The sequence below is a fragment of the Drosophila albomicans genome, chromosome 4, assembly GCF_009650485.2.
Source record: "Drosophila albomicans strain 15112-1751.03 chromosome 4, ASM965048v2, whole genome shotgun sequence".
Classification (NCBI taxonomy): Eukaryota; Metazoa; Arthropoda; class Insecta; order Diptera; family Drosophilidae; genus Drosophila; species Drosophila albomicans.
In genome coordinates this window covers 1,779,284-1,839,965 of record NC_047630.2, presented here as the reverse complement: position 1 = coordinate 1,839,965, position 60,682 = coordinate 1,779,284, and the positions used below count along the sequence as shown (strand labels likewise).

Here is a 60,682-nt window from a genome sequence, read left to right as displayed (position 1 = left end):
CACTGGTGGAGGGTATTGAACACTTCGATACGGCGATGAGATTCCGCGCAGGCTCTCGTGGAGAAATGATTGAGCTGATGCAGGATATCATCCGGCCGCAGACGGAAGATAGTAGTGGCAGTTGACCCGCCGCTGCGCAGCAGAAATCGATGGTAAACACAGGAGTAATCCAGAAGGACTACCAGAATGAGCCGGAGCCGAATAGGGCCACAGCTGGACCTCGGCGTACCCACCCTGCCTGAGATGGCCACATCGGCGCCATCTCCCTTGCGTTGGTCACTATATCAGTGGCTGCTCCTTATCCGGCGTAGCGCTGTCGAATTCCCCTCCCCTCCATGCTGAGAAGACTCACACAACCATGGTCAACGTAAGTACTATTATATTCTTCATGAATTTTTCTTAATTACTAACATTTAATTTATTTACCTATATATCATTAACAGATATGTGGATTCCAATATGGCAAAGAAATAAGATCAAACAAAATCACGCAGTAGGACGAGCGAAACAACAACGGCGTAAAGGACAACTTCTCTTTAATGCGTTACACTTTCTGGAGATTGGTATGTTTTCATTTATCAATTTACATACGCATGTTCGTATATAAGTATATATCTGAGTCGCTTAATCATCTACCTTTACCTGCCTAAGAGCTCTTGGGATTGGTAAAGGGGCGATACGGTGAGGTGAGATCATGCATATATGTAAATTCATAAAGGTAAATATATGTCGGAGCAAGTTCAGTAATTTGAATTGCGCGCCTAAGTCTAGAATTGCACGCCTGCGTCCTGGGGCGAATTGTGTAGTGTTGCAAAAGGCGAGAGCCTTTGTATACTGTACAACACTAGAAAAAGTGAGACGACAGCATATGCGGTTGTCAGTGTGTCTCAGTGTAAGGTTGATAGAATGAGACCACAATAGAACCCATATGGGTGTGAGTGTGGTAGTGCAGAGAACTGAAAGCGTCCAGTTGGATTGTGAAATAGGAAGAGATCAACACACGCTGAGCCTCGCTTCACTATTTTTAGCGATAATAATAAAAAGATGGCTGAAATAAACCCACAGACGCAACCAACAAACGATGAAGCAATTCATGCTTCTACATCAGAAGTGGGATGTAACTCCGGATCTACAGTATTTTCGGATCAGTTTCGTGCCTTGATGGAACAGCAAAATCGAAGTTTTATGCTACTAGCAAACACGTTGCATACGGCGTTTCGAGAGCCTCTTCAAAGTAACGGCATTGTTTTGCCGAAATTTAATTCGGACGTCTCTGGAGCAGATGCAATTCAGTGGTGCGCGACTGTGGACATCATTTTGAGCGAAAAACCGTTGGAAGGCAGTGCATTAATAATGGCATTAACGCAGTCTCTTGAAGGAAGCGCTTCACAGTGGCTATCGCAGATCTGCTACCCTGGAATCACATGGCAGCAGTTTAGGCAGTTGTTCGAGCAGCGGTATGAAAATACTGAGACACCGGCGGCCGCAATTCTCAACCTGTTGGGTAGCCAACCAAATGCTGGCGAGAGCCTTGCCGTTTATGCGAGCCGAAAAATGACGTCACTTGTCACAAAATGGCGTGATATGGAAAAAGAAGAAATTGCCGCATCTGTGGTACTTGGGCATCTAGCACATCATGACCATAGATTGCAGCGCGTAGCATACACAGCAAGTATTCACACCAGACGCGAGCTGCAGTCTGAGCTGCAAGTGTTTTCATTAGACAAAAAGCGATCCAACTTCTCGCACGAGGAGCCGAGTGCTAAGCGTTTTAAATCATCTGCAGTTAATTGCCACTCCTGTGGTCAGTTTGGTCACAAAAAGGCAGAATGCAGAGTGAGGAAGCAGTCATCTACTGGGGAGAATTATGGAGATAATCGAGGGATGTCACATCGTGCCAAGACCACCATAATATGCTACCGTTGCAACGAACCGGGACATATTTCTACTCAATGTCCAAAGAGAACTGCTGGAAAAGAATCTGGATCGCGCACACATAAGCGAGTTGAGATGTGTGTGGTGGAAGAACCAAAAGCATTCATGATGCAACGAGGTGAGAAGTTTCCGATTACTTTTGATTCCGGAGCAGAATGCTCTTTGGCTAAAGAGAGCACATCGCATAAGTTGACCGGAAAAAGAATTAATAATGTCGTATCGTTAAGTGGTATAGGTAATGCTAATTTAGTGAGTACTATACAAATTTTAAGTAATGTAATGATTAATGGAAATTGTATTGAAGTAATGTTTCATGTAGTTAACGACGATTGTATGAAAAACGATATTGTAATCGGGCGTGAAACCTTAGCCCAGGGATATTCAGCAGTAGTATCAAGTCAAGGAGTAGAGTTTGTTAAAGACAAAACAATTAACGTTTGTGCAGTAACTGACAAAGAATTTGACTTTGATAAAGTAGAAACCGATTTGTATGATGCAAAGAAAGACCAATTATATACAGTTATTGAAAAAGTACTCAAAGTCGTTTATTCGGGGAACCCCTCTTACTCGAATAAGTACTGGAGAAATGACTATTCGTCTTAGTGACCCGACCAAGACGGTCCAAAGACGCCCGTACCGATTCAGCCCCAATGAAAGAGAATTATTAAGAGCAAAAGTTCAAGAGTTGATTGAGAATAATGTAATTAGAGTTAGTTGTTCACCTTATGCCAGTCCCGCATTGTTAGTCAAAAAGAAGAATGGATCTGTTAGGCTCTGTGTAGATTATCGTGAATTAAATAGAAACACAATCGCTGATAAGTTTCCATTACCTCTAATATCTGATCAGATAAGTAGATTGAAAGGAGCAAAGTATTTCACTTGTTTGGACATGGCGTGCGGATATTATCAGGTTCCATTACACACTGACTCCATCGAATACACGGCTTTTGTGACTCCAGACGGCCAGTTTGAGTTTCTGTCAATGCCGTTTGGTTTAAAAAATGCGCCTTCGGTTTTTCAAAGAGCCGTAATGAAAGATTTAGGTGAATTAGCGTATTCTTACGTTGTCGTTTATATGGACGATATAATGATTATAGCATCCACTAAAGAAGAGGCACTAGAGAGATTAGAAACTGTTTTAAAGGTTTTGACAGAATCAGGCTTTTCATTTAATGGGGAAAAATGTTCATTTATGAGGAAAACCGTACAGTATTTAGGATACGAAGTACAGGCTGGGGAAATCCGCCCCAATTTACGTAAGATTGAGGCCCTAAGTGCATTGCCACCACCCAAGTCCATTACTACGTTAAGGCAATTTATAGGATTGGCCTCGTATTTTCGCCAGTTCGTATCAGGATTTTCTCAGTTAATGAAACCTCTGTATTCTCTCACTTCTGAGAAAAATAAATTTGTCTGGAAAAATGAACATGAGGTAATACGTAAACAAATTATTAGAATTCTCACAAGTAAGCCAGTTTTATCGATATTCGATCCACAATACCCTATAGAACTCCATACGGATGCAAGTGCCATCGGTTATGGAGCCATACTCTTGCATCGAATAGAAAACAAACCATATGTTGTAGAATACTTCAGTAAGACTACTAGTCTTTGTGAGTCAAAGTACACATCGTATGAGTTAGAAACTCTCGCGGTTATCAATGCCGTTAAACACTTTAAACATTATCTGCATGGAAGAAGGTTTGTTCTTTTTACAGACTGTAATTCGTTGAAGGCGTCCAGAACAAAAAATTGAATTATCTGCTAGAGTATACCGTTGGTGGGCATTTCTTCAAGCTTTTGACTTTGACATACAGTATCGAGAAGGGAAGCGTATGGCTCATGTAGATTTTCTGTCAAGAAATCCTTTGCCTAACATGAATAAACAACGACAAAACAAGGTTGTTGAAAAGCGTGTAGAACTGATGACCATTACAGAAAGCTGGATTCAAGCAGAACAGCAGCGTGATCAGGAAACTTTGTCTATAGTAAAAAAATTGAAGGAAGGTGGACTAACCGACGATTTAGCTGCAACCTACGAGATGAGGGCAAACGTGTTATACAGAAAAATTCAAAGACATTCTAGAACTCGTTGCCTGCCAGTTGTTCCTCGAGCGTTTAGGTGGTCAATTATCAATCAAGTTCATGAGTCTATTTTGCACTTAGGCTGGGAAAAAACCCTTGATAAGGTTTATGAGCATTATTGGTTTGTTGGAATGTCAAAGTACGTAAGAAAATTTGTTGATAATTGTATAACCTGTAGGGTGACAAAATCAGCGTCAGGAAAAATTCAAGCTGAATTACATTCAATACCAAAAGTCAGTATACCGTGGCACACGTTGCATATGGATGTAACCGGAAAACTAAGCGGCAAAAATGACCGTAAAGAATACATCATAGTTCAGATTGATGGCTTTACAAAATATGTTCATTTGTATCACACATTCAAACTAGATGTAAACAATTGTATAGACGCGTTGAAATCATCAATTGCTTTGTTTGGTGTGCCTACTCGTGTAGTGGCTGACCAAGGCAGAAGCTTTACTGGAGTGAAGTTTGTAGAGTTCTGTAGCTCTCAGAAAATACAGCTTCATTTAATAGCAACTGGTGCTAGTCGCGCCAATGGTCAGGTGGAAAGGGTGATGAGTACTTTGAAAAATTTGTTGACAGTTGTGGAATCTAGTGAACGGTCATGGCAGGACTCTTTGGGAGAAGTGCAATTATCATTGAATTGTACAGTAAATCGAGTTACGAAATCAAGTCCTTTAGAACTATTAATTGGCAAGTGCTCACGACCACTGGGTCTGGTTCCTATTTGTGACGAGGAGAGCGAGGTAGATTTAGACAAACAAAGAACAGAAGCTGTAAAGAATATGCAAAGTGCAGCACAATATGACAAAATAAGATTCGATAAGGGCAAAGCAAAAGTAGTCAAGTTTAGTGAAGGGGATTATGTCTTACTCAAAAATAATGAGCGACAACAAACGAAGTTAGATCCAAAGTTTCGTGGACCCTTTATTGTGACAGAAGTTTTAGACGGCGATCGGTACAACTTACGGTCTATTACAAGTAAGAGACAGTACAAGTATCCCCACGAGAGTTTACGCAAAATGCCGGAAGGGCAGGTACCAAGCGAGCTAGATATAGATGGGGATGAAGTTAGTTCATCTGATGAAGCGGTTGAAGACCAATGTGGCATTGGTGAGAGTGAAACGGGCGAAACAGACCGTAGAAACTAGTGTGGCACTAGTGAAATGTAAGACCAGTGTGGCACTGGTAAGAAAATCAGTTGAAACAGACTGTATTGGCTAGTGTGGCACTAGTGGAATGGAAGACCAGTGTGGCACTGGTGTATTATAATGTGTTGTCAATGCTACGTGGTGGTACCTGGCCCGGAGGTTAAGAAATGAAAAAGGAGAAAATGTTACGTAAAGAAAAAGTTGAAGGAAAAGAGAGAAAGAATTTCAAGTTAAGAACGAAGATGTGTAAGATTTTGCCTTAAGAGAAATGAAAATTTATAATTGATAAAGAATTTAAGTTTGTTAAATAAAGTTTGAATCGAATGATGGCTTGCTTCTCTTTGATATTACACGAGGACGTGTAAGTGGTCAGGATGGCCGTGTCGGAGCAAGTTCAGTAATTTGAATTGCGCGCGCCTAAGTCTAGAATTGCACGCCTGCGTCCTGGGCGAATTGTGTAGTGTTGCAAAAGGCGAGAGCCTTTGTATACTGTACAACACTAGAAAAAGTGAGACGACAGCATATGCGGTTGTCAGTGTGTCTCAGTGTAAGGTTGATAGAATGAGACCACAATAGAACCCATATGGGTGTGAGTGTGGTAGTGCAGAGAACTGAAAGCGTCCAGTTGGATTGTGAAATAGGAAGAGATCAACACACGCTGAGCCTCGCTTCACTATTTTTAGCGATAATAATAAAAAGATGGCTGAAATAAACCCACAGACGCAACCAACAAACGATGAAGCAATTCATGCTTCTACATATATATATATATCCCGTCGCGAATAATTTGTTGTATTGTAATGTGTTTTGTCGTCCCTACTCTGTGATTATTACAAGAAAATAAATTTGAATTTACTTTAATCTACTGTACTTTAATTTAATTTGGAATTTTAATTTATTTTACAAGATTTTTAAATTAATGATTGCTAAATGAGCACATCAGCAGAAAATATAGACAGCAAATCTCAGAAAACAAATTAATTGCTGTTTCCGTTTACGTATCTTAAGATTGACGACAGTTGCGAGTATTTGGACGTACCGCACTGGCGGTCGGAAATAGGGCGGCTTGGAATTGACTCACCAGTCAGTTTCCTCCTCCTGCCTCAGCGTTGGCGGCGTTGTCTCGCCCACTATCCCACGTCGTGGATGCTGCTCCACGTCGTTGAAGCGCCGTGTGTCTTCTCGCGGCGACGGTTGCCCGCAGTTATCCAGCGGTGATTGTGGCCGCTGGTGTTGCTCGCCGTTGCTCTGGTTGTTGCTGCTGTTGCTTTGGTTGTAGCTGCCGTTGCTCTCTGCTGGAGTTGACGTTCTTGTTGTTGCCGTCGCCGCTGTTAAATCCTCGTGCTTGGCAATCTTCTTCTTGCTTGCAACGTTATTGTTGTTATTCTTAATGTTGTTGGCAATGAGCGCAGCTGCAATCGAGCTACGCGATGCTGCAAGTCGTTGCTGCAGCTGCTGCTGTTGCTTCTGTAGTTGTTGTTGCTGCTGCTTCTGTAGTTGTTGTTTTGCTGCTTCTGTTGTTGTTGCTTTGCTGGTTCTGTTGTTGTTGTTTTCGCAGTGGTTGTTGCTGTCGTTGCAGTTGCTTGTTTTTGCTCACACTGTTGTTGTTTTACGATTCTACGATGCAGCAAACACACGGAGTAGAGTCTTTTTCTTTACTTTTCTGGTGGACCGTGTCCAACCTTGATCGCAAACCAACTTCACGAGACAAAAAAAAGTCAAGATCGTCCGGCACAATCTTCCGGCCGACCGTCTCCAACCTTCATCCAAAATCAACTCGTGACACCACTCCCAAAAAAAGAAAAGACAGTCAAGATCGTTCAGCACGATCTTCCGGCCGACCGTCTCCAACCTCGATCGCAAAGCAACTCCACGACTCCGCGAAAATCCACATGCTCCTCTAGTGAAAAAAGTTGACGTTCCTTTTTCATCTCCTATTTAACAGGTGGAGCAGTTTAAAACTCCCTCGCCCCCTGGAGTTAAAATTTGATACCACCGATAGATCGCCTCGCGATATATCGATAACCCCCAACCTTGCTGGCACAAACGATATCTAAAACGTAACATATTTTTCCATCTTTTCCACATACACTCATTCCATTATCGAAATATCGATACGCCAAATTTTTTTTGTACTGGGAACTAAATAATACGTTGTTTAGATTGAACTGTATCGTTGAAATTTCCGTTAAGTAGAACCCTCCGCCGCATCATTATATGCGTAGCTATGTGTAAGATAGGGACGGGTAATGGAGCCGCACCAATAATCATGCGGCAATGATTCTGAAAATGTGACCGTATTTCGGTTAATATTTTCATATTTTATCGAAAAAAAGTGCGATATTGATCAATTGGTTATACCACTTGCAAAATTTGGAGCCTATAAATTATTTCAATTTGCTTTGCAAGTCTTAAAACAAAAAATTAAAGGGTAAAAAATTAAAGGAAATAGACAGAGACATAAGAAAATGGTTAAAGATGTTACGGACTTGTTGTCCTCCCTGGGGCCGTGCCGGCTTGCTCATCGGTACTCAGGATGAGTTCCATCCCTGGCCCGCAAACCGAACAATCGATAACTCCATCGATACTAAACACTAACAATACAAAACAGCTGCCGCGCAATTGAAATACATTTAAAACAAACTATTGACGACGGTAAGTACAAAGAAAACGACAATAATCTACAACTTACTGATCCTTCTTATGTTTGAGTAGGGCCACTGGACACCGGCGTACTCACCCTAGCTGAGATGGCAACATCGGCGCCATCTCCCTTAAGTTGGTGCTCATCATTGGCTGCTCCTCATCCGGTGTAGTGCTGTGGATTTCCCCTCCCCACCGATGATGTGAAAATTCACACAACCATGTCGCTCATCGTAATTACAATTATATTATTTAAAAATGTTCTTAATTACTAACATTTAATTTATTTACTTATATTAACAGATATTTCAACATGGCAAAGGAACATGAGACAAAAATAAAGCAGTAGGACGAGGCGAAACATCAATAAAGCCACAACGGCGTAAAGGACAACCTTTTTATACCCGCTACCCAAAAGGTAGAAGGGTATTATACATTTTTTAGCCGGCAGAAAATTTATGTAACAGATAGAAGGAGGCATCTCCGACCCTATAAAGTACATATACAACAGCCGAGACGATCTAGCCATGTCCGTCTGTCCGTCCGTCCGTATGAAACACTGGATCTCAGAGACTATAAGAGATAGAGCTATAATTTTTATTCGACAGCATTTGCTATGTTTGCACGCAGATCAAGTTTGTTTCAAATATTTGCCACGCCCCCTTCCGCCCCCGCAAATCAAAAAAATCGAAATTATTGCTCTTATCTCTTATAGTCTCTCAGATCCGTCTACCCTATGGGTAGCGGGTATAAAAATATGAATGTTATGCATTTAGTAAAGGCATATGCATAATAAATTTTGCTTAATCTTGAAGAAATGTATGAAACTCTCATAAAAACAGACCAAATTTGAACAATAAAAAATTTTGATTGCTGCCAATTTTGAATTTTGCTAACGTAACCCCTTATTTTGTACTGAATCCATGTTTCGCTTAACACGATTTCGCTTAACACAAAGATTTCTAGGAACGTAACCCCCGTGTTAAGCGATGGCCAGGTGTATAAATATATAAATCTCGCCGCAAGTGAACTCGACACTTGTGATCTCGAGGTGTACAGTCGACTTACTTAGCAAGCTACGCTTAACTAAGTAAACCGCCGCGCTTACCTATACTCGAAAGCTCCGTTATCTGCACTCTCGCGTAATACAAACCAATAATCAAAAGAAACCAAGCGGGCCCACCCCCGATCGTCAAAAGTCGATGTGGACAAGCCTTCTATCACAAAAACAAACGACTCTGCTAAACTAAAAGCTCACATCAAGCACAGAAGCTATTGAAGATGACAAACTTCACAAGCAAAATATCAGTAACTGTGTCCGAACATCGCACTCTTAACTCGTGCAAAGGAGTAATCTATGCAAACAACCTACGTGGGATTTCTGAAGACACCATACAAACTGAACTCAAAACTCAGAACGTCTCCTTCGTTAAACAAATTAAACAAAATCGGTATACTCATTGAAACTGGACTACACATAATAACTTTTTCATCCACAACTTTGCCGGACCACATCATGATTGGATACGAGAAAACTCCCATTCGCCCTTACATCCCAGCCCCCCTTCGATGCAACAACTGTTACCGATTCGGACATCCATCAAAGCTTTGCAAAAGCGATAAAATCTGTGCCAAATGTGGTGACAAACACCACCTCATAGAAGAACTTAATGAAAGCTGCAAAAACGAAAACTGCTGCATAAACCACCATAAAAAATGTCCCATTTATATTAAACAACAAGAAATAATAGCCATTAAAATTAACTTACAAGTAAACAACAAGACTGCATATAAAATATACAAACAAAGACACCCCACAGATTTCCCAACTTTCTCTTACACAGTTAAAACTTCACAACCTACCTGTTGGCACCAGATCCGTGCCTTGGTTGGTGTGCCGTTGCTCGTACTTCGAGCAGTCCATTACTCGAAAACAACAACTCTGTAGTGGATCAAAATCTGCTGAAATCTTTATTATTTTCATTCCATTTTGTACGTTTCATTATAATTTTCATATTTTTACTTACATTCGTGAAATTCCAATGCATAAAAGAGAATCACCGATTACAAACGCCCAGTAGGAAATGCGCTGGCAAAGCCCCAGTAGAAAATTTAGTTCGGCCGCCAACATTCCCCTGTAATTCACTAGCATTCGCGTTGTGTAATACCAATTTTCAAATCTGGCGTGCGCACTACGGCACTCCGTACCTGACCGTCTCTCGATCGGTGAACATCCACCACAACTTCTTTGGGCCATCTGTTTCGTTTTCCGTTCTCACTCGCGATAAGAACAATGTCATTCACGGCAATCGAATCTGGCGGCGGATGGAACCATTTGGAACGACGCGTAAGCGTTGGTAGATATTCTCTAATCCATCTTTTCCAGAACTGATCGGCTAACCGGCTTGAAATTCTGAATCCTTTGGCAAGCCTGACACCGTTTTGAATTTCGCTGTCTCGTTCACGCATTCCACTAGAGTGTCCCAACAGGAAATGGTTCGGTGTAAGCGCTTCTGAGTCTGCCGATTCCAGTGGTACATATGTGAGTGGGCGCGAGTTGAGAATACCCTCCACATTAGCCAACGCAGCACGAAGCACTTCTTCTCGCAATCCACCAGGTGGCAAGATTTCCGTTAGAATGGAATTTGTCGAGCGTACCAATCTTTCCCATGCATCGCCCATGTGCGGTGAGCCTGGCGGAATGAACGCGAACTCCATTTCTGGGTATTTGCTCTCCACGTCCCTGGTCGACGCGGGCAACCACGTCTCGCTATAAATGCCTTTATAATGCAAAGAAAAGAGTCGGTTGACAACGACGTTGCGATATCGAGGTGTACGGCACGAATTGTGATGCATGTGAACAGAACACCCCAGCGCTTCTCGTGCCGTCGTCCGGCAATGATGTCGATGGGCCCAAAGTAATCCACTCTTGTATAGGTGAACGGCGCCATGTGGTGCGCCAAACGCTCACGTGGTAGGCTTCCCATTTCTGGAGGTTGAGGTCGCACGCGTCTCATCCGGCATGCTGGACAAGCTTGAGACATCTCTCTCACCAAGACTCTCAGACCAAATATCAGGAACTTTTGCCCTAGTTCATTGACCACGATCTCGTCTTACAGATAATGGTACCGGCGATGATACGACTCAACCAGTAGATATGTAAATCGATGTGTTCTCGGTAGGATGATGGGTCGCTTTAGGTTTACTTCGACTCTTTCTATTAGGTCGATTCTTCCCTTGACGCGCAGTATGCTCACCTCGTCCAAGTACGGAGATCATTTGAATAGCTTACTCTTTCGATTCATTATACTGCTTCCTGCTTTCAAGCATTTCATCTCGCTGAAATACTCGGTTTCCTGGCACACTCGTATTAAAATGATATCCATCTCGATTGGCCGCTCAAGTAATAATAACTTCTTTAATTCTGATCCCATGCTCGTCTTGACAATAGATCGCAAGAAATCCAATACTCTCAACTGTGCGGCTCTTAATCTCTACAGCTTGCTGAATCTTTCTGGGTCTGGTGAGATACAGCTCAAAGGTGACATGGCTTCCAATTGCTCTTCGACGTGTTGCAGAATAGTATGGCTATGTTGGCTCGTTGGCCCTCTGAACCACCTATTCGTTTCGTTAATGACAGGCTATTCTTGTCTATTTGGTACCATCGTCGGCCACATTTTGCGCTGACGGGACCCATCTCCAGTTGCTCACATCTGGTCCTTCTAAGATTTCGCCAATGCGGAGTGCAACAAATTGGTGAAATTTACGAACATCCAAACGTATCCAGTATAGAACGTCCCTAGAGTCTGTCCAGAACACTTTCTTGTCAACGTGTAATGACATTTCAGACTCGATACATCTGGCCAACCTCAGCCCCAAAACAGCTGCCATGAGTTCCATGCGCGATATCGAAATTGGTTTTCAATGGAGCAACTCTTGTTTTCGACGCTACAAGACTGCAATGAACTTGATCGTCTGCTTCAGCTCGGCATCGTACGCATTAACACTTGCGTCTACAAATGTATGCATTTCCAGACATCTAGCTGCACTAACTCCTTTCAAACATCGGGCTATACGCAGATTGTTTAACGTTGGCACCAAATCCAACCAACGACGCCACTCGTCTTCTTCTTTAAGCGGCTCATCCCATCCGACTCCACTCCTCCATATATTTTGCAGAATGATTTTGGCGCGTATGTTAAAGAATCCAACAATTCCAAGCGGGTCGAATATAGTCATAATCATGCTCAGGACGCGGCGTTTAGTTGGCCGACCATCCAGAGCCTTTGCGATCGTACCTGGCTTCACCATAAACGTTAGACAATCTTCTCCAGGTTGCCACCACATGTCCAGAACCTTTTCCGGACCAACGTCTGGGTAACAAATTGTTTTCTCCAACATGTCATATCTATTTTCGAGAGGACAGACCACTGTTTGAGAATTGGATGTCCAGAGTCGCATGTCAAATCCACCATCAGCATGAATTAGTTTTACAGCCTGGGCCAGATTTGTCATCTCAGCTACTGAATCCACAGACTGAAGCCAGTCATCGACGAAAGTGTTGCCGCAAATTGCTTTTACGGCCTCGGGATATTCAGCTTCATATCGTTGAGCATTGTGTTTCAAAACGTAACTCGCCAAGGAAAGTGAACACAATGCTCCAAATGTCATAACTTGGAAGACGTATACCTCCGGTGGCCGTTGCGAGTTTCCATCACGCCTGATCCTCTGGTCGCACTCTCACTTGGTGGAACATTTCGCGTATGTCACCCGAAATAGCAATTGGGCGTTCTCTGAAGCGTATTAGAATGCCCATTAATGATACAAGTGTGTCAGAACGTTTTAGCAGGCAGACACACGTTTAGAGCCTTTGGAGCTTCGCTGCAGCGTCCCACACTAAACGTGTCTTCTTCTTGTTAGGGTTGGTGACTGTAAAGATAGGAAGAAACAATGTTATATCTTTACGCGCCAACTCACTATCATCCAGGCGTCTGATGTAACGATTTTCCTTATAGTTTTTCATCGTCGTTTGCATGAAGTTGCGTAACTGCGGATCTTTCGACATTTTTGATTCGAGACATTTTAGTCGCTTAAGACACATTTCATAGGAGTCATCGTCTTTGGATCGTAATAGATTGTTCGTAGCGACAATTCCCAGTGATTCCAAAGAAGAATACTCTTTCAATGCAACATCCAAACTGCCAGTCTCTCTGCATTGGCAAATATGTAACAGGCATAGAATCGATGAGTATTCCTTTGCTGAGTGGCCGTAAAAAGCCCAGCCAAGCCTGCAACGTGCTGCAATGACGTCGTCGTCTTCACTTTCATGCAACTCCAGCGGAATAGTCCACTTAATGTTGTCGAGTCCAATGATGATTCGTGCTCGTACGTTGGAATAGGGATCTATAGGCAACGTACGGAGGAGACTCCGAGACTCCAATAATTGCTGGTCGAGGCTCTGGTAGGTCGAGATCGCTGCGATTCCATACTCGTAGCTGATACAGTGACGTCCAACGATTGCGAATGGTTTTCAACCTTAGAAACATCACCGGTCCATTTCAGGCACAATTGAGTTGCCGGTCCTTCTAGATCGAGCTCGTCTGACAAGGATTTTTCAATTAAAGAACTAGCAGCTACTTCATCGGCCAAAGCAAATGTTTTCACGGATTTGGATTTGCCGTGGATCGTTATCGGGATATAGCGAAAGAGAGGGCTACTTGCCGTCTTTCCATGAAACATGATTGAAGACTTTTATTTGTTGGCAGATCGAGGCACTGTTTGCCCAGTCAACTTGTTTCTCCCATCACTGCCTGCGGCAGTATGCAGCAGTACGTGGTGAATTGATTTACATCCATCGACGCCACAGGTTTCTTTAGCTTTGCAATTTCGTACGAGATGCCGCCAGAAACAACAGAAACATAGCCGTTTCGTTTTTACAAACTCCCAGCACTGTTTAACGTTCGATGCTCGAAAGTCGACACATTCCGACAGTCGATGCGTGCCTTCACATTTTGGGCATGCAGTCTTCTCCGATTCTCCATGATGCTGTCGCTGTTGAGTCTCCTCATTGTTGTCGGTAACACTGTGTACAAACAACCTTTCTTTTGAAGTTTTGGCTGAGGTCGTTCGTCCGACATCATACGGAGTTACCATACTAACACACATTGCCACATTAAAAAGCCAATTGTCGAATGTGGCCATGTTGACGATTTGATTTGCCAATCGGTGTCGACCCCAGTCCAACTTCATACTGCTCGGCATCTTTGCAACCAATTCGTTCAACAAGACAGGATCATGCAAAAAGTCATGAAGACCCAATGCAGACATGGTTGCGCAGTAATTTTGGACAGCAAGGGCTAGTCGAATGACGGAGTCCAAATTATCTGCCTTTATCGGTGGCTCGTCTCTCAATTTTCCTTGTAACGCGGCGTGGACTATTTCTGATCGGCCATACAGCATTCTTAATGTTCCAATTGCATACGGCACTGTATCTGGCACCATCAATTTTCCGTGTAGTGCTTCCAGTGCCTGGCCCTTAAGGCACTTCTGCAAGCGTATAAGATTTTCTTCGTTAATGAATCCGCATCTTTCCGTCGACTGAACAGCAGCCATTCGTCAGGATTTCCAGTAAAAGTAGGTAGATCTCGGCTGATGACATGTCGTGCACTGATTTAAGCGGCCCACTCCTAGCCAATGAACTGGAAGCGTGCATGTCGTTTGGTTGTTGAAGATTACTAGGCAATCCCATTGATCCCGGCTGTGGCAATCCATTGATAATACCACCCATCGCTGCTGCAGTGTTCGCTTGGTATGGCATTGTCAAACCTCCACGAGATGATAAATCCATGTGGAGCTTGTTGATCACCGTGCCATATCCTGAACTATCAAAATACATTTGTGTGTTTGCCGGTTTACGCTGGATAGGAGTTGATGAACTCGACGAAGTGCTGATTCCATATGACGAAGATGAGCGGCCTATATTCGCTGCTCCATTGCGCTCAAAACCCGCGACAGCTGCCTGCACATTAACGGCTTCATGCAAACCATTGGCAGGTCCAAGCAGCTCCATCTAATTGCTGACAATCACTCATCATTTCTTTTCCAGGCACGTATTCCTCCCGATTTACCATAGTCGTGGTTGAGGTTATGTCATGACTCCAATTCCAAACTTTCAAAGTGTTCCACATACAATATATATATGTCAAAAAATCCGAGAATATTCCAGATTGAGACGGATATTCCAAAATAAGACTGAATATTCCAGAATGAGACAGAATATTTCAGAATGTTGGCACCGGATCCGGATCTTTGACAAACGACTTTGACGCGAATGGGATTACGGCTCATTCAATTATAAAACTAATCATTATATCTGCATACTTACCTTCAAACAAAACCTTCACAGAATCCAATCTCATGAACAGACCTCACTCATCCTGGGTGACTTCAACAGTTGGGGCCCTATGTGGGGCTCTCTCAAATTCAACAAAAGGGGTAAAATACTTTCAAAATGTATTAACAACTTCAATTATATTTATTGTTAAACGACAAATCACCTACACACAATTCATTCACCCATATCGATGTCTCTTTCTGCTCATCTAATCTTTACCCTTTACTTCAGTGGCAAATCCTAAATGGCCTTCATGGCAGCGACCATTACCCTATTCTTATCACCTCGCCTACTCAAAATAGCAACAATACAACTAAATCCAAACCACTTTTTAAAATCAATAACGGCGAGTGGCCCTCCTTTAAAAACAGAACTTTAATGAGATTACTCCAATAAGCAATAATATCAACAAAGAAACAGCCTGCTTAAACAAAATAATTCTGCAAAGTGCACATTCTCCCCATACAAACACCACAAAAATGTTCCATGGTGGAAAGACAAGCTACAAAACCTTAATAAAGAAAAGTAAAAAGCAGCCATCAAACTAAAAAATTGTATCTCCAACACTAACATTACCACCTTTCGCAAAGCCACATCCAAATTTAGAAGGGAACTTAGAATTTCCAAAAGAGAATCTCTTACAGCATTTACATCTGATATACAACCACAGACACACACAACCAAAATTTGGTGCAATATTAGAAGGCTCTGTGGTCTCAAAACTAGAACTGGTATACATATCATCAACTCCTTACCTATCTCAGACCATAACATTATAGCCAACACGCAAACTTGCATTAACCACAAAAACTCTTCTACATATCCAAATATTGCATTCTAATATTCTAAAATATGATATTAACTTGATGAATAATAGAAAAATAATCTGTCGGGTTGCTGGCAGATTATCCAATGGGATCCCCCAAGGATCGCCTATATCAGTAATCCTCTTCTTAATTGTTTATAACAAGTTAGCTTACTGTATTAAAATCCAAAGAAACTTCTCCTTCGCAGACTACGCTGACGAATTTCACATCATCGTAAAGTTCAACCAAAACCAAAGACAACATACAGCCAACTTAGACAACGTCTTCATTAAAATATCTGAATGGAGCACCTTTTCCGGCGCCAGTCTCTCCCCTAACAAATGCAACCAGTTACATATTTGTAGAAAACTTAAATGTGTTAATTCCTCTAATAGTATATCTAACATCCTCAATTTCTTCAAAGCAGCAAATATAAAAATATAAATATAACTAAAATTATAGCTTGCACATATTATATACATATATAGTTATTTAATCATTATAGTTAAATACCTTTTGTAAATAATTTAATTATACTTGTTCCTAGCCAAAGGCCAATGCATCCAGCGCTAGTAAATTTACGCTAGGTTATAAATTAATTTATAGTCTATGCCTTTAATAAATAAATAATAAAATAAATCTCGCCGCAAGTAAATTTCTAGGTATGTATGAATGTGTTTTGTCGTCCCTACTCTGTCATTTTTACAAAAACAAATGTAGATCTACTTTAATTTATGTTAATTTAATTTAATCTGAAATTTTCATTTGTTTTATTTTCTTTTCAATTAATTTAATATCATTTTTTTTTATAGACTTTAATTTAAATTTTACTCTAATCACAGTTAAGTTTTTTTTTTATTTTTTAAATTTTGTTCTCATTTCTATTGTTTAACACTCCAATACAATTTATCTATTTTCAGTGTTGTGTAATGTAGTACTTCATATATATATAATATTTTTGTTTACATTCTTTTAATAATCTTTTCATTTAGATTTTGTTGAGTAAGAGTGCACAGAAAATTATTCGGGCACGGGTCTGGTGTCACTGCAACTCGACTCACTCAGACGAGCTCCACCACTTTATTAGGCGCTGGATGCGTCGTCTGGCATCCGCTGCTTCACGTCGTTGTGTCGCTCCGGCTGGTGGGTTGATGTCCGTCGTCTCTCTGCGACGGTTGTCCGCACTCGGGCTCCTCTCCAGCGGCATCGATGTCATTTCGGTTTTTTTTTTCATCAGATCTGGATTTTTTTGAAGTGTGATTGCGGGAAAAATATAAAAAACAGCTCTCAGCGGAAATTCTAGCTTTTTGAGAAAATTTAAGCAGCTTTTTTTTTAGTTTAAAATTCTTGATTCCACTCCACGATGAAGTAACTAAAAACTCACCGTCTCCAACCCCCCTCTAAATACAACTCCCTTGATCCAAGAAAATCCATATGCCAATGTCCAGTGAAAAAAATTGACGTTCTCTTTTAATCTCATTTTTAACAGGAGGAGCAGTTTAATACTCCCTCCCACCCCTGGAGATCAGTAGTGTCACATTTTTCTGAGCAAAAAAAGCAGCATCAACGAAAAAAAGGTAAAAAAAAGCTTAATACCAGAGAGAAAAAGTTAAGAAAAAAGCAAATTTTTATAAAGCAATGTGCTGTTTGTGCGTAGATTCTTATGTCACCATCAGCTTAGTGATTCCCATGATTTCTATGATTAATACAAAATTAAAAGAAGCTAATGTGGTCATCGCTTAGAGATTTGAAACAAAAAATACAAGACATGGTCGCATTGAGCTTTCAGAAAAGTTTTCTATATCTGCACAAAATGACCATAGAACTCCGAGACTCTTGAGTCCAGAGGTCCGAATGAAAGGAAACGCAGCTTTTTGTTAGTATGCAATTTTGTAGTTGGGAGACAAATCCGTTGGATTTCTGGATCTTCGCCATGCTGGCTAAGGTGGCATTAAGTTGCTTAAACAAGCCTGGTAGTTCGGTTTCTGTTTACTTTTTAAATAAAATAGTCTATTGTGGCTCAAGTTGCTCTTATTTGCAGTTAATAGTTGATAAAATCATATATTCTAACATTTTTTTGCTTATACATATTGGCCTATAAAAGACCCAAATTTACAGCAACAGAAAACCTTTATTATTAAACATTAAAAAATATCAAAAGTATCGATATATCGATAATTTTAATGGATATTTCTTAGTATCGTCGTACGATATTTTTTAGAAAGAAAATATTATCAATATGATATTTTTTCATAATCCAACACCCCTAGTGATTGAAGACGCTCCAATTTAGGTGCGAAATTTTGAGGGAAGTTATTCGATACAAGTAAATATCGATATTTTGTCGATAGAAATACATTTTTAACATTTCAGCCGTTAAATTCAATTTAAACATCTCTAAAATTTCAGTAAGTTAAAAAAAGACTAAGTTTGCACAAAAAGCCAGAATTCCTACTGTCCGCTGTTTTCATATTTTTCCCGCAATCACAGACAAACTTGTCACGAAGCGACGTAAATTAGTTTGAATTTCGATTAGTAGTTTTAAGTATTTTGTAATCTATTGTCGAAAGAATGATAAGTGGTATTTTAATGACTATCGTGACAGTCACATCTTATAGCATTTAAGCAGCTGATTGATAATAGCGCGATCTAATTCATTATTGGAGGACGTCACTGCGGTAAGAAATAAGTCGTAGATTTAACATGGCGGCGACAACCACTTTCATTTATTCCCATACCACATCCGCACAAATCGGATATTTGCGTCGAAATGCGTGTGGACAGTGTTGCCAGAATCTCTGGAGCAAAAATTGCTGGATTTCAGAAAAAAAATGCTAAAAATTGGTAAAAATTTTTACAAAAAATAGCCATCAAAATTGCTAAATATTTTAAATAACATTATTCATCAAGTTTGTACATTTTTAATTCATTTTAGAATAAAATCTTGAAATTAAAAATAAAAAGACAGGATTAACATATATTACAGTGAACTCAAGTAGCTCATATAATCGAACCACTTGGTTAAATACAAGCCCCGATTTAATTGCAAACTGTTAATCGCAATTTTTGCAGTGAATGACAAAAGGAATACATAATGAAAAGGATTTAAGTAAAATAGCTAAAATTGCCAAAAGAGAAATAAAAAGTTGATAAATTTGTAGCTAATAGCATTTTTAAGTTTAAAAGTTGCAAATTAACTAAAGCAACTAAATTGCTAAACTGGCAGCACTGCTTTACAGTTTCAAATTCACAATTTGTATTTAGCTAATGAGTGAACGAAGTTCGCACATGAACTATAAACAGAATCGAACTATAATGCAAATTTTATGAGTACATGATACAATTATAGAAGGAAGTCTCGTCGGCAAAAGCTTTCGTCAATGCGTTTTCGTTTTTCGACTCAAGAGGTTGTCTGCGGACGATTTTTTTTCGCAATTAACCCTTATACAAAACGACCTTTTGCAATGTATGCCGTAGACACGGATAGAATTAAAACATTTAGAGAATTAGAGAATTCTCATATATATTATTAATATTGTTCATAAACAACTCACATTTAAAAAATATGTCAATTAGACATTAATATTAGCTTCTAAATATGTAAATATTAATTGCATCGTCTAAGGGTTAATGCACATTTCATTGTCGTCTCGCTCACACTACTGTGCTGAGATTCTTTCTCTCGCACTCATTGTTATGATTATAGAGGGAGTGCTTTTGCCGACGAGACTACCTTGTATAATTGTATTATGATTGTATCATGTATGAGTTAACCTCAAAATACATCCTATCGGTAAAAGAGCTATCGGAACTTTTTAAAAAGTGCCAAAAGTAGCCGAAGCTTTGAAAAAAATGCTAGATTTCTAGCTAATAGCATTTCACAAAATCTTATAGCTTTTGCAGTTTCAAAATAGCTAGATCTAGCAATAAATTAGCTAAAATGGCAACACTGGCGGTTTGATGAGAAGTAACGGTTACCAAACAGTTCGGCAGTTGTTAGCTGTTTTTATAAATGCGAACAAGTCGTCTATAGCGACGGAATTGTCTTTGTAAGTAAGACTTATGGGGACTGTTGGCGCATTTGATAATATTTAAGAGTGAGTGAGTGAAATTGTTAGACTCTACAAATCTACTCTTAATGTTATAGATTGATAAACAGGTAATTAAAACTTGAAAACGTGTGTTATGTGTTATGTTATGTTATGTTATATTCAAGGGTGTAAAAAATGGTGATTTTGTAGTGAAGAGCTGAAGAAGTTAATAAACTGACTTTCGAATTAATATGAATATAATAATAATATAAAAAATATAAAAATAACCGATTCAAAAAAAATATTAAAAAAGTTGTATATGTATTCAATAGATTTTATCGATAGTTTGCGTGAATTGTATCGAAATATATTTGGTCAATGCGTGCTCGCTTGTTGACGTTAAAAGCTATGTGCGAACCATTTTTTTTTTGTGAATTAACCCTTAATTTCAAAATTATTAAAAAATAAATTGTAAAACAAATCTAACTTTTTTTAACTGCAACTTTAATCCCTCAGCATCTTCTAAGGGCTAATCCACACACTGCCGTTTCGCTTGCCTTACTACGCCGAGCCCATGATACAATTATACAAGGTAGTCTCGTCGGAAAAAAAGCTCTCGTCAGTGCGCATTCGTATTTCGACACAAGAGGTTGTCTGCGGACGAATTTTTAGCGCAATTAACCCTTATGCAAAATGTCATTTTGTAATGTATGCCGTAGACACGGATAGAATTAAAACATTTAGAGAATTCTCATATATATTATTAATATTGTTCATAAACAATTTACATTTTAAAAATATGTCAAGGAGACATTAATATAAGCTTCAAACTATGTATTATATATATTAATATCATCGTCTAAGGGTACCAGCTTTTTGCCGACGAGACTACCTTTTGTTATTGTATCATTATGAGGTTAATGTCTAATTTTAGTATAAAACCATTCTTTGATAACATTTCACTAGTCAGGATTAAAAATCATAGATAGAATAAAATCATGCATGTGTACGTAGATTTTCTAAAAGAATGTAGCGAGAATATAAAAGTCCAGCACATCGACTATGGCGTGAATTAATAGACTCCAACAGACAATTGGTTGCATAAGGCATCTAAAATTGGTGATTTGGTGATTCGTAAGCTGAAGGGATGCAAAAAGCTTTCTCAATAAAAGCTTTCTCATACTGTGTGCTGAGTCGGAGTTGCGCATTAGCAGCAATCATGCATTGTGAATACAAATAATGCAGAAACGAATACATCTTGAAGTCTTTCGACTATAGAAAAACATTACTGCTGAATTGCAAAAAATTTAAATCTGTTAGAAATGAAATGGTTTTTTTTTTTTGTCAATATTAATTGGAAATCTTAAAGCAAGTTCTGTATTACTAAAGGTCTCAAGAAGAGAAAGATAAGGTTTCATTTCATATTAAGGCTGAGTATGTGTTGTGTTGTTGATGGTTTTAAATGTACATATTCATGTACATACATATGTATGTACATGTATTTATAATATGTAATTGTGCATATGCTACTGACCTAACTTAAAATAACTAATAAACCCGAACAAAACTTTATAATAGTGTATGATATAGATGATTATTAAACATCAATAAATGCCACATTTTTTAGAAATCATGTTATTTGCAGTGTAGCGAGAAACGGCATGTGAAGTTATTAAACTAAGCAATGGCGGCTTTAAATGCAGAGAGAAAGTTTTTGAATGGTTTAAAAAATATGAAGTCCATCATATTGTTAATATTGCATTTTAGTTGTGGTCTTCAGCATATCATCGCTTCATCAGTTTTAAATATAAATGGTAATTATTTTAAACTAATCGGCAAATATAATTACTGATTTCAATATTTGTTTTTTATCACATCGCCTCATAAGACTTGGCGAGTATGGATCGCCCTTTCTTTGACGATATAAGTTCAAGAAATATTTCGGCTGTTGTTGACGAAACTGCAATTTTAAGATGTCGCGTTAAAAACAAAGGAAATCGAACTGTATGTATTAAGTTCTTTTGCTACTTATTGTATACATATATTTGAACAATTTACCTCTCTTTGGAAGGTTTCGTGGATGCGCAAACGGGATTTACATATTTTGACCACTAACATTTATACATATACTGGCGATCAACGGTTTTCTGTAATACACCCATCAAATAGTGACGATTGGGACTTGAAAATTGAATATGCACAGGCTAGAGACAGTGGTATTTACGAATGCCAAGTTAATACTGAACCAAAAATTAACTTGGCCATTATTCTGGAAATAACTGGTGATTTTTCTATGCTAAAATCTTTTGTATATACAATTGCGAATTAAATATCAACGCACATCCCAATCACAATATAGTTGGCAAAATTAATTAATAAGAATTCTTACTCGACTTTTAATCACGATTAAAAATTGATGGAAGATGCTTAGATTTGCCTTGCTTCTTAGTTGACGCAACACATTAGTTATGTATGTAAATTATGTTATGAGAAAGCTATAATTTTTTTTACATATAAATCAAAGAGATATTGGCTTTTAATTTTAATTCGCAGCAGTTATATATTAGTTATTTTTTCGGTATATTAATTTGGTCTATTTAAAGGGTAAGACTGCAATGTTTGCTTATTTCTAGAATGGGTACAGGGTCTCTTAAAGTCGCCCACTCGACTATAGCGTTATTACTGATTTCGATTTATTTTGTAGTTCTATTTCTTATAGTCTCTGACATCTGTATGTGTGTAAGTGTTCGCATGGTTCGGGAAGAGCTATAAATTCTCGGTTGGCGTACAATACTAATGTGGAATAATATTTATTTAAAAAATACAAATAAATAAATTATTTAAATAAATATAATTGTATTCACCGCCGTATTTGCGAGCTTTGGTGGATACGACTTACGTAATTTCTATTTCTTAATTAATATCGCATACTCGGTTGCTTATATTGTGTGTACTTCACTGTCTAAACATATTTATAACTTTTTATTATTTGGCTTAAGATCAACTTTTTAAATTAACAAAAATGTATCTATTATATTTTAGCTGAAAAAGAACTGCGAGAAAGAAGTTCGGGAAAAGTTTACTTTGATTCCAAAGGTAATACACTTTATATTACTCATATTTGTATAAATTAATGTACCATTTAACTTTAAATATTGATGCTTAAATATCTAACAGACTAAAACTCCAATAGAGTTAGTTATTGTATACTAAACATAAATCAATATACTTATGTATATACTTACAAGCATATAAAACAAATCAAAATTAATACGTATGTGAATATTTTTTTTTGTTTAACAATAAATTAACAACAATAAAAATTTGCAGCGCGTGCGAAGATTTTAGGCTCTACAGAAATACACGTAAAACGCGATAGTACTATTGCTTTGGCTTGCTCTGTGAACATTCATGCCTCTTCCGTTCTATGGTAAGTAATCAATTTTGACATGTATTCTACTGTTAATTCGCTTGCAACCGCAGGTATCATGGGTCTGCAATAGTAGACTTTGATTCTCTAAGAGGTGGAATTAGTTTGGAAACTGAAAAGACCGATATAGGTACTACCAGTCGTTTGATGCTAACCCGTGCGTCATTACGAGATTCTGGAAATTATACATGTGTTCCCAATGCGGCCATGCCGGCATCAGTACGAGTTCACGTCTTAACGGGTTAGTAGTAGTAGTGTAATATAAATATTATAACCTATTATCAATTCAATAGAAGAATATGTTGAAAATTTAAAATTATTATAATTGAAATTTTACTTGTCTTCTAAGCAGTAATAAATATATTATTTATTGGCGTACAATTTTTTATTTACAGGTGAACAGCCCGCAGCAATGCAAACCAGTATTGCGAGTGCTACAGATGTTTCTATAGTAATCATAATAGCGTGTTTGATCATATCAGATATATTGTTAATTCGAGTTTTGAACCTAACACAACGTTTAACTGTTCATCGAAGTTTAAGTTGACTAACTTTAAACAGAATTAGCTCTAGCAAAGAAAGACATGTTATTTAAAGGTAGTTGTGACATAATTTCCACAACTCTTTAATAAATAAACGATGAGTAATTTTTATATTGTATAAATCATGTACGGTATTCAATTTAGCAAATTATTTATAAATAACTTTAAAATTTAAGCAATTCGAAAACAATAGACTACTTGTTTGTTTGGTCCTACACATATACATAAGCATATACATACATATATTCAAAAAATAAGATTGTAACGAAAACATTTGGAAAAAATCAAATTACCTTTATATACTAACATGCATACATACATACATAGATTCTACATTAAGCATAATTCCTATAGTCTTATGTAATAAAAACGTACAGTAAGAATAAATACATATATACGTATACATATAGCATATATATATGCTAAATAAGTTTTGTATTCGTTTATCAGCTGGAAGGAACGAATATTCTCCATATAATATAGGCGATGTATGGTATGTCGGTTCTCTAACTAGCTTTTCGTTAAAATGTTAAATACCGTATAACATTTTATTTATTGAAAAACTTTTTATATGATGTAGTGCTATGCGATTTTGTACTTGTACATATTATTATTTATGTTTTAATATTTAAAAAAGAATGTGGACTGGAAACATAGCCATCTTGGGCTTATAATTAACAAAAATACAGTATAATTAACAGTCATAATTTATAGTTAGATGGCATGATATGCGATTTATCTTTAATTCTTATGCCTCGAGCTTGATATAAAATGCTGACGTTTATAAAGCTTGGTGCTTTTCGATGGAGAAACACGTGATACATCATTATCTGCGTTACATTTATTAGATGTTTTACCAAGTTCCGCAGTCTTGGCACTTAATGCGGCTCCTCCAAGATTCGATGTACTCTCTGGAAGTTTGGGTTCAGTTATAATGGTAGTAAACACAGTTTTGTCTGCAATATTTCGTAAATTAAAATAAAATTTTCAACATTTAATAATCTTACAGTACTTATTGTTATATATATATTTTTAAAAATAATTATATAATTTATCTATATTTAGTTACTTGTTTGACATTCCCTTAACTCACAACTTTAAAGTTGAATGAAAAATTTAAAGAGAAAATACTTGAAATCTGGATAAATATCGAGCTCCGATAATGCGTTTAGGTTTTAAATAAAAGGTCGAAAACCCTGTCATAAACATAAACATAAAAATAACAAATATAAAAGCAATTTTTTTTTAATCCAATTACTGCAGTGATAACCGTATTTTAAAAATATACCGAATTAATATACCGAAAAATACGTAAATATACCGCAGGTCATATTTGGTATTTCGATAAATACTACATTCAAAATAAATATACCGTAGAGTACCATTTTGAATTAAAGCAAAATACTGCGATATTATTCTCAAAAAATACCAAAAATACTATAAAATACTAAGAATGTATTGAATGATATATTTGGTATATGGATATAGTACATTAAAAATATACCATAGACGGCACAATATACCAGATTGTCAGCCAAAGCAACTAACACCCCTAGTAAGTAGGCCTTTTTGCCCGAGACCATCTAGCCATGTCGTATGAGCACCTAGACCTCAGAGACTATAAGAGATAGAGTAATAACAGCATTTGTTATGTTTGCACGCACATCAAGTTTGTTTAAAATTTTTGCCACGCCCATTTCCGCCCCCGCAAATCAAAAAAAAATCGAATAAAGCTAGAGTTGCAAATTTTGGTATATATAATAATAACTATAGTAGTTATGATTCCTGAAAATTTGGTTGCGATCAGATAAAAATTGTCGAAGTTATTAAAGAAATACTTTTGTATGGGCTGAAAAAAAATTATAGCTCTATCTCTTATAGTCTCTGAGATCTAGGTGTTCATACGGACAGACACACAGACGGACAGACGGACATGGCTAGATCGTCTCGGCTGTTAACGCTGATCAAGAATATATATACTTTATAGGGTCGGAGATGCCTCCTTCTACCTGTTACATACATTTCCTGTCGGCACAAATTTATAATAACCTTCTACCCTATGGGTAGCGGGTATAAATAGTTTTGTATGCGCAAAAACGCCTACTTGCAAGGCGTCTTAGTTGTTTTCGGTGACAATCTGGTATGTTTTGCACTCTTTAGTATATACTGAGTGTAGTACCATATCAACATACCAAATTTACAATTTAGTATATTTTTGGTACTTTGCGGTATATTATTTTTGTATAATTAAAAAAAAAAACCGCAATATTTTGCTTTTATTCAAAATGGGTAGCGGTTATCTCACAGTCGAGTACACTCGACTGTTACTTTCTTACTTCTTTTCAATTGGCGGGGAAGTAAACGTGGCATAAAATTAATATATAGACGAACTTTGTGCGTGAAAAAATAACAAGAAAAAATATGTATTTACATCTATGTAGGTATTACACCTATGTAGGTGTTCATACGGACATTGTTATATCGTCTATCTAGAATGATGCCTTGATTTATGTGTTACATACATATTAACATATATATTACAAAAAGTGAAATCCCCAGGAAATATAGTGAAGTTTGAAAAATAATATATATGTATATATATATAATATCTACCTTTAATTGATTCATCTGGCCTTGATATCTGAAGACTAGCTGAGAATACGTTCAATTCATCAAGCAAAATCGGTGTGGATTGACGTCTTTCATCACATTTTAAATGAGTAGATGATTCGTAATGAGTCTGCTTAAGATATTCTGGATTTACAATATTGCATTTAGGTTCTGTATTTTCATCTTGACTACGAAATAAAATTATTTGTTATTATAAATTATGTAATCTAATATTTGAAATATAATTTTACTTCTGTATTTGTCGGGCTTTGTTTGACATAAGTGCGTGTAGGTTATCTGGACATGTATCTAACATATTAGTGTATAGAACGTCAAGTAGCTCCCGTGGCACTTTGAATATTTCCTCATAGTGATCAATCATTATTCTGTAAAAGCAATATGCTTATCAAATTCTTGATTTATTTCAATTCGATAGTTTTTCACACGCGTTTTGTAAATCTAAGGAAATGACGTTACCTTATAACATTTATCGCATTCGACATATTTTCATGTTCATTAAATTGAGGTGCCTTTGACAAGGAATTGCGCAAAATATTTGGCGCAAAGATTGTCGATAAGTTGTAGCTGTCCATTTTGTTGCCAGTAATTTCAATTGTTCCATCAGCGGAAAATATATCATCACAATGGGCAGCTACATTACCAAGAAATCGTAATATTACATGCAATGTGTCTCGATGTGCAATAGGTAACAATTTGATTAGATGAGATATCCCCTCAAGCTGTAATCGTCGGTTCCGAATACCTAGAAAAATGATGATGTTTGATTTTTTACATTTTATTTTACATTTTTAAGGTAGTGTTATGATCTTACGTTGAGTTTCTAAAAAAGTAGTATACAGTTTGTTGCACAGCAAAGGCTCAGGTAAGTCTCGTAAATATTCCTTCAGTAATGTTGCGACATCATGAGGGCATGTATTGTCAGGAATGCACATGTTCCATTTTTTGTCAAAGTCCTCCCGAAGCTATTATAAAAATTTCATTGATAAACACATGCGTATTCTTCACTTACATATGTATGTATATATATTTACGTATGTAATTGCATTTTTTTTTTATTTGAAATTTCCATATCACACATTGGCTATTTCAAATAAATAACAATACTTGTACAATATATATACATATATATAAATTATTTAATTGATTCCCTTAAAAGTGTACGCACTTGTTTCACTCGTTTTTTTGATGTACTAACACGAAATAGACCAACGTTTTGAAGTCCATGATCTTCCAAATATTTTATACAGTTTAGCACAAATACAGGTACGTTTAGTTTCTTCTCATTAGATTCATCGAATGATATACCATTAAGGTCAAAATCACTTTTTCTCACGTCAAATTGACTTCGAGATATTTGTATTGATTTTGATATCGTTGGAGTCTTATGAATATATGGCAAATTATCTGATGAAGATCCTTGCTCTGAAGAGCTTACATAGTCCAACAAATTTGTTGGTAAATTCTCACATGAGCGTACCTATAGTGTAGTATAGTGTAGTTTATTTATAAAGAACGTTTTTTAAATAAAATGTCAAATACGTACATTACTATTTAATTTCCCAACCCTACTATTGGGTGTATTACTACGAAAAACTGATGTCAATGACTTCGATCCAGGCACTACGTCTCCTTGTTTTCTATTTCTTGATAGACTATTTTCCAAGGATGTTCCAAATAAAAAATCGCGTCTATCTGTATGTAAGAATATTTATGTTATGCTTATTGTGCTGCATTTTTATACATTTTTGGTATAGAGAATAATAAGTATAGTATTTTTAATTACTGACAATTTGGTTATTCACAACTTTTTGGTCATCGTTTTTTATCGGAACATTTTATTTCTTTCTGCTGAAACAGCTAACTTGTATTTTGGTTAGAAGTAAGCAACGCTAAAAAAGTTCCTTTAGTTTTTCAATTGCCTGCGTGGATAGAACTCACAAACACCCTGCAAAAATGTTTTATGGTTACATTAACTTACATTTTAAAAAACAATTCAACGGTAATCAACAGTTTCACGCAATCAACTGTTTGCCAGATTTTTAACCGATTTCATTCCGGTGATTTTAATTACTTGTTTATGGTTTTTTAGATTTAAGTAATTAAATGACACATATTTATTAATAAAAAAACATATTTAATCCAACTTCAAAATTATGAAATTATTAATTATAAATATTTTTTAACTCATATTGACGGATTTATCGGTCGCTCACCAAAACAAAAATTGTTGTTGACGGCAAAATTTTATTTCCTAATTTGAGGTGGGGTCAGAAACCCTATAAAGTATATATATTCTTGTTCAGCGTCAACAACCGAGACGATCTATCCATGTCCGTCTGTCCGACTGAACACCTAGATCTCAGAGACTATTAGAGATAGCTATAAGTTTTTTTTCCGACAGCCGAAAAAATCTAATAACAAGCGTAATTTTAAAGCTAGAGTCGCTTATTACAATAATAACTATAGTAATTGTGATTCCTGAAAATTTGATTTCGATCAGATACAAATTTTCGAAGTTATTAACGAATTATTTTTTTTTTTGTATGGGCAAAAACGCCTACTTACTAGGGGTCTTATATTCTTTGACTGACAATTTGGTATATTTTGCACTCTATGGTATATCTTGAATGTAGTACCACATTAATATACCAAATTTACAATTTGACATGTCTTTATTATTTTTTTAATAATTTGTGGTATATTTTGAGAATATTACCGCAATATTTTGATTTTACTCAGAATGGGTATTGGGTGTCTCACAGTCGAGCCCACTCGACTGTAGCTTTCTTGTTTTTATTATTTTTACGCTAAGGAAGGTTATTAACATTCACGTTGTTTTTTTTTTTTTTTTTTTAGATATTTCTGAGCGGCACTGTTCGTGCAGACGGACCCATCCGCGAGTTAACAAACATCTAATGAGTGCGCTGCACCAACGGGCTAAGTAGACCGATAAATTCGATATTCGTAAGGAAGAAGTTACAAGCTCGTTTACTGTTTATTTTTAGTCTTGTTCTGTGGTGGTGGTGGTGGAATTGATCTTAGCCAACAGAGGGGAGGTACCCACTTACATATGTAGATCCCACCTCTAGGAATGTCCTACATCTAACGATGGCAATTGAAGATAGCTATAAAGGAGAATAGAGAGTCCGCGAAAAAAGCTTAGTTGCGCATGTGGCCTCTCCCGATCTCTTATGCGGTGATCTCTCGATCTCCCGATCTCTCGGCTGCACGCCGGTCACGAAAAAAAGGACTGTGTGAGCTTTCTAAGTGATTGTTGGCATCAAACCTATGCGGATTGCTGCCTTAGGCAATCTGGGACTAATGGTAACAAAGCCATAGGCAGGCATTCTTGTATAGTCACTGACTATATTATAAGATTATAACACTATTTTCCTCGAAACGGGTTGTTGATGAAAAGAGGTTGGCATCTCTAATGCCTTTAACAACTACATCGATGGCTCGAAAATGGCTGGAGGCGTGGTTACTGCTGTCTACTGTCCCAACCGGATTATCAAACACTCTTACAATGTGCCCAGCATCTTTCATGAGGAAGTCTTCACTATAGGCAAAGCAAGTTGCCTGGAGTATACATTACCCTGAACAGTCAAAATTCTCTACTTCTCACATTCAACAATAACGCTGTTCAGAAAATAAGCGAAATAATTTATATTAGAGGGCGGAGAACTGTTAACTAAAGTTAACAACCTGCTACCGCCATCATTCTCCCCATATGAACTGTTGGCTAAGCATCAAAGAGCTCCCGTAGTCCATCACTCAAAGTGCAAGCATCAGTGGCGCTGCAGATATTGCAAAACGGGAGCGGACGCTCGTGGCCGGCAACCGTGAGAATACCGACTCATTGCTTTTCGAGTGGAGCACTTTCTGCTGGGGAATTTAATACTAAACTCACGTCAATACTAAAATTAAATGAAATTTTATAACGATAAAGAATTTTTCTTTCTTTGGAATGTAACAAAGGTTCGAAACTAGGGAGAAACTTACCTAGCGCCCAAGCAGGCTTAGTGCCATAAAAAATTTGTGAAATAAGAAAGGAACAAAGAAAAAAAGCAAAAAAAAAAATAATAATACGAAAACCTTTTCGGAAATTTATTTTCAAGCATTAGGAATGTCTTCCAATCTTATAAGAAACGAATATACAAATTTAATAATCAAAAAGTGCGATCAAAAAGATGTGTGGCAGTTTGATAAAAATGCTGAAAGGTTTGAAATGCACCCAAATAAGCCTACCATACTATGTAATAACCATACCTTAGATGGCCAAATGCGAAAACAGATTAATTAATAATTCTTACAAAAACTAGAACATAAAAAAATACCAATACACTGTGAAAAAGAGCATTTATAAACATATTTTTTCTCTTCATAGCGTTTTAACGTTTAACGACTTTAAAAGGTCAGATCAAGTGGCCTTTGAATCGTGCCACATCGCTGCACTACTCCGCCAAAAGGGACCTACGGACCTTAGAGCATCCCTAAGACTAGGGAAAACCATACTATAGACTAATTCTACTTAGAAATAACCATTTTTCTTTTATACTGAATTGTTTTAGGAACTGAAATTGCTTCCCCGAAGTCGTTAATACTCTTATTGAAATATACAAGGACAGAGCTCTAGATGATTTCATACAAAGCCTAAACGGTGACTATCGAAATTACACCTAGTACACAGCCCAAAAAAATTAACAAAAGCATGTGCTCTTAGTCTAGAACTGCAAAATGTATAAATCTAAATGCGTATAGAAACAAATTGATATTTGGCGAGAACAAGTTGATATATATGTTCTCTTCATATATCATATCAGAATAAGCTAGTAATTTAAAGGAGTATTTAAATAGAATACAAAAGGCGGAAAAATACCAGGCACTCCAGAACTGTTGCTTCGCGCATTTTAAATCATAAAAAATCCGCATAACGTAAGGACTGGTAACGAATCAAATCAAATCGACAAATGCGATGTAATTAGGAGAAAATACATCAGAGCTTTCATAGCACTGTCCAAAACCATGGGGACCCATATCTTCAAATAATTCCCCTTCGACAGTGATCTGGCGCATAAACGGCATCTAGCCCACGTTGTTGACTTGAGTAAAATACAAGTACAATGGCCTCATAAACTACATTGAAAATTAAATAAAACTAAAAGATTTCTTCTTTTTTCTTATTTATGGTTAGCAGCAAAGGTTCACTTTTAAACTTTAGTTCCGCATTGAATATGCGGAAGTTCGCAGCTCCCGAATTAAAAAATATATATTTTCTAGTCAGCACAGCTTAAATTTAAATTTTCACTGTACCGCATCGATAAATAATGTTACTTTCAAATACAAAAATAATACCATTCTTACTTTGTTCATCCTTTTTGCCAATGTCAAAAAAACTTGTTGTTAGAGCTCTTTTCTTCGATATAACTCGCGTTCTGTTGGATTTTAATTCTATATCTAAAAGGGTATAAAATAAAAAATATCTTAATAGTTTTTTAATTAATGTTCTGATTTTTTTAAAATACCTTAGAAATACACACCTCTGTCAATTGTAAATAGATGAGCTTGATAAATTAATATGAGTACTAACACAAAGTTAGAAACGTGTACAATGACAATATGGATACGAGTATGAATGTATATTCTTGACCAGCGTCAACAACTGTCTGGCCGTACGAACACCTAAACTTCAGGGACTAAATGAGATAGAGTTACAATATTTCAACAGAACTTGTAAATTTGCAGAACAAGTTTGATTCAGATTTTTGCCACACCTTTTCCGCCCCTGCGGTATATTTTAATATGTTCTCGGTAAATGAATTTTCTATATGATTAAAATAATACCGCCCTGTTTTCTTTTAGTAAAAATAGGCAGCGAGTAAATTCAATCCATTATAAGCAAGCAGCGGTGTATGGGGTATATTTGTTTTCTGTAGCTGGAAAATATATATTTCTGTAGCTTGAAAATATATAGCAATTCAAAATGTTTGCGGCTCTAGCTTCAAGATTATGGTGGGTATTTGATTTGCGGGGGCCGAAGTGGAAGTATAACAAGTGCTGTCAAAAAATTATATCTCTATGCAGACAGGCGGACAGACGGATTGACAAACAGACGGACATGGCAATATCGTCTTAGTTAACTCTGATGACTGCTTCTGGCTGTTACATAAATTTCCTGCAGACACAAAGTTATAATACCTTTCTACCCTATGGGGTATGCAAATTCAGATTCAGAGGGATAATAATCGGATAATAATCTTTGAAATTCACAATGCAATCCATTGTTAATAAGGGAGAATAAAAGTAATAAATTATAAATTCAACTGGAGTTATTAATTTTATATTACATGTACATACTACGTACTTACCAATATTCTTTCCAATATTCAGTTCTTTAATTTTTTCAATAGCAATATTTTTAAGTATTGATGCTTCAGTCTGCGAAAGGTTTTCCAATGCCGTATCATTTATTTTTATGACTTGGCCTTGGTCTGATATCCATGTGTAATTAAGCTAAGCAACCAAAAAACAAAACATGAAAATAAAAAATACAAATTTTAGAAATTATTTATTTTTTTTTTTTTTTATAAGAATGACTATTAAAGTCCGTAAGCGGTTTCTTACAGATGGCGCCCATTTCTGAGATTGTGGCTCACAATGTTTACTTTCATTGTGTCTATTTTGACCTTTTGATCGACTTCCCCAGATCTTTCTTGAAACATATTGACCAACATTAGACAACGATTTAGATTTTTGCATATTTGTATCATTTTTTTGATCTGGAAGAGAAATTAAACAAAAATACAGAAAACACAATTTTCTATTAGAACATGCACCAATTGGAAAAAACATACATATATAAAATTAACTCTGAAACTCTGAAGTTATATAAGAAAATAGGCAATTTTTTGGGATCTTTTAAAAATAGTACTTTGAATTAAAATTTACTTCTATAAACCATTCGAGGCTCCAGTAAATATTAACGTGCAATCTCTTGAAGCTCTTCGAAGCTGCATCCCATATACATATGTATATGAATGGTATACGTCCTTATATGTTAAGTATACATGGCAAGTACATCATATAAACTTGCCGTTATTCACTTAATTCATAATGTATCTCGTTTGTATGTTACTTACTTATATATGCTTCATTTAAGTTATCATTTATTGAGGAATTGTTTGTATGCCAAAAATTTGAAATAAAATGCGAACTAGATGTGAGTAAGGCACCCGCAGCTCTTCCCGCTTTATCCTTATAATGATGAATTTGAATCGGGTTTGTTGGCGATGTCGGAGCCGATATTGCTTGAGACTGTTTTATGTTTTCTTTAGTATTCCTGACGGACGTAATCTCTTTTTCCTGACAGATGCGATCATATTCTAATTTCTTTTGTATTCGTAGATTTAAATCTTTGGCCCACGCCAAATGAGCATTTTCTAAGCGCTTGGAATTTTCATTACCATGTATAAAATCCAAAGCTATAATTGCCCAAGCATCTAAAGTTTGTATAGCTTTGTTGTTCTCTTCATCCATTCCTGGTGGATTAATTTCTCCTTTTGCTCTAATATTTTGCAAGTTCCTGTCGTAATTAACAGACCTAAAGCGATTCCCTTCTGCATCATGGACACTCTTTTTTCGAGCCATTCGCAAATAACGTTTAATAGTGTCGCTTACGGATTGTGAGACATCATCGTTGTCGATTGAGCTGTTCCTCCGATGTTTTTCATCTCTTGGCTCATCGTCTGACCCATTATTTTCAAACATTATTTCATATTCTTCAGCGATTCGTTTTAATTCACTTAGTTGAATAAAATCCGTTTGCGTTCCAGACGAATTCATATTCACTCCACTCCGTCTTGTGTGTGGTTGATATTTTTGTTGAACACTGTGACTTAGCTCAAGCGTTTTTGGAGGCTTTAATTGGCGTTTTGTAGGTACCGTTTCTTTATTAATAAGCAAAATATCTTGTGCGTTACGTCTAGATATATTTTTATAACTAGTATTTGAATAATTAAGCATGCTTGAGAAGGAGGATGCGCGCCGTAGACATGGTTTCATTGGTTCGGAGGAATGTAATATGCGGTGCAGCTGATGCTTTTTTAATATATTATAGATTTTCTTAAGAAGTACAGTATCTTGAACAATCGCCGGTGTTATGGTGTTATCATTCAATTGTATATTCCGCAATGGCGCGCTTTGACACAATTCTTTTAATCGTTCAAATAGCTCATAATGTTCTGTACTGTGCTCACCGGATTCGAAAGCCTTACCGACACTGACTGAGGAAAACCGATTAGTCGACACGTTGTTCAAAGGACGCTGTGAGCTAGGCGAAGTAGTTTGGTCAGGTCGGACGGTTTTGCTGCCTAGCAAAAAAGTCGTCTTAAATGAATCATTAATTTTAAGATAATATTGTAAAATTTCAATAGTCTTATCAATATTTTCATTAACCTTTTCTTCTTTGTGAAGAAGATGTGAAGCATGATTAAATCGATGACGTGAAAGTATTCGAAGACGTTGTTTTGTTGCACCTGGAAAGGATCCTTTTCTACGCCATAATATAAATCGAGACTCTGAGGCACATACACTCTGAAACTGTGCCTCTATTTCAGACATATTCTCTAATGCTCCATTATGCGCTCCATCAGGAAATAACTTCCGTCCAGCATCAGTCATATATCTCCATGTTTTCCGCGTTAAAAGCCACCTCTCACGTTTTTTATCTTTATCTTTTGAATGTTGACGACGACGACTTGAAAGCGATTTTGAAAATGCAATAGGTTTTGCCAATGATTTAGCTGGTTTGTCTGAAGAGGTTTGGTTTGATTTTTGATTAATATTTATAAGATCTGAATTATTTGGTAACATACTAGTGCTCCCATCAATGCCATCAATTAGACTAAGCTCATCAAGCAAACAATCTAAAGGGCCTGATCTTTTTTTCACTATTGCTACAGGACTACGTAAAATATTGTTCATTTTTTCAGCTGAATTAGTAACAGTTCTTGTTTTTGTATCCATTTTAATTCATACTTCTTTATTTTTATTATAGTTTATTTATTTTTTTAAATAATAGTTTGAAATTCTGGAAATACACAAAATGAATAAAATGAAAAAACTTGAAATTAAAATTTGCATTTTCCATTTACTGAAAAGAATAAATAAAACGAGGTGAATCACTATTTGGCGACTTTATTTTTTTTTTATTCTTGAATTAATTTGTGCAATTTTTTAATAATTTAATGCATAAAATTTTTGTTTTGTAGCATAGAATATTAAAAATCGTAAGACACATTTATATATTTTAAGCCTGTAATATTTCAGAAATTATACTTACAGGAGGTTACAAGTTTTCAACGACTTTGGTTTTTCTATGCTTGAAAATTAATTATTACCATTATTAACTTCACTCAAATTTAATACACTTGTTTATGTAAAAGGTATTCATGGTCACTGCCGTTTAATTACCCATATATCTAATAAAGATTTAGAGTAAGTTGAGTATGCTTCAGAGTTTTTCCATATTTATCTGCATAATAAAGTGTAGCAAATTTATTTGCTTACGTTGGCACCACTTATTTAAATAGAACAACTTATGGTAGAGAACATATTTTTTTTGTATTGTTTTGTTTTTTCATAACATGGTGTATATTTATATATTGGAGAAAAAAAATAATAAATGAAGGTTGACTATAATTGGAGCAACTTGAATTTAATTCACCACTATTTAGACTGTTCAATAAGCTACAGTCTCGACAACAACGTGAAATATTTTGGGAACACGCATAAAAAATCAACTTATTCTTCAAAAAGTATGGCTGTATACATACATACGTATTATAAATATATCCATAATATCAATATGTGTATTTCTTAGACCGGCACACATGTATAAATATACCCTGAACAGAATTATGTGTATCTATATTAAGTGAAAATATTTAAGTATGTATAGTATACATACAGATATACATATGATTGTATGTAAACATGCATCTAAGCATATACAAAAATACAATTTTTACATACAAGTTATATGACTTTAGATTAGTATGTCGCTCTGTCTTCTTGAACCAATTTATTAATAATCATCAATCATCGATTATATTTTTTATTTCAATTTGATGATATAAATGACAAATTTGAATCAGTCAGTCAAACAATTCTATCAATAAGTAAAACTAAATAACATATTTTGTCTAAAGCCTTCGAACCGGTTCACGTTACTGTTTTTTTAAGTCTGATGTCAGAGTGCGCGTGAGAAGCATAGTAAAGTTAGAAGGTGAAAGCAAAGCGAAGGCAAAGGGCTTTGCGAGAAGCGAGAAGCGAGCTACATTGGTCAGTACTCTCTGATAGGGTCGTAGATGCCTCTATCTGTCATTAACATACATACATTTTCTGTATACCTAAAGTTATATTACTATTCTACCAAATTTAATTTAAAATCCTTCGCCAATTTTGGTCGACATTTTCACATCATTGTAGTGGGGGCATATCGTCCTACGAGGTAGATCAGCTAAATATTCCCACATTTCGCTCAGCATTACAGTCCCATATCAAGTACACTCAGCCATTCCTGCAGCAGGTATATGCCTCGCACTAAATACATCCCCATATTCTCCATACCAACTCCGATTAACATACATATTAAAATTTCACACATTTATTTATTTTCAAAGTATATTTCGAAGCAAGAATATAAACGAAGACATTTTTGATTTTCATAAACGAAATTAGAACGTGCGTTAGTAACTAAAATTTTATCATGTGTGCATTTAAAAAATTTGAGCATTTTGAGCATTTTTAACTATACAGGCATCATCTTACACCACTTCAAGAGCGCAATTTGGACCGGAAAGCTTCAAGAGATCAGTGCAGCAGGCGAATGATTAATGGAGCGAATCAGAGCCAACGCCACTGCAACCGTTAACTATACATCCAATAATTTACAGAATATAAACGAAGACATTTGATTCTTATAAAGGAAATTAAAACGATACTTTCACAATTGCTGAAATTTGGTCCTGTGTGCATTTAAAAAATAAGAGCATTTTGCTATATATAAGCGAAAAACAGAAAGAAACTCAATGTCGTCAGGTTGTACTTATACTTCACCAATAGCCAATTAGTACCACCATATAGTATTGGATAAAATGTGGATGCATGTTAGGCAATTGAAGGCAAAGCGGTTGTCAACAAGTTTTTTTTGGGTGACATTTAAGGATGAATCAACGAATCTATCTCAAAGGTCATGCCTTGTCACATTATTTCAAGGAGAAGCTATTAAGAAAATTGCGAATAGCTTTTTCGAGATGGACATTGTTAATGTCACAAAACTATTACTTAGGATTTCGTTAAAAATGGATATCCTAGATGCGTGAAGCTTCTAGAACATTTGACGTTTACGTTTGTCTTAACTCAACGTTCCTCTCAGCACAACATATAATTGTAATCCATGCCTTTTCTTCCTTATTTAATATCTTTTCATTATGGGCTATATTCATCGATGTTCTCTTAAAGTCGTTCGCTACCTTTGCTCGCTACGGAATAAATAAAAAAGGGTAAGAAGAGGTGATTTGTAATTTTTTTATTCAATGTAGTAATTGAACTGTTTACTTCATAAAGAATATTAGACAGGCATTACTATGCATTTAGATAATTTGGCCGCACACCACTTCTTGCTCCGCGCAGGTGTTGACAATATCGCCAGTACCCAAAGTGTCCAATATAGATCACCCATTTTAAACGGACTTGAGTACGTTTGTGGACAATTTGTCATCTTCCTCGTTTAATCGGGGGTTCAGGGCATTATGATAACTGGGATCGTCTGGGTTATTGAGGCTGATCAAAAATATATCTATTTTATAGGGTCAGAGATGACTCAGTCTGCCTGTTATATACATAAACTTGCTAGAGGCACAAGGTTCAAGTACTCCAATTGTGATTTTGTCGAAAACAACACAGCGGTCATCTACCAGTCAATTCATGATGCCATTCCACATAAAGTTATTTTTGCCTAATATGAGCAACTGAGAGTTTACCATGTTATGCACGATGTGAAGCAGAGGTAAATTTAGAACTTGCCGAGAACTGACTTCTACCCGGAAGAGGACATACAAATGACCAGGCAATTTTTTTAGGCGTTAGGGAAAATAAACGTTGAGCTAAGAGGGCGTGTGCAGCAGTCACAATGGTGGACACTGTCATGACGTAAAATGTCTCCAGCGGTTTACTGAACTGTTTGGCAGTAACGGTCTTGGCGGCGTACTGGATGTTTGTTTGTTTGCCTACAATAGATTTGTTTCCCAAATTCGTCGCCCTTACCTTTTCTTTTAATATTAATTAATAATAAGTTAATTCTCTTTTTCAATTTAATTTATTTTTTATGTACTTGCTTGTAAATTAACGAATAAATTTAGTTACTGAGTAAATAAAAGCACTCACTTTTTTTTAACTACATATCTATGTATGTATATACAAACTTAAGTACATTTTCGGAGGCGTATGAATTTTGACTAATCAGCAATTATAAATTATGTTCACAGCCAATTCTTAAATTTACATTTAGTATTGCTTTAATTTTTCACATGCCGGTTGCCGTTGTCTTATACCTATTATTGTACTGAGTAATAATATTATTAAATACTACTATATATATATATATATATATATATATATATATATATATATATATATATATATATATATATTTATATTTCATATTTATATTTTATATTATATATATATATATTTATATTTATTTAATTGGAAGACTCGCCAAAACTGAAAAACATCCATTCGTAAGTTAAGTAGCTTGAACTCAGCAATAATTACATACTACATACGTATGTCCAAGTGTATATGACATATTTACACAATATGAGTCGATTAATTTAAGTTTTGTTTTAATTTTATCTATGAAAAATACTTTTTTGAATTAGAAAATCTAATATTTGTAATGAGTTCAATCAATTAACCACTGTTGATCATAAAATCACTTCAAATATTTTTTTAACAATATTCTAATCATATATATGTATATACATATAGAAATTAATCAATGCATATTTGTCACATTTGGGACTTTCAGTATTGTCACAATTGAATAAAAGTTTTCCCCATCTACATACATAATTATAATCTTATAAGTCTTTAAAGTTACTTCATTTTAGTTCTCACAGTTCTATATTATATTATTATATATATATATATATATATATATATATATATATATATATATATATATATATATTTAAATATATATTTTATCATTTCATATTATTGTAATATGACTATTGTCTGTAAATATTTAATTATGTATTTATAAGAAACTAGTTTTGTCAATGAAGAGGATCGTATTTTAGATAACCTCAAAACTAACTCAATTGAAATCCCATTTAAATGGGAAAATCTAAGTCCAACGTATGTTACAGTTAAAATAAAATTAAATTTAAAATTTTAGAATATATTTGTTATGAGTTAGGCCCTATCAGTCATATATTACATGAATTCATTCATTATATGAATTTAATTCGGTACTGAATAAAATGAAAATGTGGAAATATACAAACATGGATGACATGTTTATAAATATACACATTTACTTTAGATACTTAAGATAAAGAAATATATTAAGATCTTATGGGTATGCATATTATCTGACCAATGATAAATTATACAACCCATATTTACAATTCTAAGTATTTGCACTATCAGATATTCTTATGGAAAATACATCTATAGAACAAAAAAGCAAGGGAACACAAAATTACTCACGACTGTGCGGAGTTATAATTCCGTAAAGCGATTTGGAAACTATGCAAACTTATACAATATTCTTATTAAATAAGCTGAATTCGCAATGTTATCAGTATACAATAAATGGAAACCCAAACCTTTTCCACATTATATTATTATATCCCTATTGATTCATGATACAAAATCACGATTCGGATTCGCTGAGTAGTCATCGGAAAAACGTCCTGTGGCTGAAAGAAACATAGTATTGTAATATACGCTACATTTACTTATTTAGTTTAGTTTTCTTTATATAATGTATTTATATACTAGCCAGCAGCTTGTAGCTAGAGTTGTTATGGTGGGCATGGTATAAATTCAAACCAACTTCCAGTTTATGTTAAATTATAGTATTCTTTTGGTTTATAAATTTGATAGCTGGTAATGGTAACTTGCCAGTAGCTTTCTCCCTTTATTTTTATTAAGGTTGTGCTTTAACTGCATACATTTTTTTCATTTCTTCAACGCCATTTTTAAAAAAGAAAACCAACATTGCAATAATAATAAATAAGAAGTGTGCAGTAACTGTCTAGTGTGCTCGTGAGATGTCCGCTACCCATCTTGAAAATAATAGGATAATTATATTATTATTAATTAATATACCGCAAAAATACTGAAATATGCCAAGTGCAGTGTTTTCAGTATATTGATATAGTGGCATTTCAAATATAAAATAGAGTGTAAAATATACTAGATTGTCAGTGGTGCTAATAGTTGGTAATATCAACATATTCAATCACAACGCTCGGCTTATCAGAGGTTGCAACCATGCTGTTTAAATTGAACTCATTTATCTTCAAGACGTGGAGTACCTACATATGTATTATATGGTTAGTGGTAGTACTATATTGACATATGGGTAATTCCATGACGGAACTTGTCCCATGCGAAACACTTTACGTTGAAAATAACATAAACTGAAACAATTTTAAGAAGAAGAAGAAAATGTTATTTTTATAGCTCTATATAAGTACTTTAATTAGAGCTAAGAATGGTTTTGGAATTTACTTTCTGTTTTGTTTTCTGTTCTGATAATTGCAAAAAATAATAATCAAAAAAATTATATATATGTTATCGTAAAACAGAACAGGTTCCTAAAGCTTTAAGAATAACATTTTTTTTTTTTAAATCGTTTCATTTTATGTGATTTTCACTGTAAAGAGTCTCGCACGGGACAAATGCCGTCATGGAATTAAGCATATTAAATATAACCTTCGGAATATTTTATTTATTTTTTATTGAATTATTGGGTATATTTTTAGAATTAACAAAATATCTTTTTTACTTGTTGTGCAAAGTCTCGCGCACATTGGTATGCGTGTAAATGCAAAGCATTGCTACTGCGCAACCAAGTAAAAGTAAAAATTAAAATAAATTGTATCCCTGATTTTTAATGTTTTTAAATTAAATTAGTTAAATTAGTTGTTGTCCAGGTCTAGATTCTATAGTCATATTTGATCGTAATGGTTAGTTAGGCAACTATTACCCATTGGCCTAGTCATATCTGATCAATGATAATAGTTTTTTTTTTTTTTTTTTTTTTTTTTTTTGCGAGCTAAAACCTAAGCATTATCTGAAGCAGGGGGATATACGAGCAAGAAATAAAAATATTAAAACTACCATAGGATAATTTTACAGCAACTAGCTCAATATTAGAAGTGTGATCAATCAATTTTGAAGCAAATTGAGCATCTACTGCAATTAAAACCCCACCATCACGACGTACCTTGCGGTCACGTCTGTATAAGAAAAATCTACTAGATAAAATTTCCGTATCAAGAATGTCATTCTTCAACCATGTTTCAGTAAACGCAATGACAATGAAAGATATACTATTTAAATACAGGTCAGTACGTTTACTGCAAATGCCTCTTACATTCTGATAGCCAAGTAAAGAGGATGTTAGTTTTTTGAACTGACAGACATAGACGACGGCTTTGAAGTAGAATTCTTGCTACTATTAGGAAGAGAAACCGGAGACCGATTTTTCTTTTTAGCAACAAATTCTTTGACTAATAGGTGTTCCGGCCAAATCTCTTTACTGCACATCATGCTAAATTGTTAAGCGAGAACACTTATTTTAAAAGATGAAATCTCTCGTTCGTACGAGAAATTAAATTTGTCCACCTTTACACTGGCTTGAGATTTGGACTTAATATAAGCCCGAACATCATCAGATGTCGTTTCAGGGGCAAGCCTTGAGACAAAAATTTGTTTAAATTGACTCTTCTTTTTGATTTTAAGCCAGAAACATATCACACACAATATACATACGTGCGTATATAACAAAACATCGGAACACTACCATCGAGGTTGTCCTTTATTTTTAGATAAGTTGCTTGATAGCGCAGGAAAAGGGAATAGTCATTTTCAGAAATTTAGCAATTTTGACAGTCTGCCTGATCGTTAATACAAATTTTACCATATACACGTGCAACACATATATATTGTATATGTATATTCATGCACATACATATGTACTTACAATCATCCATTAATATAACCTGAGCATTTTCTGCATTTGTATTGACCACGGAGTGGGAAATAATATTGAAATCATCTTCAGTTAGTGTAGTGTTCCAGCGCGGTCTTCCATTTGGACGGTGTGCAGAAGTCACAGTCATTGCCGGTGTTGAGTATAGACTCAAATTAGTTGGACTTATAACACCTGACATTGTTGAAATTGATCCAGCATAACCCAGTAGCTGTAGATAAGATTAACACATCACCTTTAAACTCTTAAGATTTAACAAAATAAATTACCGAAGTTGATTGACTATGAAAATGATTAAAGTAATCCCGACTGTTCGTTGACGGATACATTTGCGTTGCCATTCGAGTTAGTGAGTTTGATGCAATTGGATGCATTTTACATCGTGTCACTTCTGTAGACACATGAGGACTTGCAGGAGATTGAGGCTGGGGCGATGCTCGTGTAACAAGGGTTGTGCAATCAGCAGCATTTGGATCCACATCAGCGTTATTTGGACTATGATTATTGCTCTCCATTGCACTCACATTTCTTCTATCCTGATCGATTAGATTTCCTTTGGCTGGTAGGTCACAACCATTAGTTAATCCTAAGCTGGATGACGATGGAGGTGATTGTAACGTTGCTAAATCCCCACTAGTTCGTATGATGGCCACTGGCCGTGCCATCGGAGGCAACATCGGAGGCAGCATTGCACTGTGATAATGAGGTGATTGAACGCCAACGCCAACGCCAGTCAATTTAGAGCTTCTCAGCTGTTGATGAATTTGATAGTGAGGGGAATGAGCAGCTAGTTGATGCGAGTGGGAGTGAGCATGCGAAAAAGCCTCTACTGAACCAGATGTCGATTGAATACTTGATGCATGTCCACTTTCTTGACAAACGTATGTTACAAAATCAGAAATATCATGAACTTCAGTTGAGAACTTTTCACCATGTTGCTGCTGCGATTGGGACTGAGATTGACCCTGCTCCTGATCCAAACTTGATGTATGTGTGGGAGCCAACACCCGAGGGCTGCTATGTTGTGGATAATATAGGGTATTCACTGGGCTAACAGAGCTGGCAATCAGTGCTGTGCAGTTATGATGCAAAATTGCTGTATTCACTGTAATTAATAACGAATATAGTATATTTATTATATATTCGACAAAATCACACAAATGTCCACTATTTTAACAAAATCAAAACAAATTACACGATTACCTATATCAAACAATACAAAAAAACGTAAAACAAGTAAGAAAGCTACAGTCGAGTGTACTCGACTGTGAGATACTCCCTACCCCTTTTGAATAAAAGCAATATATTTTGAAACAAACTTGATCTGCGTGCAAACATAACAAATGCTGTCGAAAAAATTATAGCTCTATCTCTTATAGTCTCTGAGATCCAGTGTTTCATACGGACAGACGGACATGGCTAGATCGTCTCGGCTGTTGACGATGATCAAGAATATATATAATTTATAGGGTCGGAGATGCCTCGTTCTACCTGTTACATACATTTCCTGCCGGCACAAATTTATAATACCGTTCTACCCTATGGGTAGCGGGTATAAAAAGCTAGTCGGTTGTGCTTGACCGTTAGATACCCGCTACCTATTTTCAATAAAATCATATTCTACAAATTTACCAAAAATCTACCTAAAATAATAAAATATACCGAAGGCTTAGACCATATATTAAAGCAATCTTGATCCGCGTCTAACATAGACGTAGACATACATTTCACCAAAGTTTGTTTTTTTTTTTTTGCATACCGACGGAAAAACAGTCATGGCTACATCCTCTTGGATGTTGACACTGCCCAATATTAGTTAATGCCTAACTTGTGTGATATAGTACATACTTGTCTACTTGTTTCTTAGATGCATATTTATTTTAGTGCAAAAGTTATAATTATGAAACATGTGTTGCGTCACAATATAGTATTCGATGGCCTATTCTTTTTTTTAAAATACTAAGTATCCATCTACATGCTATATCTTTTCATAACACTTGTTTGCTATTCGATAAATATGTATATATGTATGTACTGGGATTTTACCTTCTGGTGTTCGAATTTGTGAATTCACGGCTGCATTTGGAGGTTTATTCACAGGTGTGTATCGATGCACCGAAATAGCGGCAGAATCAGCTGTAACAGTAGCTGGATCAGCAATGGAATTAATGCTGTCAGCCGATCGAAGTATTACAGAGAAGCTTCCCGTTGTATAGTTATCCGTAGCTGAGCTAGATCGAGAAATAACTGGGGGTGACGCAGCGTGATTGATCTTATTGATTACATCAGTGGATCCTCCATTAGGTGCATCAGACCGCAACAAAGGCGACTGCGACAAATGCACATTTCTATGATTTTGATCGACAAAGTCAACTAGAAAAAAATATTTAATTAACATTAAACATTTAGACAACAACTAAAAATGGAAATGTCTCATTAATACTAACTGCTGTAAGCCCCTGGAATTGCGGTTGTGGTGGCGGAATTAGCCTGAACTTGGCTCTGAGAACTGGCTATTGGGGAATTTGGAGTAAGTTGATATGTATTGCAGTCAAAAGCCGCTGCTATATTTTCCCTTTTGATAATATTGGTGTGCAAATTGTTGTTACTGATTTCATCTAATATTGAGTCTGAAAATAATTAATTTATGAATTACAATTCATATTACTTTCATAATAACCAGTTTAAATATACCTTTAGATAATTTCCACAGCTCTTGAGATGAAAATACTCCAGTTGCTAGAATAATATCATTGCACACAACTCCATTGTATGGATTATGTCGTAATCCTCCTCTAGTTTTTGATTCTGTATCTTCCCCATTCTCATCCTCTCTATCAGAAATTAGTGAATTGCTATTGTTGCTTCGATTCTGATTCTGATTAAAATTCGTAATGTGTGGCGATCTAGCTGTTATTGCCGATGAGTTATGCGTATTGATAAAATTAGCCAAATATAAATCTAATTCTCTCACAGACACGTTTATGTGGTAAGGATTTACACAAAGGCCAGGATGAAGACATTCTGGATTTTTTTCTAATCGTTCTCCATCAGTACTCTCCAATGGTATAGCTTTAAAAAGTATTACCATAACAAGATCAAGTCGCCAGACTTTATCAGCTTGTCTCAAGCAATCGATACGCCGCATTTTGCCTTTTTGATCGGGATTCGAGAGAACACAAATCGATTTTCGTTTGCCGATAATTGATTGAACAAAATCCTCACGACTTTCTTGTGTTATATCCTTTCTCAGTTTGCCTAAAAGTCGAGAAGCCCATTTCTGTTTTACTTCAATTTTTTCATTCTGTAAAAATAATACATATTATTAATTTTGCGTTTCAATTGAATTGAATATAACATCATAATATCAACAATTACCTGTAACTCATCCTTACAATGCCTTTCTTCTTCTAATGACATTCGCTTTTCATGTTTTTTATAATACTTTCGCTTAGCAGCTTGCAAGTTAAACCAAGAGTACGAGAATGATTTGACGTATGGTAATAATGCCTCAATAAAGGGGTGAAATTCATCCTAAGTACACAAAAAAGATACACATAAATCATTGACACACATGCATTTAAAAAAGAGGGGAATGTAAAAATCTGTCATTTTTTTTTTTTTTTTTTTTATTTGGTCCCTATGTAAAGAAGCTTGATTTGTCACGATATTCAAGTTATGGTAAGAATATTGTTTTTGAGGCAAATTACCAAATTAAAATTAGTTTTGACTAAGTACTGCTACCTGCCAAAATATGATTTTTATGAGCTAAATAAAAAAGTCTAAATTTGTTGGACAACAAAAGCATTTTCATATTTTTTTGTGATTTCCTCATATAATATTGATTAACTATACACATGCTAAAAGCATAGTGAATTTACTTAAAGTTTTTATTTACGTTTTTGGGCTGGTCTGGTCTTTGAGTATTTATAGAAATAGGTTGTTTTTATGTAAGAATAACACACAGGAAGATAAAATATATGCATTTTCACAAATATAATGCTAATAGACATTTAGGTATACGAAATAAAAATATAATTAAAATAGAAGGATGCCACGATGCATACACTTAACATTTATTTATATGCCAATATATAAACAACAAAGTCAAATACATTTACATAAAAAATCCGTTGTAACATAAAGACATCAAAAATTGAGGATATGCCTTCAAGTATGGAAGAATGTATTTAAAAATTTTAATTACATTTAAATTATTATTTAGTAATGTTGAAAAATAGTATTCGATAGCATAGCGTTTCTTTTCCTATATGTATTTCCAGAGCAATTTTACACCTAGTAAATGAATTATGATTTGAAGTTGCAATTAATAAAATAAATTTTGACAAAATTCCTAGATCCATATGGGATCTAAAAATCTGGTCATTTATCTTTGGTTTTGCTATTATTATCACGTTATATATAGTAAAACATCCGTTTATATAGTATATAATGGAATATATAAATCTTACCTGTCCTGTTGAAGATGTTTGTAAATATGAGGATACGTCCGTCTCGATCATACAGCTTCTTAGTGCATCTGGTATAAACATACCTTGCGCAATAGAATGCTCATTGAATTTCTTTTAATATATTTGGATGATTATTTTTTGAAAGACATATTATAAACCCATACCAGCATCGCGTATACGTAATCATGAAATGTGTCAATATATCTTCGAGACAACAGAATATATCAAAGTCTAAATTATTATAGTTTTTTATAATTTTGAAATTATAACAGGCAAACTTGACCTGGAGTACTCGGAAACCAAAATTAGTGTCGGTGACGCTGAAATCAACGAAACAATTAGTTTTTCATATTTATTATTTACTTATGTTATAATATAATATAATATAATATAATATAATATAATATAATATAATATAATATAATATAATATAATATAATATAATATATAAAAGCAGTCTAATTTTGTAGCTACTTTCAATCATTGTAAATTAATGTTTTAGAGTATTACACAATTATTACACAATAACTAGCATAGTTCGTACGTAAGTAAATAATAACAGAATTGATTACGGCATGTGTTTATTCGATTCATCTCAGTCATGTAGTTATTCTGCAGAATATCACTGTTGGCTGGCCCATTTATAGAACAAGAGGACTCAAATTAATATGGCAGCATTCATTAAATTCATACACCCAAGACAATCAGAAAGTGACTGAGTAGGCACGACTTTCAAAACTGATGGCTTTTGACTAAATCTATAATAGCATTCCTACTGCAGGAGCCTTTAGTCACGTATACATATGTATGCACACATGTATGCACATACATACACAGAAGTATGTATGAGTTAATATGTATATAATTCTCTCTTTTCGATATCGCTCTCACCGTTCTCTATTTTTCTTTGTTTACAAAGAGAAAGATATATACGTCGGTAGGTAGGTGAAATATTTCTGTTTAGAAACCATATGCTACTATAAATGGAATATTCTATATTCTGATGGGATATGCTGCACCACAGCCGCGAGTATACTTCGCTACTGGTGAAATGAAATGCGCACACATTAAAATGCAAAGTGCGCATGACACTAAATAGCAAAGAGAAGACAAAAAAGAAAGCTAGAAAGCACACAAATTTGTGGGGGTTTCACTCTCTATCTGTATACCCTCTAATCGTCGAAAAGGGTAATATAATTTTAAGTAAACTCAAGTAACAGACAGAAGATCCAAGACCTTAGAGACTTAAAACGACAGAGTCGCAAAATTGATTATCAATATTCCTGAATGGATAATTTATGTACATATAACAATGACAATGATATATATATGTACATATGTAAACTGTTTATAAATAAATATAACATATATCCTAAATATCCTATTATAAAAAGAGTCGTAGTAACATTTATAAATTTTCCATTTGACATGCGCAAAATAATGAGCTTTGAAGAGAAACGGTGGTTTTAAAAAGTTTTATTAAGGACAAACATATGTAAATGCATACATATGTACATATACAAAGCTCTTTCAACGAAAGAAGCCGAGTGGACTTTCCAATTTTTTTTTTTGTGTAAACCGAGAGGTAAACGTAGTTTAATCAATAAAATAACATAAAGATTAATTGAGAAGAGGAATGCAATCTAATATTATATTATTTGTCAATATGCTAATAGCAATATAAAATAGAACTGTAATCCTGAACATATTATAATTGTGTGTATCATGGTGTTTAATAAGGTGTCGCTATGTAATAAGCTTTCTGTATTCGGGTTGTTGTACATTAGAATTCGGTTACTCTCATTTTCATCCCTGCTGTTTAGATACCTTAACTTATACATAAATAAATAAATCATCAAAGTGAATAGTAATATGAAAAAATAGAAAAATTTTAAAATTTTAAAATAAAAGCAAAGCTTTTATTACGGTGTAAAACTACTTGAATATACATAATTTTCTCCAGATTTATGCCCACAAAAACTCATGAGCTAATGTCAATAAATTGTTTTTAATTCCATTTAATCAAAAGGAGTACTTTTATGAACATTTTAAGAAGGTAAAATAACATAGCTCAATTAACTGTTATAAACAAACTTATCAATACTAAAAAGTGGATAGAATTAAAAAAAGTATGAATAAACACACTGTTTTTATATTGAATAAAAATTTACATGTATATCTTGAATTGAATTGAGTGATGACTTAAACAAAATTACTATGTAATAGTTTCAATTATTAACATATGTACAATTCTATATATGCACATATCTGAAAAAGAAAAACCTTATGCAAGAAAATAATATTACCATCATCATTGATATACATAGATATATTACATATATGTAAATAACATAATATAAATGAAAAAACCCGCACAATGTTAATAGCAGCATTAAGCATTTTCACCATTTATCTACATTTTGCCCATTGATATTGAGTTTTTTATTTTATTCGCTTATAAACTTATGTTATATAAATATGTGTATCCTGCACAGTTAAAGATAATTTTGAGATTTCACTAAGAATTTTAACCTGACATAAATCGTCGATATTACTATCAAGCACAATCAAGAAGAGTCACTACGTAATATGTAACAATACATTTTCAGAAATGGCGAGCTTAATACTAATAGCTTGCCTAGCTATACTGGGCCTAATTATCGCTATAGCCCTATTTTTAGCCGGCGGATACCTATGGTGGAGGCATAAAAGATCCCAGTTACAGTTTATAGAACCAAATGAAGATGAGGAATCCAGTAGTTATAGCTTGAGGTGAATACAATTTTTGCAAATAACAATATAATCTTAAATTTAATTTATTTTACTCTAGGGCAACACAAGATATTGTGGACTCTAACAATCCTCCTAGCAAGCCGCCAATCCCGATCGTACAAACAACAACTCCACTTCAAAATAACATTAATCGAAAATTGAACGGCTTTTTAAATCTTAGAACACCTCTCATTGGGTAGGTCACTTTTACTAAAGTATAATTGGTATTACTTTTGAACTTTCTAGGAGAAAAATATATTTTTTGTATGAATTAAAGAATCATAAATATTGAAAAATGGAGGTTCTACAAAATAATGACGTAATCAAAACACTATAACAGTTTTGTGAAGTTTTGAGTTCTTCCAATCGATTGATAACTGATTTTTTAAAATCTTTGTATTAATAAATTTATTTGAAAAAAAAAATTAAAAATTTTAGGGGCAGCTCAATAACAACACCAGCAAAAGCATTAAACACAAGCACAGGACCAGCTACAAATGACGGTACATCAAAAGATTCTGCTGTAAGTATGAAAAATAATTCTTCAATATGCACGAACATATTTCTTCAAACTTTTTATTGTGCAAACATTCAAATTGGTATTTATACACATTAATTTATTATTTTGTTTTATTCATTTTTAAAAGTGGTTACAACTAACAATTATAGTAGCTCATTCAATAAAATTTTTGTTTATCTTTTTACTATAGAATAAAAGTATCTCTATGACCGATATGTACCTTGATAGCACAGACCCAAGTGAGAATGTTGGACAAATACATTTTTCGTTGGAATATGATTTTCAAAATACAACCTTAATATTGAAGGTCTTGCAAGGAAAAGAACTTCCAGCAAAAGATTTAAGTGGTACCTCAGATCCATACGCACGAGTGACATTGCTCCCAGACAAAAAGCATCGTTTGGAAACAAAAATTAAACGAAGAACACTGAATCCTCGATGGAATGAAACTTTCTACTTTGAGGGCTTTCCAATACAAAAGCTTCAAAGTCGTGTAAGTGTGTGTAATTAACTTTTTTTTTATTTTTTTTTTTAATGGCTAAATACTAAACAAATTTGTATTTATTATAGGTACTTCATTTACATGTCTTCGATTATGATCGTTTTTCGAGGGACGATTCAATTGGGGAGGTATTTTTACCACTCTGCCAGGTATGATAATATGGCATACATTTAATTAGTAATTCACTTTTTCCCATTCAAGTATTTTCAATCAAAAGAATTAAGACCCTAGAGTTGAGGTCGTCTTTTGCCATATAAAATTATTTGTTGAATAATAATAATATGATAATAATAAGTTTCCTTATTTGATCTCAAGCACAAGGAATCAAAACAATTCTAGTTATTATTGTGTATTCCAAAAATCCCGAAAGCCAAAAAAAAGCTTGTTAAGATTTTTATACGCTGAAGTAGTTGTGGCAAAATTATAAAATAAACTTCATATTGTTTTAAAGATCTGCTCAATCATGTTATGAATGTATAGCTTTTTCCTTCCCTTCATTATTAATTTATCGTTCCACTGAGGTTTTTAATATGATGCTCCAATAACTGCTTGCATACAAATATTCACATTTGAATTGAAGTTTATTTTCAAATTGCTCATAGTTATGCAGATTCTTTTCTGTAGAACATCTGTCGATCCATAGATATATCGGTCATTAGAAAATCGAACTATTGTTCCAGTGGGCATATTACGTGTGAAATGAGGGTAGGTGAATGGAAATAAGTTTGTGAAACTTCAGCTTTGATATCTCTCATATTTGACTTGGAGCTTTAACAGAATTCTGTTTTACAGCTTTTTTGTTTTGTACTTAGGTTAACTCCTCCCTTGCTTATCTGGTTCGTTCAAGTTGTTCTGATAGGGATGTGAGTCTGTTAGCTCGTTTCCTCAACTTAGACCTCTTGCGCCAGATAGAGATGATGACCAGCCCGGTTGTAATCAAAACCTGTGTAACAACACCACTTATGATAGGTCTTGAGACGACCTTCTCTCTCAACCCTCCGATGTAGCGAAGGTTATCAACGCCTAGCTGGTGGAGAAGCGATAGGCTCAGTTCGTTCTTGAACTCCGTAATGTTAACGCTTGAGACAGCAGACACTGAAGGTTTCTTTTTCAGCTCGCCACGTCTGTTAACGAAGCGGGTTCTATTAATGAACACCTCATTATCGAATGCCACAAGAATGGTGCCTGATACCGTTTGAGTTGGTACGGCACTTCCGGTTATATCGGCGGTGGCTTCGTTGATAACAATTAATCCATCGTCAATTTTTTCCACTGACTCCAGGTAGTCAGGTCGAGCGGAGCAGTGTGCCGTGGTTGAGCGCACGTATTTCCTCGATGCTTCCTGCAGAACGCAGTCCTCACAATTTCGCCACAGGTGTCGACAGCGATGAATTCTCTGTTACAGTCTGATACTACATCACCACGTTCGAAATATAGTAAGCCATTGTTCTTTTGAACAGGGTAAACTCTAATTTTTTTAGCAGAATTAATCTGTCAGCAAAAACAAAAACTAATATCGGACCATAAATTTTGCACTTAACAGATACAATACAAAAAAAAAACTCTGTTTCGATTAATATAAGAGATAATATGTACCAAAAACTCACAGCTTACGGACAAAATATATGGAGGTCAAACTTATAATGAGTATTGAAGTTTATTTGCATTTGTTACATAGTTTAATATACCATGTATACATATGCAAATTCACAACACAGTTTTCAGCTAACATATATTCATGTACCGTCAATTGCACAAATACAACATCCGTGGTAATGCTGGTGTTCTCCTTGTTATCCCTCTCGGAGACAACTCCCAGTAAAATTTGAGGTGGCGGCGGCGCAGTATCGCTGCAAATCACTCCTCTTAATTTCTGCCAGATCGCCGAAATTGGCCTCTCGCTTGCAGCTGAAGACTATTAGATGATCCGCTGAAGCTTTCGAAGGGGTCGTGCAAAAGCGTTCAACACTTTCAAAGCTTTCCCACAAGCTTTTTGTTTGCTGCCGGGTGACGATACGATACTCAATGTTGGCTGCTGGACGGAATCGAGTTGCACAAAAATATTTCCCGCACTATGCACTTTTTATTTGACTATTTATCTATTGTCTGTTATTTGGCGATCGTCGCACTTTATTTTTCAATATATACATATTTTTTTCTCTTTTGCGCGAATCACCCAGACAAAATTAACCAGTGTCTTGCGAGAACCTCATCACGAATAAAAAAAAAGATGGCTTGTCAATAGGACATTGAACTTTGATACATTCTTAACTTCCCATTCTTTGACATTCACTGCCTTTAAGATCGCTAACAATCTGTAAGCGATGTTGAAAAGCCCCACACACAAATGGCGCTAACAAATTTATAGCTTACAAAATACAAATATCCTAAAAGTTTATACTAACACTGAACAATTTTCTACATTTAACATTTAATTGACAAAAATTGTATTTTTAACATATATAAACATAACTTTGATAAATACATAACATACATATGTATATTAAATTAACTACGTTTTTAATACCACACCAGAGCTGTGGCGCTTGCACTTTTTGTTTCTTCCTAGGCAAAAAAAACTTTGCTTACTTTTAGGCCCATCCACGAAATGAGTGCGGCTCAAGCGACCACTACAATAGTTCTCGTAAAGATTTCATGAGCTCATTTATTTTTACTTGAAGCTTAGAATTTATTTCTATTTGACTGTGTTCAGCTTCTATTAGTTCATCTTGCCTAAGCTTAACTTGTTCCCAATCATCAAAATCTGGATTGCCTGCAATCACCTTTAAAACCATTCTGATAATGTTAATGCTTCTCGCATGTCTATGGTGAACCCTTAGTGACTCCATTAACATCCTAATGTGTTTTAAGTCTTTAGTTATTATTTGTCTTAGATGTATTTGTTCCACTTAGGTCAATTGTTTCTCTATCTCTCCTACAAATACATCGTATGAAGTCAAGTTCGTCGAATGTCCGAGGTATCTGTACTCGTCCCAAATTACTACGTCCCCATCTACTATCGATATGTAATTAGCATTAGAGTAGTCTGCCATAGATATTCCTGATTCCGTCAATGCAATAAAGGTCCATAGTAGAAGTATCCGTCGCCCGAAGTCGGCTTCAATTGTCGCTTCATTGTATAATGGTGAGTTTATTCCCCAGTCTCCTGTTTTTCTTAACTAAGACCTTATCGCCGATCTGATACCTTGTCCTGTCTATTTGCATTTTCCCGCTCGAGTGTCACGCTCATCTGAGCGTTTTCTATTCTTTTTTTACACCTGAATCGATCTCTGCCGATGCTGATAGATCTATAGGTCGATTATTTGTGACCGAGTGTATGGTTCTGTTGTACTCAATTGTAGATAGCAAGATTAGATCGATTGTTTGATCAATCATTTTGTCTAGCTTCATGCAGCGTGCTTTTCCAACAATGTACTATGAAACCGTTCTACTTGACCATTGGAGGTACTATGCAAGGGGGATGCATTTTCGATTCTAATGTTGAAATTATTTGACAACATGGTGACAATCGTATATGAGTTTAATGATCTCTCGTTATTACAATAGATTACTTTTGTCTTTGGGAATAAATTTACCAGTTGTAATATTGGGCCTGTAATATCCGCAATAGCTCTGGAGTTTATTGGGTAGATTGAAGCGAATTTAGAGAATTTATCAATGCATGTCAGAAAAAATTTTCCATCTGAGGAAAAAATATCCACATGCAGAGCGTCTCCCACACATGAGGGTATTGGTGTTTCGCCTAACATGCGTTTCTTAGCGTGACGGTTGTATTTAGCCTTCGAGGAAATCGTGCAGTTTGCCGCGATTTCTTGGGCTCGTCTACCCATTTTTGAAAAAAGTAATCCTGCAGTATCTGTTTAATGTTATCCTGAGCGGCCCTGTGGTCCCTATTATGTTCTGCCGTTACTATTTCCCTTTGCTCGGTCTTGTCCGATATGTCGTTGACCCTATGTTTAGCATATCTAAATGTCGTTGAGGGGTATAACTCCACAAGCCTATGCTAGACAATTGGTAATATAGGAAGTTCTAAGTTTACTAAGTCTTGAAGTGTGTCTAATAGTCAATCTTTGTTCGAAAAGTGGACAATGTACCTTTGCTTTGTTTTAAAGATTATGTGAGTTTTCATCGATGGTACTTGCGCCTCTTCATTCACAATCAGGTTATGGAAACAGTTAAAAGGTTTCTCCGTAGTTTCGATTGTGTGAATTGTGGCTTGATCAGACCCTACATCACTCTGCAAAGTATTTATGGGCTGTCGGGATAGCGCGTCAGCTACGCTATTTTCTTTGCCGGGTTTGTAAATTATGTTGGCGTTGTGTTCGTCAACAAAAGCGTTCCAGCGTTTTAACTTGGTATTTGGATTTCAGGGTCAGAAACTGCAAAGGTCAAGGGTTGATGGTCTGTATGGATATTCAAATTGCGAACTCCGTATAAATAATTGCGGAGCGTCTTTAATAACCACACGATGGCAAGAAGTTCCCGCAAAACTGCCTTCATTGCCCCTCAGTGTCCTAGATATCATTGTTATGGGACGCCCTGCCTGGGATAATACAGCACCAAGTCCGAAAGCAGAGGCATCTGTTATCAAGTCAAATAGTTTTTTAAAGTCCGGGTAATTACGTCTTCCGATTACAGAATTTCTTTTAGCTTTTCAAACGCTTTCAACATGTCCGTAAATGGTCTGACGATAGTAGAAAAGGCCTTTATGAAGTATCGGTAGTAAGTCCCAAAAATTATCGCAAGCTGAAGAGAGTGCACTCTCAAATATCACGTATACGTCATGATGTCTATATGGGCATTGAAGTAGGCGTGGTCAAACTTACTTGAAAGTTTGCTTAAATATTTAGAGTGGTCTATTAATGAAATATGCCAAGTTTCAGCTCGATAGATGCAATATTCGATTTTATGCCACCAAATCGGGATTTGGGACCATAGTGGAGTGGTAGAAGTCTGAAACTTTGTTATAGCTTCAACTTTTCTGGTGCTTTCTTGATACCACCTCTAGCAACCACAAACCCTAGGTATTCTACGCTTTTCCGAAAGAACTTGTATTTTTCCTGCGAGACTCTCATTCCAGCATTATATAGGTACCACAATACGCATTCGATGTGTTTAATATGCTCTTCTTTTGTCTATGAAAATATCATTACATCATCTACATAGACTTAATCTATTTTCCCAATGAGCTCTCTTAAGATAGATTGCCTTTTTGGCGGTCCTTTTCCGCCAACGTAATCTGGTGGAATCCTGATTTAAGATCTAGCGTTGTAAAGAATTGAGCCTCTCCCATGTTTGACAGTATTGTCGAAATGGATGGGATTGGGTGTTTGTCGTCTATCGTCACGCTGTTTAGCTTCCGATAGTTCGTCAGTTCCTTTCTTGTCAACAACCCAAATGGGGCTGTTGTATTGTGACTTATATGTAGTAGATGTTCTTATTATGTCATCTCTAAGTAATTGTTTGACTTCTTGATTAACGGAGTTCTGCTACACCCATTGGATGTCGGTATAATTTTGATTACATTTGTTCATTTGGCTATTGTGTTAATATTATATGGAAGTACCTCGTTAGGTTCTGAAAGGGCTTTTGATACTTTTTATATAATTTTGTTAAAGTCATCTTTCACTGCAAGCGACACCTTTGTACAATCGATCTGAATAAAATTGGCATTTCTGCATTTTACGAATTCGATTGGTTCTGTGCCATTTACGTTGTTGGCAAGGTCAATATTTGCATTAATCTTCTTTAGAAGATCAAGACCGATAATGCCATTAAACTCTGTTAGATCGTTTAAAACGAAAAAGAAGGATTTCTCCTTGAAAATTTCTATCTTACATTTCTGGATGATGCTGGTCGACCCATGAATTGATGTCACTGTGAATGGCTTTTTTACTGGAATGAAGTATTTCAGCTCTGGTCATGGTTTGACGTTATTCTTTGAAGCTCCTGTGTCTAGAAATAATTCTATAATACGCCCTGGTAGTACTCGTTTGACGTACGGTAGCAAGGACCTCCCTTTGAAAAATGTCAGTTGTCAGCATCAGACTCGTCATCTGGCAAGTCGTCTTGCACCTCAACTATTTCGCTTTCTGCTCTATTCAAATATTCCTCATCTCGGTCGTCATTCTGCACGCCTTGGGTAGTGTGGTTAAATCTTTGGCGGCTTTGGCCGCTCAAGCCGGAGGGTTTATTGGAGCGAAAGTTTGTTGGCTGCCTGAATTTAGACATGGAGGGGTCAACTTCCATTGGTTCAGGGCCCCCAGTGTGATGGTCTTGTTGATTAATAGAGTAAGTTTTCGTTCTACCTGATCATAATACTCTAATAGAGGTCTTTCCCCTTGACGCATTAGCTCTAGTTGTTGTTGGATGACGCGTACGGGTGTTTTGTCCACGTATGTGAAATCCAATCGGGCTAATATGACATTAAAAAACGAACATGGCTATATCGTCTCCCAAGCTGTATTAAAATCTTTTTTAAAGTTACTCGCCATTTAAACAGTGAAAATTTAAATTAATGAGGGCACTCATTTAAATAATAACAACAATGAAAAAAACAATAAATTTGTATTATTTACGATTTAGGTTGACTTCGCGGGAAAACAGTCATTTTGGAAAGCCTTGAAACCACCAGCTAAGGATAAATGTGGTGAACTATTGTCCTCACTGTGTTATCATCCATCAAATTCTATATTAACATTGACATTGATAAAAGCAAGAAACCTAAAGGCCAAGGACATTAACGGAAAATCAGGTACATTTTTTCTTATAATGGTGTATGGTCAAGGATAATGGGTATTACAATTTATTATACTTTAAAGTGTTCAAGGGTACAAATTCGACATTAAGCCTAAATCCTATTTTATTATATTTTAGATCCATACGTAAAGGTGTGGCTACAATTTGGAGATAAGCGTGTAGAAAAGAGAAAAACGCCTATATTTACATGTACGTTAAATCCAGTTTTTAATGAATCATTTAGTTTTAATGTTCCATGGGAGAAAATACGAGAATGTTCTCTAGATGTTATGGTTATGGATTTTGATAACATTGGACGAAACGAACTGATCGGCAGAATATTATTAGCTGGTAAATACACACTATTTTTAAAAATATAATTATGTACATCAGTTTATACTTCTTCACAGGTAAAAATGGTTCAGGAGCTTCGGAAACAAAACATTGGCAGGATATGATCTCAAAGCCTAAACAAACCATTGTTCAGTGGCATCGTTTAAAACCAGAATAATTATATTAAGAATTGCAAAAATGTATGCAACATTATAAGAAAATTTCTCTTACATACAATACATAGTAAACCTGCCTATTTTTCAGTCCAAGTTTTTTCTGTGTTTCTACGATTTTTTTGTATGCGAACGTTAAGTATGATATGCCTAATGGATCTTGGCTACATTATAGGCAGATGTGAAAATGATGTAAAGTGATGACAGTGAAGCGCAAACATTTATAAAAATACGTTTAGCATAACTTAAACTAGCTGCACTATGATTAAGATGACACGCATTCGCGCAAACGTTAAAAAAGTAATATTGTAATTTATGGTTGCGAAATATGATGTAATGTATCTGACGTGGTTATCATTTTTATTGCTTCATTATAAAAAATTGAAGTTGAGCTGAAGGCATTTGAATAGCTTGAAACACAACTAGTAACAGCATTAAATTTCAAAGTTTTGTAATGGTACTTACAGTTAATTGTAACAAGTCTTAACTAAATAAATAAAATACAAAAAAAATATTGTTCGCACTGGTAAAAGCCAAATTAATACAAATTGTATTTAAATTTCAATGGGCATTCATTAATTTAATAATACAAAAAAAAAAAGTTTTAATGAAAAATATTTGAGAGGTGTAATGCTTACATATAAGGACACCATATAAATTAGTTTAAATTAAATATTTAACGAAGACCTTATATAAAACTAAAGAAAACAAAAAATTTTTTCGTATCTAACGATGGAATGAAATATATTAATCGCGGGAGTATATATGTATATAATAGAAGTGTTGAAAATTGTTATTAAATAATAGATTCTAATATTAATTCGTAAAACGATGTTGTTACAAATTACTTACATAAATGCGAAATGTTGTTTCTATTACAAAAAAGCAGCTATATGTTTGAAGTCAAGTTAAAATATAAATATATACAATTATACGTAGCCTAAACAAATGAAAATAACTATTTAAAAGGATAGGAACATAGGTTATAAACAAATAAATATTTTTATTAGAGACGACAATTAGAGATAAAATATTGAAATAAAAAACATAATTAGTAACTGTAAAGAAATTAGCCAACCATTGCCGGAACAAGCGTCTAGAGAGATCAAGTGCAAATATAAACACAATTTAACAAAGGAAAACAAATTAAATAAAAAAAACAATTGAAGCTAAGAGTTAAACAAAAAATTGATTTGAAATTGATAGAGAAACTGAGTTTAAAAAACGAAAAATCGAAAATTCAACCCACCTTGAAATTACATATTTGTTATATACCTGTTAAAATATATTAAAAATCAATTTATGATAATTAAATAGCTGCAAATAAATCATTTTTAACCTATACTGACATCTTTTCTAGTTTCTAGTGCGTAACAAAATAACTATTAAGAATCAACACTAAATTTGGAGCCAACGGCAGTGTCAGCAAAACAAGCGTCGGCTCTCTTTGCACAGAGTAATCCTACCTGTCGACTAACAACATCTAGCTCCGCTGACGATATAGTTATTCTTAGCCAGTGCAAGCATTAATCCAACCAGGTCTTTATCTGGCGTAAATGAAAAATTAAACAAGAATGCAAGCAAATTACGTTTACCTGAACAATCAAGGCTATAAACCTCTCGCATTTAGTAACACCGCAATTAATTCAAGTAACATATCTTTGAATATAACCGAATAGAAGACAGACGTAGTATCAGCTTGACGAGCCGTAGGCACGTCGGTGCCTTGACTTGTCGTTAGCACTCTTCTTAGGTGCCACTCGTTAGAGCGGAGATTGTTTTCCTTGACGAAGACCATATCACCGATCTTCAGGTTCCTCGTACTGGATGGCCAATTGGTCCGATTATGCAGATCTATTAGGTACTTATCGTTCCAGCGGAAACAGAATTGTTGGTGGATAGCCTTCAGTCGCTGCCAGCGATTCAGGATGGAGCTGACCGGTTGGTTGACTTCCGGCTCCAACACAGAAATTAGCGGGCCACCTACTAGGAAATCGCCGGGAGCGAAGATCAGTAGGTCCGTAAGCTCCTAGTGTCAGGATAAGTTCTTGTGGTTGTGCTTCGAGATGATGCACGCTCTGGGCGCTTTAAGGAATTCGGTCGAGATTATCTTTTCGGCTCCAACGAAGGTCTTACCGTTGTCCGAATACATCGTGCTACTAAACGGGAAAAGCAGCCAGGAAATTTTCCGTCGTGAGGTCCGACGA

At 35.4% G+C, this 60,682-nt stretch overlaps 4 protein-coding genes and 1 long non-coding RNA gene across 18 annotated transcripts; 2 read left to right on the top strand and 3 right to left on the bottom strand.

Annotated features, from left to right (window-relative positions):
• Window positions 1-21,272: 21,272 nt before the first annotated feature.
• Window positions 21,273-24,778, top strand: LOC117573152 (zwei Ig domain protein zig-8). Of its 3 annotated transcripts, none has more exons than XM_034256110.2 (8): window positions 21,273-21,481; window positions 21,698-21,861; window positions 21,936-22,051; window positions 22,119-22,329; window positions 23,090-23,143; window positions 23,378-23,477; window positions 23,531-23,718; window positions 23,873-24,778. In XM_034256110.2, exons 2-8 carry the CDS (start codon window positions 21,732-21,734, stop codon window positions 24,022-24,024), a joined length of 951 nt encoding a protein of 316 aa, XP_034112001.1. In that variant the 5' UTR covers window positions 21,273-21,481; window positions 21,698-21,731; the 3' UTR covers window positions 24,025-24,778. The 3 variants fall into 3 exon arrangements, with proteins under 3 accessions (XP_034112001.1, XP_034111999.1, XP_034112000.1); XM_034256108.2 differs by having other exon boundaries at window positions 21,693-21,861; XM_034256109.2 differs by having other exon boundaries at window positions 21,675-21,861.
• Window positions 24,661-36,427, bottom strand: LOC117573151 (rho GTPase-activating protein 6). Of its 5 annotated transcripts, XM_052006314.1 has the most exons (13): window positions 35,991-36,426; window positions 35,105-35,738; window positions 33,790-35,035; window positions 33,275-33,429; window positions 33,019-33,163; window positions 32,015-32,107; window positions 28,194-28,342; window positions 27,816-28,127; window positions 27,462-27,612; window positions 27,107-27,392; window positions 26,881-27,015; window positions 26,633-26,817; window positions 24,661-24,975 (listed from the first exon to the last, which is right to left on the bottom strand). In XM_052006314.1, the coding sequence occupies exons 2-13, from the start codon at window positions 35,672-35,674 to the stop codon at window positions 24,761-24,763; spliced, it is 3,642 nt and encodes a 1,213-aa protein (XP_051862274.1). In that variant the 5' UTR covers window positions 35,675-35,738; window positions 35,991-36,426; the 3' UTR covers window positions 24,661-24,760. The 5 variants fall into 5 exon arrangements, with proteins under 5 accessions (XP_051862274.1, XP_051862273.1, XP_034111994.1 ...); XM_052006313.1 differs by having other exon boundaries at window positions 24,661-24,930; window positions 33,790-35,738; window positions 35,991-36,427; XM_034256103.2 differs by having other exon boundaries at window positions 33,790-35,738.
• Window positions 29,483-30,663, bottom strand: LOC127565792 (uncharacterized). 2 transcript variants are annotated; one of them, XR_007955190.1, is made up of 3 exons: window positions 30,356-30,656; window positions 30,176-30,289; window positions 29,483-29,775 (listed from the first exon to the last, which is right to left on the bottom strand). It is a non-coding gene; the product is annotated as an uncharacterized LOC127565792 (long non-coding RNA). The 2 variants fall into 2 exon arrangements; XR_007955189.1 differs by having other exon boundaries at window positions 30,176-30,663.
• On the top strand, window positions 30,754-59,817 carry LOC117573142 (synaptotagmin-7). Of its 5 annotated transcripts, XM_034256079.2 has the most exons (10): window positions 48,978-49,001; window positions 50,026-50,188; window positions 50,247-50,384; window positions 50,627-50,711; window positions 50,899-51,201; window positions 51,279-51,359; window positions 57,817-57,985; window positions 58,108-58,320; window positions 58,380-58,502; window positions 58,567-59,817. In XM_034256079.2, the coding sequence occupies exons 2-9, from the start codon at window positions 50,028-50,030 to the stop codon at window positions 58,478-58,480; spliced, it is 1,251 nt and encodes a 416-aa protein (XP_034111970.1). In that variant the 5' UTR covers window positions 48,978-49,001; window positions 50,026-50,027; the 3' UTR covers window positions 58,481-58,502; window positions 58,567-59,817. The 5 variants fall into 5 exon arrangements, with proteins under 5 accessions (XP_051862276.1, XP_051862277.1, XP_034111970.1 ...); XM_052006316.1 differs by lacking the exon at window positions 48,978-49,001 and adding an exon at window positions 30,754-30,871 and having other exon boundaries at window positions 58,380-59,817; XM_034256078.2 differs by having other exon boundaries at window positions 48,979-49,001; window positions 58,380-59,817.
• On the bottom strand, window positions 39,933-48,164 carry LOC117573141 (uncharacterized). 3 transcript variants are annotated; one of them, XM_034256073.2, is made up of 9 exons: window positions 47,961-48,164; window positions 47,417-47,736; window positions 46,323-46,478; window positions 45,639-46,248; window positions 45,392-45,574; window positions 44,991-45,317; window positions 43,214-44,049; window positions 42,936-43,155; window positions 39,933-40,641 (listed from the first exon to the last, which is right to left on the bottom strand). In XM_034256073.2, the coding sequence occupies exons 2-9, from the start codon at window positions 47,495-47,497 to the stop codon at window positions 40,583-40,585; spliced, it is 2,472 nt and encodes an 823-aa protein (XP_034111964.1). In that variant the 5' UTR covers window positions 47,498-47,736; window positions 47,961-48,164; the 3' UTR covers window positions 39,933-40,582. The 3 variants fall into 3 exon arrangements, with proteins under 3 accessions (XP_034111964.1, XP_034111965.1, XP_051862275.1); XM_034256074.2 differs by having other exon boundaries at window positions 47,989-48,164; XM_052006315.1 differs by having other exon boundaries at window positions 46,323-47,240; window positions 47,961-48,163.
• Window positions 59,818-60,682: the final 865 nt, after the last annotated feature.

What these genes read in the sequence shown, in the direction of transcription:
- LOC117573152 (XM_034256110.2), top strand. Translation starts at nt 21,732, where the DNA reads ATGGCGGCTTTAAATGCAGAGAGAAAGTTTTTGAATGGTTTAAAAAAT. An exon ending in ATCAGTTTTAAATATAAATG is followed by an intron (nt 21,862 to 21,935) that starts GTAATTATTTTA and finishes TCGCCTCATAAG; the next exon opens with ACTTGGCGAGTATGGATCGC. An exon ending in CATTATTCTGGAAATAACTG is followed by an intron (nt 22,330 to 23,089) that starts GTGATTTTTCTA and finishes ATTATATTTTAG; the next exon opens with CTGAAAAAGAACTGCGAGAA.
- LOC117573142 (XM_052006316.1), top strand. Translation starts at nt 30,841, where the DNA reads ATGTGTGGCAGTTTGATAAAAATGCTGAAAG. An exon ending in TTTGATAAAAATGCTGAAAG is followed by an intron (nt 30,872 to 50,025) that starts GTTTGAAATGCA and finishes ATACATTTTCAG; the next exon opens with AAATGGCGAGCTTAATACTA. An exon ending in TCCAGTAGTTATAGCTTGAG is followed by an intron (nt 50,189 to 50,246) that starts GTGAATACAATT and finishes ATTTTACTCTAG; the next exon opens with GGCAACACAAGATATTGTGG.
- LOC117573151 (XM_034256103.2), bottom strand. Translation starts at nt 35,674, where the DNA reads ATGGATACAAAAACAAGAACTGTTACTAATTCAGCTGAAAAAATGAAC. An exon ending in TGGCAAAAAGGATGAACAAA is followed by an intron (nt 28,343 to 32,014) that starts GTAAGAATGGTA and finishes TCTTACATACAG; the next exon opens with ATAGACGCGATTTTTTATTT. An exon ending in CAAAAAAACGAGTGAAACAA is followed by an intron (nt 27,613 to 27,815) that starts GTGCGTACACTT and finishes TTTTTATAATAG; the next exon opens with CTTCGGGAGGACTTTGACAA.
- LOC117573141 (XM_034256073.2), bottom strand. Translation starts at nt 47,497, where the DNA reads ATGTTTATACCAGATGCACTAAGAAGCTGTATGATCGAGACGGACGTA. An exon ending in ATTGTAAGGATGAGTTACAG is followed by an intron (nt 46,249 to 46,322) that starts GTAATTGTTGAT and finishes TTATTTTTACAG; the next exon opens with AATGAAAAAATTGAAGTAAA. An exon ending in GGTTATATTAATGGATGATT is followed by an intron (nt 40,642 to 42,935) that starts GTAAGTACATAT and finishes TGTTTCTTTCAG; the next exon opens with CCACAGGACGTTTTTCCGAT.